This window comes from Salvelinus fontinalis, chromosome 11, assembly GCF_029448725.1.
Source record: "Salvelinus fontinalis isolate EN_2023a chromosome 11, ASM2944872v1, whole genome shotgun sequence".
Taxonomy (NCBI): domain Eukaryota; kingdom Metazoa; phylum Chordata; class Actinopteri; order Salmoniformes; family Salmonidae; genus Salvelinus; species Salvelinus fontinalis.
The window spans coordinates 28,271,314-28,332,261 of record NC_074675.1 but is presented as its reverse complement, the minus strand read 5'-3'; the positions used below and the strand labels follow the sequence as shown (position 1 = coordinate 28,332,261).

The 60,948-nt window shown below is 42.7% G+C and overlaps 1 pseudogene; it reads right to left on the bottom strand.

Annotated features, from left to right (window-relative positions):
• Window positions 1-646: 646 nt before the first annotated feature.
• On the bottom strand, window positions 647-41,527 carry LOC129865440 (uncharacterized; annotated as a pseudogene).
• Window positions 41,528-60,948: the final 19,421 nt, after the last annotated feature.

The window sequence follows — 60,948 nt, the reverse complement described above, 5'->3', positions numbered from 1 at the left end:
TTGTTGTTACGTGCTTAATTCATTTTATGACAAGCAAGTCCATTTCAAATGAGTTTGGTAGAGAAGCAATGTACTTAATTCATTAGTAGCAACAGTTACAGTAATTAAGCTAATACAGTTGATAAAGCTAGTGTCACGACTTCCGCCGAAGTCGGCTCCTCTCCTTGTTCGGGCGGCGTTCGGTGGATGACGTCACCGGCCTTCTAGCTATCGCCGCTCCACTTTTCATTGTTCCATGTGTTTTGTCTTGTTTCCCCGCACACCTGGTTTACATTCCCTAATCACACTACATATATATTCCCTCTGTTCCCCCCCATGTCTTTGTGTGGAATTGTTTTTGTTACGTGTTTTGTGTGACGGGCCAGGCTGTTTTTTCTCCGGGGTACCATGTTCAACCCCTAGTATGTTTAATTGTTTAAAAAAAAATCATCTTTGTGACTTTGTTGCGCTTTTCACTTTTGCTTTTGGCTGGAGGTTTGTTTGACGCAGTTGCGTCCGTCTGTTTGCTTCTGCCAAATAAAGTGTGCGCCTGATCACAACTCTCTGCTCTCCTGCACCTGACTTCTACACCAGTAGCGCACAACTTGACAGCTAGAGCTAATAAATAGCTATTTAATAAGGCTGGTTAATCTATCCACTTTTACTGTCATATTCCAGAGTACCCTGTCTCTTCCTCCATGTTGCTTCTCTGTCTTCTAGACCTGTTCTTCTTGTTTCTCAGATTCAGAGCTACGTAATGGAGATGGTCTGCATCTTGGGCCTGTGAAGAACAATGAGAAAATGGGGGAAATATGACTATGTTACTATAAAATGTAACAATTATCACACATATAAAATATAAGGACTTCTACTTACCCCTGCATCAGTACAAGACACTGCTGGACATGTTGTCAGAGAGAAGGGTCCTGAAAAGAAATACCGCAAAGATAAAAATACAACCCCTTCTTCCACTACAGATACATCTGTAGATGGTGATATAAGGCTAGGTCTCCCGCTAGACAACATCTGGTGAAATTGGAGGGCGCGCAATTAAAAAAAATAATCGTAATATTAAACATTTATGAACACACAAGTATCTTATTTCGGCTGAAAGCTTACATTCTTGTTAATCTAACTTCGTTGTCCGATTTACAATAGGCTTTACAGCGAAAGCATACCATGCGATTGTTTGAGGACGGCGCCACACATCAACATATTTTTCAACCAGCACAGGCTTCATAAAATCACAAATAGCGATTAAATAATCACTTCGTTTTTGAAAATCTTCCTCTGTTTGCAATGCAAAGGGTCCCAGCTACAACATGAATGGTTGTTTTGTTAGATAAAATCCTTCTTTATATCCAAAAAAGTCAGTTTAGTTGGCGCCATCGATTTCAGTAATCCACTCGTTCAACATGCAGACAAAGGAATCCAAAAAGCTACCGCTAAACTGGGTAAGAAGGTTTGCTGTGTCTGTCAGCGTAGTGTCCAGAGCATGGAGGCGCTACCAGAAGACAGGCCAGTACATCAGGAGAGGTGGAGGAGGCCGTAGGAGGGCAACAACCCAGCAGCAGGACCGCTACCTCTGCCTTTGTGCAAGGAGTAGCACTGCCAGAGCCCTGCAAAATGACCTCCAGCAGGCCACAAATGTGCATGTGTCTGCTCAAACGGTCAGAAACAGACTCCATGAGGGTGGTATGAGGGCCCGACGTCAACAAGTGGGGGTTGTGCTTACAGCCCAACACCGTGCAGGACGTTTGGCATTTGCCAGAGAACACCAATTTTGGCAAATTCGCCACTGGCGCCCTGTGCTCTTCACAGATGAAAGCAGGTTCACACTGAGCATATGAGCACATGTGACAGACGTGACAGAGTCTGGAGACGCCGTGGAGAACGTTCTGCTGCCTGCAACATCCTTCAGCATGACCGGTTTGGCGGTGGGTCAGTCATGGTGTGGGGTGGCATTTCTTTGTGGGGCCGCACAGCCTTCCATGTGCTCGCCAGAGGTAGCCTGACTGCCATTAGGTACCGAGATGAGATCCTCAGAGCCCTTGTGAGACCATATGCTGACACATGCACATTTGTGGCCTGCTGGAGGTCATTTTGCAGGGCTCTGGCAGTGCTACTCCTTGCACAAAGGCGGAGGTAGCGGTCCTGCTGCTGGGTTGTTGCCCTCCTACGGCCTCCTCCACCACTCCTGATGTACTGGCCTGTCCCCTGGTAGCGCCTCCATGCTCTGGACACTACGCTGACAGACACAGCAAACCTTCTGCCACAGCTCGCATTGATGTGCCATCCTGGATGAGCTGCACTACCTGAGCCACTTGTGTGGGTTGTAGACTCCGTCTCATGTTACCACTAGAGTGAGAGCACCGCCAGCATTCAAAAGTGACCAAAACATCAGCCAGGAAGCATAGGAACTGAGAAGTGGTCTGTGGTCACCACCTGCAGAATCACTCCTTTATTGGGGGTGTCTTGCTAATTGCCTATAATTTCCACCTTTTGTCTATTCCATTTGCACAACAGCATGTGCAATTTATTGTCGATCAGTGTTGCTTCCTAAGTGGACAGTTTGATTTCACAGAAGTGTGATTGACTTGGAGTTACATTGTGTTGTTTAAGTGTTCCCTTTATTTTTTTGAGCAGTGTATTTCATACGGAAAGAAATATGTTCAATAGAAAATCAAAATTAGCAAGTGCGCATCCTCTTCGTTTTGCGCCCACAGACTGATTTCCAAAACTTCAAATTCTTCCTCGTTTTGGAAGAAACAAGCCTGAAACCTTGAACAAAGACTGTTGACATCTAGTGGAAGCCATAGGAATTCCAATCTGGGATCTGGAATTGCATAGGACTCATAGTTTTCCATTATAAGAGCCTGGGATCTCAACATTTTTTATATTCTGGTTGGTTTTTCATTGGATTTTCTCCTGCCATATCAATTATGTTAAAGTCTCATACATTATTTTAACATTTCTACAAACTCCAAAGTGTTTTCCTTCCAGTGCAACCAATTATATGCATATCCTGGAGTCTGAGCCTGAGTAACACGCAGTTTACTTTGGGCACGTCAGTCAGGCAGATATTCTGAAAAAAAGGACTCTAGCCCTAACAAGTTTTTAAAGAAGAGCAACTTCTAAAAGGGAGTCACTTACCTCTGCACTGCAGACACTTTCTCTGGTTCATATTGTACATGATGCGAGCAAGGACAATGATCAGGATGAGAGAGAGAGCCAATGCTACTCCCAGGCAGTACACAAAGAGAAAAAGGTCACCGCCATTTTGTTTGAAAATAAATATGGTTATAGAAGTATAGTAACTACATGTACGCTTGCACGTTTTCTTATGTGATCTAAAGATACAGTTTGACCAGAGCATGTGAGTGGAGTTGAGCAGTTGGAAATCCCACTCATTGCTCATGGAGCCTTGCTCAAGCACCTCTCCAGTGCTCCATGTTCTTTCCAACCGCTCCATGCTCACAGGGAAAAAAACTGCCGCTCCAAATTCGCTCCATTCATTAAAATCACAATTTAACCCCATCTATTTTTGTGACTACCTGGACCTCCAATTTGGTTTTGAAGTATTGAAACCAAACCATATGGATTTGAATGAAAAGTATTGAATAAACATGAAAAGGTGAAAATACAGTAAGAAGCACACATCAATCAATCAATCAAATGTAATTATAAAGCCCTTTTCCATCAGCAGATGTCACAAAGTGCTATACCCAGCCTAAAACCCCAAACAGCAAGCAATGCAGATGTAGAAGCACGGTGGCTAGGAACCTAGGAAGAAACCTAGAGAGGAAACAGGCTCTGAGGGGTGACCAGTCCTCTTCTGGCTGTGCCGGGTGGAGATTATAAGAATACATGGCATTTAAGGCCATATATACTATCAAGATGTTCAAACGTTCATAGATGACCAGCAGGGTCAAATAATTTACATGTACCCATCATATAGTAGGAGGGAACACTGAAACAAGAGATTTTATTGGCTGACTAAAATCTTAGAAGTGTGTCCTCTGGTTTACCATAGTTTGAGCTTTTCAGAGTTACTGAATCAAGGCAATCAAATATTTGCTTGACACAGCTGCTTATTCTTTGAGAGAAATTAAACATTTACTGATAGGATTTCTCTTTTGATGTTTGGACAGGATACAGTCAATGATCTCTAGTGCTGCTAATATTACCGACCCCAACCCAGCCCAGCCCGAGGGTTAAAGTAGACATCCATAATGCACATTTACCCACCACCTAATTAAAGCTGCATTTCTGACTCTTGGTTTTCATCATAGGCGTCCAACATTCAATACTAATATTAGAAGTAACACTAACAGCATTGAAGGAAATATGCAGTTGAAGTCGGAAGTTTACATACACTTAAGTTGGAGTCATTAAAACTTGTTTTTAAACCACTCCACAAAATTCTTGTTAACAAACTATTGTTTTGGCAAGTCGCTTAGGACATCAACTTTGAGCATGACACAAGTATTTTTCCAACAATTGTTTACAGACAGACTATTTCACTTATAACTCACTGTATCACAATTCCAGTGGGTCAGAAGTTTACACACACTGAGATGATTGTGCCTTTAAACAGCTTGGAAAATTCCAGAAAATTATGTCATGGCTTTAAAAGCTTCTGTTAGGCTAATTGACATAATTTGATTCAATTGGAGGTGTACGTGTGGATGTATTTCAAGGCCTACCTTCAAACTCAGTGCCTCTTTGCTTGACATCATGGGAAAATCAAAAGAAATCAGCCAAGACCTCAGAAAAAACATTGTAGACCTCCACAAGTCTGGTTCATCCTTGGGAGCAATTTCCAAACGCCTGTAGGTACCACGCTCATCTGTACAAACAATAGTATGCAAGTATAATCACCATGGGACCACGCACCCGTGATACCGCTCAGGAAACAGACGTGTTCTGTCTCCTAGAGATTAACATACTTTGTTGCGAAAAGTGCAAATCAATCCCAGAACAACAACAAAGGACCTTGTGAAGATGCTGGAGGAAACAGTTACAAAAGTATCTATATCCACAGTAAAACAATTTCTATATTGATATAAACGGAAAGGCCGCTCAGCAAGGAAGAAGCCACTGCTCCAAAACTGCCATAAAAAAGCCAGACTACAGTTTGCAGCTGCACATGGGGACAAAGATCGTACTTTTTGGAGAAATGTCCTCTGGTCTGATTAAACAAAATTATAACTGTTTGGCCATAATGACCATTGTTATGTTTGGAGGAAAAAGGGGGGAGGCTAGCAAGCTGAAGAACACCATCCCAACCGTGACGCACGGGAGAGATATCATCATGTTGTGGGGGTACTTTGCTGCAGGAGGGACTGGTGCACTTCACAAAATAGATGGCATCATAAGGAAGGAAAATTATGTGGATATATTGAAGCAACATATCAAGACGTCAGTCAGGAAGTTAAAACTTGATTGCAAATGGGTCTTCCAAATGGACAATGACCGCAAGATTACTTCCAAAGTTGTGGCAAAATGGCTTCAGGACAACAAAGTCAAGGTATTGGAGTGGCCATCACAAAGCCCTGACATCAATCCTATAGAACACGTTTGTGCAGAACTGAAAAGGTGTGTGCGAGCAAGGAGACCTACAAACCTGACTCGTTACCAGTAGCTTGTTCATAAAGGAAGTTGACAAAACTAAATCTATACTCAAATCTTTATTCACACTTTGTCCTCTTGTTGAATGCTTTAGGATCGGAAATCTGACGAGAGAGAGAGAGAGAGAGAGAGAGCGTAAGGGACATTTAATCCCCCAGTGTTACTCTATGAGAGACCCGGTGATGTTAACCTCAATAGGTCTCACATTACACTGAGCTGCTCCTTCCTTTCACTCATACCACAGGAAGTGATGCGTACCCTCACTGGCCCCTCCTCTACCTCAGACCCAAATCATATTCTCCTTATAAGGTGCTTCTCACAATAGGGGTATGTGATCAGTGCAATGCCAAGACAGGAAGGGGTGAATAACATCATGAGAAAGGCAATTTTGATTTATCTCTTTATCTCTTTCTATGTGATCAGTATTATGCAATTGTCTACTGCTGGGCACACCCTTTAAACAAAAAAATACCAAATCACTGACACACACAACAGAGATCTAAGTTAAGAGAGGCCAAAAGAGGCAACTGATCCTCTGCGGCCATTAAACAGTTGTGTTTTTACTTCTAACTCTCTAAGCACACCCTGTACCACTGAGCTGTGTGGCCTAGAGAGCTAGAGTGGCCCTGAGGTACAACTAACAAACACTACAGAGATATTTACTGATTTACATTTCAATACATGTAGTTTATCTACAGAGATACAATATAGCAAGATTTAAACTTGTTTTGAAAGATATGGCAAATCAATATATTCAAAGATATGGCCAACCAATTTTCCTCCTCTTCCATCCTCCTCCACGTTGTCATCTTGTAGCAGCATACACTACATGGGGGTACAGCTCCTTCTCTCTTCTCCTCTCCATCTTCCTCTTCTTGGAGGTGAAATTCAGAGCGGCATAATTCAATGCATCTGGATCTTGGATCTGTGGATTTGCAAACATCATGAAATAGGCTACGGTTGTAATTTCCACCATTTCGGAATTGCTTATATTTCAGTATTTAATCATACAGCATTTACCTGATCATTTTGTAGTTGTCTTTGAGAATCAGGTTCTGAATATAACAGAAAAGAGAGACGAGAGAACAGATTAACGGATCATTCTCTTCTAGTGCACATACTGACTCTTCAGTGTACAGTACGTCATGGGAAAAACATCTAAATTAAAGGTATAGTTCACAGGCCACATATAATCATGAAATGGGCTCCTACCTGTGTTTTGTCTTTTTGCATCTTGTATGATCTTGAGGACCAAGATGAGGATGACTATCAGGAGGACAGCAGTCACAACACCCAGGATCTCAACCAGGGGAAAGGGGTACATGATGGGTTCATCATCCTCTCCTACAATACCGATTGTTCCATTACACTACCACCCATCACAAACAGTGGGAAGAGGTTCATAGATCTATCATACTCTTATCATAAAAAATGTATTTAGAATCACAAGTATAAAAACTATACCCATTTAATCTAACAATTATTAGCTCATATTGAAGATATGGGTTAAAATTGATGTTTGAAATTATTTTCACCATACAATAACAGACTAAACATACCTTCACAACATTTCTCTGGCTCTTTGTCAGACTCCTTGTAACCTTGTGGATGAATAGGACAGTTGAATATTCCTACTTCATAAAGTTGATTGAAAGTTAACTTGTAGTAGTCACAGCTGAGAAATGATTGAAAAGATCACCTGGAACCATCAGGAAAGTCATGTTGGTGAAGATGAAGTATTTATCGTACATTCCACAGCAGTACAAACCAGAATCAGCTACATCCACCTCTGTGATTTTGAGGAAGGTTATTCCATTGTTGATGAACATTTCCATATGGCTGGGCTGAAAACCATTGTGATGCTTGACATACGGCTGAGAGCTGTACATCGACGCGATGCACAGAGGCTCTGAGAAGTTAACTTGTTTGAACCAAGCAACGTGTCCTGGATCTTTATAGACATAAGTGCACTGCAGGGTGACATTATCCCCAGGATGGACCACCATTGATGGTGGCGGAGAGAACAAGATGACAGGGGTCAAACCTGAAGGAGAGAAAAGAGATTTAGAAACATAACTTTCTGTGTAATTCTTATGGAATGTATATCTGGTGTGATTGAATAAAAAGCTATTGTTCACACACACAATCTTTTGCACACTAGACACAGTCACAACTATTTGACAGACGAAATCTATTAAAATCTGAACTGAAGATAAAGTATCTTACAGAAGCCGTAGAGGACCAGAGCTGGTACATATATGCATGCCATTCTGTGTGTACATCTACTCTGCCAGACCATTAAGGAAGGACTGAATCTTCAAATATGAGAGATGAAAGTAACTTGTAATTATGGGCGGTACATAGTGTGACAACCATATAGCTGCATACACCACAGATTGATAACAAGCCACGGGTTTTCCACTCTTGCATTTGGTTTGAGAGAGAGAATGAGAATATATTTTAGTTGTAGACTGTCGTAAATCATTATCATAGAGGTTCCCAGAATATAGAATTGTAAATACTCAGAATTTATCAAATGTATTGCAGTAGACCAGTTCGGTCACACATAGTGTCCATTTTAAAGTAATAATCTTTGAAAAAAAAGTTTGGATGAAAGCAAATATTTCAAATCTGAATCTGTTTTTTCAATGATGATGCGCAGCATGGTTAGATTGAATACTTACACTACCTGTCAAAAGTTTTAGAACATCTACTCATTTAAGGGTTTTTCTTTATTTTTGCTATTTTCTACGTTGTAGAATAAGAGTGAAGACATTACAACTATTAAATAACACATATGGAATCATAAAGTAACCCAAAAAATGTTAAACATCAAAATCAATTTTATATTTGAGATTCTTCAAATAGCCACCCTTTGCCTTGATGACAGCTTTGCACACTCTTGACATTCTCTCAACCAGCTTCACCTGAAATGCTTTTCCAACAGTCTTGAAGGTGTTCCCACATATGCTGAGCAGTTGTTGGCTGCTTTTCCTTCACTTTGCGGTCCGACTCATCCCAAACCATCTCAATTTGGTTGAGGTCGGGTGATTGGGGAGGCCAGGTGATAAGATAATTATGTTCTCCAGGTTCATAACCCAATTTAAATATATTACGCAGTCTGCAAACCAGAATTTGTAAGATCCTAGTGGAATGAAACAGACAGAGGCCCAGCTAAAATAGTCAAAAAAGTTTATTCACGGAACGTTCTAAAGTCAAGAATACAAACAATTCATTTTATACTGACTTCTCACGCCCACACATTCACACACACACACACACACACACACACACACACACACACACACACACACACACACATGCATACAAACAGATGCACACACATGTCTTGCTACCCAGCCGACAGAGATTAGTGACCTTGTCCCTGAGACATACTCCCTGTTCTTCTCCCAAATCTATAGTCAGGTCGGCACCAAACTCAGACAATCTGTGTTTATAATACCATAAAGACATATTGTCTTTACCCTAATTCTGACTAGACTACACATTTATTGATTATGATGTTATACATTCTAATCACTCAGACTGTGACCAGGCTTTAGACATAGTTTCAGGCTTTTATTTTGTAAAATGAGCGAGATTTTTCAAAACGAGTCAGGTGTCCTTTGATTAGTTCCTGCGCGCGAGAGGGGTAGCTCGACATTTTCTTTCTCTCCTTTATTGAATAGGTTACCGTCCGGTTTAAATATGGTTGATTATGTATGTTAAGGCAAGGGCTGATTTCAAGGTTTTACTGCTAACCTACAAAGCATTACATGGTCTTGCTTTTACCTATCTTTCCGATTTGATCCTGCCGTACATACCTACACGTATGCTACGGTCACAAGACGCAGGCCTCCTAACTGTCCCTAGAATTTCTAAACAAACAGCCGGAGGCAGGGCGTTCGCCTATAGAGCTCCATTTTTATGGAATGGTTTGCCTACCCATGTGAGATGAGCAGACTCTTAAGACTCTTAAGTCTTTACTGAAGACTCATCTCTTCAGTATGTTCTATGATTGAGTGTAGTCTGGCCCAGGAGTGTCAAGGTGAACAGAAAGGCACTGGAGCAACGAACCGCCCTTGCTGTCTCTGCCTGACCGGTTCCCCTCTCTCCACTGTGTTTCTCTGCCTCTAACCATATTACAGGGGCTGAGTCACTGGCTTACTGGTGCTCTTCCATGCCGTCCCTAGGATGGGTGCGTCACTTGAGTGGGTTGAGTCACTGACGTGATCTTCCTGTCTGGGTTGGCGCCCCCCTTGGGCTGTGCCGTGGCGGAGATCTTTGTGGGCTACACTCGGCCTTGTCTCAGGATGGTAAGTTGGTGGTTGAAGTTATCCCTCTTGTGGTGTGGGGGCTGAGCTGAGCCCTAGGATCATGCCTCAGGACTACCTGGCCTGATGACTCCTGGCTGTCCCCAGTCCACCTGGTCGACCTGCTGCTCCAGTTTCAACTGTTTTGTCTGCGGCTAGGGAACCCTGACCTGTTCATCGGACTCGCTACCACGTCCCGGACCTGTTGACTCTCTCTCTGCTGAAGACCAGCAGGAAGACTGGCCTAGTGCAGGAAGACTGGCCTAGTTCTCTCTCTCTCTCTCTCTCTCTCTCTCTCTCTCTCTCTCTCTCTCTCTCTCTCTCTCTCTCTCTCTCTCTCTCTCTCTCTCTCTCTCTCTCTCTCTCTCTCTCTCTCTCTCTCTCTACCGCACCTGCTGTCTTGATCTATGAATGCTCGGCTACTCTTATAATCTTCACCTGGCAAAAGGGCTTTATAAATACACTGCTCAAAAAAATAAAGGGAACACTTAAACAACACAATGTAACTCCAAGTCAATCACACTTCTGTGAAATCAAACTGTCCACTTAGGAAGCAACACTGATTGACAATACATTTCACATGCTGTTGTGCAAATGGAATAGACAAAAGGTGGAAATTATAGGCAATTAGCAAGACACCCCCAAAAAAGGAGTGATTCTGCAGGTGGTGACCACAGACCACTTCTCAGTTCCTATGCTTCCTGGCTGATGTTTTGGTCACTTTTGAATGCTGGCGGTGCTCTCACTCTAGTGGTAGCATGAGACGGAGTCTACAACCCACACAAGTGGCTCAGGTAGTGCAGTTCATCCAGGATGGCACATCAATGCGAGCTGTGGCAAAAAGGTTTGCTGTGTCTGTCAGCGTAGTGTCCAGAGCATGGAGGCGCTACCAGGAGACAGGCCAGTACATCAGGAGACGTGGAGGAGGCCGTAGGAGGGCAACAACCCAGCAGCAGGACCGCTACCTCCGCCTTTGTGCAAGGAGGTGCACTGCCAGAGCCCTGCAAAATGACCTCCAGCAGGCCGGAGCGTTTCCAAGCTGTATCTCAACCGGCGGGGATTGGGAGTCTAATTGGTTGGCGCACAATTGGCCCAGCGTCATTGTAAGTAAGAATTTATTCTTAACCTGTTGGGGATGGGGGCGCTGTTTAGACTATTTATGCTAATTTGGCTAATTTTTGAAACGGCTTCCCACAAAATCCTTGATCGTACAATATGCATATTATTATTATTATTATTGGATAGAAAACAGTCTATAGTTTCTATAGGAGTTGAAATTTTGTCTCTAAGTGGAACAGAGCCCATTCTACAGCAATTTCCCTGACATGGAGTCAGATTTGAGAAATGTTGGCCACTCTTCTGAAGTCAGTTAAAAGGGCACTGTCATTGCTATGACTATACGGACACTTCTTACGTCTTCCCCTGGATGCCTTTACGTGATGACGATTCCAATGGGGTCGATTGCGCGTTCACAGGCCCTACAAATGAAAAAACCCTGAAGCTAGTCATTCTTTTGGAGCTGCGTAACGCGCGTGCTGGACACCGACCCGCTCCTGTTCCAAGCGTTAGTTTAGCCTGTTATTTTTCTCCGGTCATCTTTTCACTCGTTATAGGAGTTAACCTGTTGGGGATGGGGGCGCTGTTTAGACTATTTATGCTAATGTGGCTAATTTTTTAAACGGCTTCCCACAAAATCCTTGATCGTACAATATGCATATTATTATTATTATTGGATAGAAAACAGTCTATAGTTTCTATAGGAGTTGAAATTTTGTCTCTAAGTGGAACAGAGCCCATTCTACAGCAATTTCCCTGACATGGAGTCAGATTTGAGAAATGTTGGCCACTTTTCTGAAGTCAGTTAAAAGGGCACTGTCGTTGCTATGACTATACGGACACTTCTTACGTCTTCCCCTGGATGCCTTTACGTGATGACGATTCCAACGGGGTCGATTGCTCGTTCACAGGCCCTACAAATGAAAAAAACCTTTAGCTAGCAAGTCTTTTCTTGCTGCGTAACGCGCGTGGAAGACACCGACCCTCTCCTGTTCCAAGCGTTAGTTTAGCCTGTTATATTTCTCCGGTCATCTTTTCACTCGTTATAGGAGTTACAAACATCATAAAGTAGTTAATTTAAAGCGTTTTATAGCAATTTATATCCGTTTAGTGCGATTTTGGGACATTTATTTTTGCAACGATGTGAAAAGTTGGGCACGCTTTTCAGTTCATCCCGAACGTAGTTGACATTTCCACATGGCAAGAGGACAGCTTTCCACCAAAAGACGATTTCTCCCAAGAAAGGATCCTTTGCCCAAGATACTGATGGAAGAACAGCTCAAGGTAGGACATTTTTATTATGATAAATCGTGTTTCTGTCGAAACATTTTAGTGGCTTAGGACGCCATGTTTTTTGACGTAGCTTCGCTTGGCGCAAACTGTATTGAAAAGTAAGGATAAATTAAAAAATGTAATAACGCAATTGTATTAAGAATTAAATTGTCTATCAATCCCTGTCCACCCTATATTTTTTAGTCACGTTTATGAGTATTTATGTATAAGAGTAGATCACTGTCTAAGTGGCGCAAGGACAAATTCTGACCAGCTGAGTTACATTTCACATTGTCTAACCATGATTTTGGTGGCTAAATATAAACATTTTCGATCAAACTGTATATGCATGTTGTAATGTGATGTTACAGGAGTGTCATCGGAAGAATTCTGAGAAGGTTAGTGAAAAAATTAATATCTTTTGGCGATGTTGACTTTTATCGCTCACTTTGGCTAGAATCAATGCTGGGCTGCTAATTGCTATGTGCTAAGCTAATATAACGATTTATTGTGTTTTCGCTGTAAGACACTTAGAAAATCTGAAATATTGTCTGTATTCACAGGATCTGTGTCTTTCGATTCGTGTATGCTGTGTATTTTTACGAAATGTTTGATGATTAGTAGTTAGGTAAACACGTTGCTCATTGTAATTATTCTAGTCCATTTGTGATGGTGGGTGCAATTGTAAACTATGCCATCTACCTGAAATATGCACTTTTTTCTAACAAAACCTATCCCATACCATAAATATGTTATCAGACTGTCATCTAATGAGTTTTTTTGTTGGTTAGGGGCTATAAATATCTTAGTTTAGCCGAATTGGTGATGGCTACTGGTGTTGGTGGACAAATAAAAGATGGTGGATTATGCTAATGTGTTTTTAGGTAATAGATGTACATCTTTACATATTGTGTCTTCCCTGTAAAACATTTTAAAAATCGGAAATGTTGACTGGATTCACAAGATCTGTGTCTTTCATTAGCTGTATTGGACTTTAATGTGTGAAAGTTAAATATTTTAAAAAAATATTTTTTTTGAATTTCGCGGCACTGGTTTTTCAGTGGGGGGGGGGGGGGGTGTGCCGCTAGCGCCACGCTGATCCTAGACAGGTTAAAAACATCATAAGGTAGTTAATTTAAAGCGTTTTATAGCAATTTATATCCGTTTAGTGCGATTTTGGGACATTTATTTTTGCAACGATGTGAAAAGTTGGGCACGCTTTTCAGTTCATCCCGAACGCAGTTGACATTTCCACATGGCAAGAGGACAGCTTTCCACCAAAAGACGATTTCTCCCAAGAAAGGATCCTTTGCCCAAGATACTGATGGAAGAACAGCTCAAGGTAGGACATTTTTATTATGATAAATCGTGTTTCTGTCGAAACATTTTAGTGGCTTAGGACGCCATGTTTTTTGACGTAGCTTCGCTTGGCGCAAACTGTATTGAAAAGTAAGGATAAATTAAAAAATGTAATAACGCAATTGTATTAAGAATTAAATTGTCTATCAATCCCTGTCCACCCTATATTTTTTAGTCACGTTTATGAGTATTTATGTATAAGAGTAGATCACTGTCTAAGTGGCGCAAGGACTTTTTCTTTACCAGCTTGTCTACATTTCACATTGTCTAACCATGATTTTGGTGGCTAAATATAAACATTTTCGATCAAACTGTATATGCATGTTGTAATGTGATGTTACAGGAGTGTCATCGGAAGAATTCTGAGAAGGTTAGTGAAAAAATTAATATCTTTTGGCGATGTTGACTTTTATCGCTCACTTTGGCTAGAATCAATGCTGGGCTGCTAATTGCTATGTGCTAAGCTAATATAACGATTTATTGTGTTTTCGCTGTAAGACACTTAGAAAATCTGAAATATTGTCTGTATTCACAGGATCTGTGTCTTTCGATTCGTGTATGCTGTGTATTTTTACGAAATGTTTGATGATTAGTAGTTAGGTAAACACGTTGCTCATTGTAATTATTCTAGTCCATTTGTGACGGTGGGTGCAATTGTAAACTATGCCATCTACCTGAAATATGCACTTTTTTCTAACAAAACCTATCCCATACCATAAATATGTTATCAGACTGTCATCTAATGAGTTTTTTTGTTGGTTAGGGGCTATAAATATCTTAGTTTAGCCGAATTGGTGATGGCTACTGGTGTTGGTGGACAAATAAAAGATGGTGGATTATGCTAATGTGTTTTTAGGTAATAGATGTACATCTTTACATATTGTGTCTTCCCTGTAAAACATTTTAAAAATCGGAAATGTTGACTGGATTCACAAGATCTGTGTCTTTCATTAGCTGTATTGGACTTTAATGTGTGAAAGTTAAATATTTTAAAAATATATTTTTTTTGAATTTCGCGGCACTGGTTTTTCAGTGGGGGGGGGGGGGGTGTGCCGCTAGCGCCACGCTGATCCTAGACAGGTTAAAAACATCATAAGGTAGTTAATTTAAAGCGTTTTATAGCAATTTATATCCGTTTAGTGCGATTTTGGGACATTTATTTTTGCAACGATGTGAAAAGTTGGGCACGCTTTTCAGTTCATCCCGAACGCAGTTGACATTTCCACATGGCAAGAGGACAGCTTTCCACCAAAAGACGATTTCTCCCAAGAAAGGATCCTTTGCCCAAGATACTGATGGAAGAACAGCTCAAGGTAGGACATTTTTATTATGATAAATCGTGTTTCTGTCGAAACATTTTAGTGGCTTAGGACGCCATGTTTTTTGACGTAGCTTCGCTTGGCGCAAACTGTATTGAAAAGTAAGGATAAATTAAAAAATGTAATAACGCAATTGTATTAAGAATTCAATTGTCTATCAATCCCTGTCCACCCTATATTTTTTAGTCACGTTTATGAGTATTTATGTATAAGAGTAGATCACTGTCTAAGTGGCGCAAGGACTTTTTCTTTACCAGCTTGTCTACATTTCACATTGTCTAACCATGATTTTGGTGGCTAAATATAAACATTTTCGATCAAACTGTATATGCATGTTGTAATGTGATGTTACAGGAGTGTCATCGGAAGAATTCTGAGAAGGTTAGTGAAAAAATTAATATCTTTTGGCGATGTTGACTTTTATCGCTCACTTTGGCTAGAATCAATGCTGGGCTGCTAATTGCTATGTGCTAAGCTAATATAACGATTTATTGTGTTTTCGCTGTAAGACACTTAGAAAATCTGAAATATTGTCTGTATTCACAGGATCTGTGTCTTTCGATTCGTGTATGCTGTGTATTTTTACGAAATGTTTGATGATTAGTAGTTAGGTAAACACGTTGCTCATTGTAATTATTCTAGTCCATTTGTGACGGTGGGTGCAATTGTAAACTATGCCATCTACCTGAAATATGCACTTTTTTCTAACAAAACCTATCCCATACCATAAATATGTTATCAGACTGTCATCTAATGAGTTTTTTTGTTGGTTAGGGGCTATAAATATCTTAGTTTAGCCGAATTGGTGATGGCTACTGGTGTTGGTGGACAAATAAAAGATGGTGGATTATGCTAATGTGTTTTTAGGTAATAGATGTACATCTTTACATATTGTGTCTTCCCTGTAAAACATTTTAAAAATCGGAAATGTTGACTGGATTCACAAGATCTGTGTCTTTCATTAGCTGTATTGGACTTTAATGTGTGAAAGTTAAATATTTTAAAAAAATATTTTTTTTGAATTTCGCGGCACTGGTTTTTCAGTGGGGGGGGGTGCCGCTAGCGCCACGCTGATCCTAGACAGGTTAACTAACTTGCCTAGTTAAATAAAGGTTAAATAAAAAACTATCATATTTTGTATCTTAAACTCCTATCCACATCAACGGGACCGCAGTGGAGAAGGTGGTTCCTCAAGTTCCTCAGCATACACATCACTGACAATCTGAAATCGTCCACCCACACAGACAGTGGGGTGAAGAAGCCACAACAGCGCCCCTTTAACATCAGGAGGCTGAAGAAATTTGGCTTGGCCCCTAAGACCCTCAGAAACCTTTACATATGCACAATTGAGAGCATCCTGTCGGGCTTCATCACCACCTGGTACCGCAACTGCACCGCCTGCAACCGCAGGGCTCTCCTGAGGGTGGTACGTTCTGCCCAACGCATCACCTGGGACACACTGCCTGCCCTCCAGGACACCTACAGCACCTGATGTCACAGGAAGGCCAAAAAGATCATCAAGGACATCAACCATCAAAGCCACGGCCTGTTAACTGTTTACATACTGCTTTACTCATATCATATGTATATACTGTATTCTATTCTACTGTCAATGCCGCTCTGACATTGCTGGTCCTAATATTTATATATTTCTTTCTTTTACTTTTAGATTTGTGTACTGTTGTGAATTGTTGGAGCTAGGAACACAAGCCTTCCCCTACACCTGCAATAACATCTGCTCAATATGTGTATGTGAAACAATGACATTTGATTTGATTTGATTTGATTAGGATGTTCGCCACACCGTGTGTGTCTCTTCTTCTAGGAGAGACGGGTACGTTTTCTTTACCTTCATTATGATGGCATGCTCAATAATGTGTTGTATTTTTTTTTTACTCAGACACGTTCAGCATCCCTTCACGAGGGAGAACAATGACACCATTTATTTTATTAACATTCGCAGACACGTTGAGGCAATCCAACCTTGTATTTTAATCTATATGAAGTGTATATATTTGTGTAAGTTGTTGTCTTTTGTTTTGTTGTAGTTCATAGCTGGGACTGAGTCCTCTACCGTACAAGAGAGTGGTCTCATGTCAACCAATGTTGTAGACACATTGTCTTTCAGTGCTTCCATAAGGGTGGCATGGCCGTGCATTTCTCCTGATACAAGCAACCCTTGGGAGAAAAACCTCAACTCATCTCAACCATCTATAAGTACTGTATGACAAAGGTGAAAAATTTCACCCTGAGTTTAAGGATTATCCTCACTTCTCAGTAAAAAGCTACAAATGCGCAAATCACCTCAGCATCTCAGACATGAAATGCTCGGATTCATCCAACTATAGTCGTGACCAAAAGTTTTGAGAATGACACAAATATTAATTTTCTCCAAGTCTGCTGCCTCAGATTGTATGATGGCAATTTGCATGTACTCCAGAATGTTATGAAGAGTGATTAGATGAATTGCAATTAATTACGAAGTCCCTCTTGCCATGCAAATTAACTGAATCCCCCCAAAAAAACATTTCCACTGCATTTCAGACCTGCCACAAAAGGACCAGCTGACATCATGTCAGTGATTCTCTCGTTAACACAGGTGTGAGTGTTGACGAGGACGAGGCTGGAGATCACTCTGTCATGCTGATTGAGCTCGAATAACAGACAGGAAGCTTCAAAAGGAGTGTGGTACTTGGAATCATTGTTCTTCCTCTGTCAACCTTGTCTGTTCACACTGCTATGCTTTATCTTGGCCAGGTCGCAGTTGCAAAGGAGAACTTGTTCTCAACTAGCCTAACTGGTTAAATAAAGGTGAAATAAAAAATAAAATAAAAAAACATGGTTACCTGCAAGGAAACACGTGACGTCATCATTGCTTTGCACAAAAGGGCTTCACAGGCAAGGATATTGTTGCCAGTAAGATTGCACCTAAATCAACCATTTATCAGATCATCAAGAACTTCAAGGAGAAGTGGTGTCAAGAAGGGCAGCAAAGAAGCCACTTCTCTCCAGGAAAAACATCAGGGACAGACTGATATTCTGCAAAAGGTACATGGATTGGACTGCTGAGGACTGCGGTAAAGTAATTTTCTCTGATGAATGTGGTCAATCCTCAAGAGGCTGGTGGACAAACAAAAACCCACAAATTCTGACAAACTCCAAGCATTGATTATGCAAGAATGGGCTGCCATCAGTCAGGATGTGGTCCAGAAGTTAATTGACAGCATGCCAGGGCGGATTGCAGAGGTCTTGAAAAAGAAAGGTCAACACTGCAAATATTGACTCTTTGCATCAACTTCACGTAATTGTCAATAAAAGCCGTTGACACTTATGAAATGCTTGTAATTATACTTCAGTATTCCATAGTAACATCTGACAAAAATATCTAAAGACACTGATGCAGCAAACTTTGTGAAAATTTATATTTGTGTCATTCTCAAAACTTTTGGCCACGACTCTACTACTGTGGAAGCACGCACTCAAATGTGGTAGAATTAGGAAAAGGAACCATTCTCAATGTAAAAGGTATAGTACTGAGAAATGTATTTTGATATTTTCGGACATTCTGGATATTCTGGAAAAAAGTGACATTTTGGATACGGACATACAGAATATTCAACACCGATTTTCTGACATATAAACATTATTTTCAGGTTCAGAGTCCAACAGTAAGACTGTGCTTCAGCAGCCTGTGTATGAGTCAGTCCAGCCAGGAGACTCTGTGACTCTGAACTATACAATACACGCTGAGACTTGTGTCGTGGTAATTTCCTGTATTACTCAATAAAGAGAGAGAGAGAGAGAGCCAACCACACACAAGTCAGAGTTAAATTATATATTCCATCTTTAATATATATACAAGCTTCACCAAAGCCCTTTAATGACTCTCAGATCAATTCAGTGTCTATAAATGAATTCTCTGAGAGTGCTTACAAAACAATTCTTAGTTTCATTTATAGCCAAGATACACCCCTCTCAACTTACAAAGAATCCTTTACCCGAAAGAAGAGTATCCTATCGCTAGACAGCATCAGCTATAAATCATCGTTCAGTTTGATCTCCCAAGACAAGGTTTAAATCTCATGCTTGATACTTCACTGTCTACCAAAACATTACCTCATCCAATGGCATATATCAATTGTCATTTCTAGATACTCCCAAACCTGGACAAACTCAAAATCAGACAGTGAGCCCCTTAGGTCAAATACTAGGTCAAGATAAGGGCAACCTCAGAGGGGACATACAATGGTTCCAAACACGGCCAAACTCCTACCCCCTATGAGAAAAGTAGGGAGTGACTGGCGTACAGACATTGTATGAGATAACTAACTGGTTCCCCAATTAATAACTCCATCCCGTCACATGGTTTAACAGATACATTGACATATGAAGACAAGCCTGACCTCTCCCCTCTCTGGCCCCATTCTAATGACAAGTATCTCACAAGCATATGATGAAAATAACATCTTATCTATCTATGTTACATAGCTAAATTTGATTCAGCCACGACACTTGTGCAGGGGAACACAGTGTCTATTGGCTCAGGAGAATCCCGTCTAGGAATGATTTACACCCATGGAGACAGGAGTAGGGCTGTTGCGGTGACGCTATTATCGCCACACCGACGGTCACGAGTCATTAAGGCAGTCAAATTCCACGTGACCTTTTATTCATGGTAATTAAGCTTGTCCAAGCTCTGATGCTGCTGATGGTCATTAGTAGCCTACCAAACGTACTAACTGCCTGGTACTCAGTGTAACAGGGTTGGTTATGTTTCCACTTGCCTATAAAGAAAGGTGTATTCATTTTTCAAGCATTCTTATTGGTTGGTTCAACTCTGATGACAATAAGGCATGTTGTGATTGGCCCCGCATGCAGATAGGGGGAGATCGCGAACGTCAGGTCTCCCCAGTATGAAAATGTGATGCAAGGGGTAGGTCACGTTCTGAATACTGTTTTCTATTTTCTATTTGACAATGTGTACAAGTTTGCTGTTCATTACTGATTTATACATGTGTATAATGTATAAATGCGGTACCTGTTAGGGATTGAGGGGCTTTCTGGGATATGCTTTGGCATATGATTGCTGTAAATAAGTGTGTTAGCTAGCATACACCGATGTAATGGTCACATAAGCCCACTGCTAACACAGTTGTTTTCATGCTACAGATTTGACCATCGACAGCCATCAACATCGTTAAGCCCTGCACAACTAACGTGCTGTTTTCTATTTAACAACAGGTATTTACACAAGTTATATTTTGTATTGTATTTTTATATTTTGTTCACCCAGTATGAAAATGTGATGCAAGGGATTTTACCATCGACAGCCATTAACATCGTTAAGCTCTGCACAACTAACGTGCTGTTTCCTATTTAACAACATAAATAAATAATGCTCAACTGGGACCACTGGCTGGGGTGATTTATTTGGACAAAACACAACGCAAGGAGAGTACGATTTACATATGTTACATCAGCACTCTATTGTCCCTCTAATCACTCTGACATTAACACAAATATATTAATGAGATCCCATAAGCTCATGTTTCGCAACATTTCTATAGGCTATACAATTGTGTGAGAAAACAGAAAAATGGCCTCCATTAAAAAGAGGAGGATCCCATCAGCTTTCTATAGGTTAGGCCTAAAAAATATAGTTCTCAACTGTCCTAATATTAACTCTCCTGCTGTGTTTCCGGTCGAATTGGACCGATTTGCAAGTTCTCTCTCTGAAAAATGTAGTTAATTTAATCTGATTGTCAAAAGGTTCCTTGACTTTGTCCACACATGGCATTTGAGCATACAAAATACATTTTGATGATTTTCATTACAAATCGTTTTTTAAATTTAACTTTTGTACACCTGTGGGGTTCCCAGTCAAAAATGACTGGTCATTAGAAATGAATGGATGAGACTAAAATTAGTGTATAAAATTGAGTTGAGTTCAGCCCATTCATCAGATGGACACACTTCCTGTGAGAAAGATCCAATCACATGATGGAGAGCCATGTGAGTGAGAGGTGCTTTGGAGCACGCAGCGCTTTGGCAGAAGGGAATTAAAATTATTATATAAAGCCCAATGACACAACGGCCACTGGTCGCAAAAGGCATGGATTTGTGCTCATCAAATGTTGGTAGATACAGTTTGGCACCAAGCTGAACATTCATGGTAAATATGTTACGCTTGTATATTAACAATATACAAACATGACCCTTAGTTATTACAATGTATTAGCCAATACTATATTATATACAATTATAAAAATGTGGAAATATAAAAGGTTTATTCTTTCAGGTGGTGAAATTCAAGTGGCGACTGAAGCAGATATGAGAACTGGATTTCTCCTCTGCTGTCTGACAATCATCTTCATCATCTACCTCGTCAGGAAATAGATAAATGTAATGATTCAGTTTCTCAATCCTTCAGCTGTTACAAACACAAATGCGGTTTACTGTCTGTTCAACTATTTCAGTGCTCGTCAGCTTAGGTCAAATAATGTAAACATTTCGTCAGCCTTTTGATATGTTTATGAAGCAGATTCGCTAGTAATATTTTTTTGTATATTTCTGTTCAAACTGTCAATAAATGAAAAACATTTTTTGTTTGTTCAATTTTTTATTCAATACTGGCAAACATTACACAGTAGTTAAAGTCTGATACGTAAACATACTCAAACAAGACTGATGGGAAGTATTTCACGGCCGAAGTCTCAGACACTTCTCCACCCTGCCCTCTCCCTCTTCCACGGTCTGATTTGTTTATTGAGAAGCTCAATGCAGCGTAATTTTCGGTGTCCATGTTCAAATTCTAAAATAAAGACAAAGAGATACGTACTTTATCCTCAATGACTAAATTAGCTAGTGACCTATATGAAGCATGAGATTTTATTGAGAATGTGAAGCAGTATAACGTCAATTAAAAAATATAATGCCAAATTACTCACTTGGACTGTGGATGAAGAGTCCATAGTCCCCACTAATTTAAAATAAAACACACATTTTTTGTGTATTTGTCACGATCGCGTTGACATGAACGAGAGGACCAAGGCGCAACATTATTTGAATACATCTTCTTTATTTACCACGACGAAGATGATCACCAAACACTTATACAACACTAACAAAACAACAAACGATCGTGAAACTTCAAACGTAAGTGCACACACAAACTACTTACGTCGACATATACATATACATAAACAATGACCCACAACCAGCTAAAGCCTATGGCAGCCTTAAATATGGCTCCCAATTAGAGACAACCGAAATCAGCTGTCTCTAATTGAGAACCCATTCCGGCCACCATAGACTTTCCTAGACAACTACACCCAACATAGACACAGCTAGACACATACACTCAACACAAAACCATAACCTACAACCAACACCCCCTCTACCATATAATACCCCAAAATACACACATACCCCATGTCACACCCTGACCTAACTAAAATAATAAATAAAACAAATAATACTAAGGCCAGGGCGTGACAGTATTCTTGTTTGGCATTATTACAAAATATAATATAATATGGCATTCATACTGTATATAATATATTGTGTATAATCTATAACAATGTTAAACTTCATCACACTACTTTAACGATCCCGACGAGAAGGATATACTGCCTTCCCAGGAACAGGCTCAAATCCCTGTCATTTGTGTGAAGAAAAGGGGGCGCAGGTCGGGTTGCCTTCTTTGAATCCGTAGGCAAGCGTGTAAACTTCCACTGCCATCCGTTCAACTGGCTAATATGCAATCATTGGAAAATAAAATTGATGAACTTCGATTACGATTATCCTACCAACAGGACATTAACTGCGGTAACATCATATGTTTCACCAAGTCGACAATGATAATATAGAGCTGCTGGGATTTTCCATGCACCAGCAGAACAGAGAGGCACTGAGTTCTGCCATAAAAAGCCAGACTACGGTTTGTAGCTGCATAAAAGATTGTACTTTTTGGAGAAATGTCCTCTTGTCTGATTAAACAAAAATATAACTTTTTGGCCATAATGACCATCGTTATGTTTGGAGGAAAAAGGGGGAGGCTTGCAAGCCGAAAAACACCATCCCAACCGTGAATTATGGGTGTGGAAGCATCATGTTGTGGAGGTGCTTTGCTGCAGGAGGGACTGGTGCACTTCACAAAATAGATGGCATCATGAAGAAGGAAAATTATGTGGATATATTGAAGCAACCTCTCAAGACATCAGTCATGAAGTTGAAGCTTGGTCTCAAATGGGTCTTCCAAATGGACAATGACCCCAAGCATGTTTCCAAAGTTGTGACAAAATGGCTTAAGAACAACAAAGTTAAGGTATTGGAGTGGCCCTCACATAGCCCTGACCTCAATCCTATAGAAAATGTGTGGTCAGAACTTAACTTCTTTTGGGTACCCTCCCCTTCTTCTCAATTTCCGCCTAAAGACATACCCTAATCTAACTGCCTGTAGCTCAGGCCTAGAAGCAAGGATATGCATATTATTGGTATCATTTGAAAGGAAACACTCGGAATTCTGTGGAAATGTGAATTGAATGTAGGAGAATATAACACAATAGATCTGGTAGAAGAAAATACTAGGAAATAAACATACGTTTTCTGTTTTTTATTGTTGCTGCATCATCTTTCAAATGGCCAAGAACAGCCAAACATACAGACAGGATGCTGTAGATGATTTGAATGAAGAACATAAGATGGCAACAAAAGCTGAGCAAAGTTTTAGACAGATAACTTCAAAAATGAACGAGCTACATGACATTGAGCATGAAGTCACCCAGGTGTCCCACACTAATGTACCCAAATGGCCGAATTGGTACAGTGATACATTTTGAAGGAAAGAACTATATACAAAATACATAAATGCTATTCTAACACACCCCCAAAAAATAAATATATATATGAAAAAAATAATTAAAAAAATAAATAATAATAAACAAACAAATAACAAGGGTTACTATTTACACATTTTCTATTTACAATATTGTGAAGACCCTCAGTCCTCTACACAATATTGTGCTGCTGGTGCCATGGCCCATAGCAGTCTCTTTCTGCTGTAAAGCAGAGGCTTACTGAACAGGTGGTGCAGGTGATGGGGCATTTCCTGTGACAAAGGGCACAACGACGTCTCCCTACTGTGCCCTTTTTGCCCTGAGGCACATTCATGCCTGCAGAGATGAATCTGGGCAGGTGAACACCACTGGTTGGAGCAGAAGGTGCTGCAGTGGACTTGCTGTAGCTAGCAAGCTCCTGGATGAGCAGCTCCCTGAAGGCTAGCTGTGAGATGGGGGGCTGTCCACAGCTCTTGGCCATTTCCTTCTGGAGGATGAAGGAATTCACCACAGCAATGTCAATGAAATGATAGAAAAATGTTTTGTACCATTTCATGGTCTTGTGAAGAACATTGTAGTATCCTATCAGCGCATCTGACAGGTCCACACCCCCCATGCTCTTGTTGTAGTCCTTCACAGCAGCTGGAATGGGGACATTTTTTGTGGTCCATGCCCCGGCACCGTCCTTCACACGCCTGACGACGTGATCTCCACTGAAGGACTTGTGGATACTGGAGCACATGACCACCGCTCTGGTATCGATCCACTTCACAAACAGCAGGCCATCTTCACGGATCCATCGCATGGTACACCGCTCAGCCCCTTAGGCATGTCGTTCACCTTGGTCTTTGGAAATCCCACCCTGTTGGTATGAATGGTGCCACAAGCCCACACCTCCCGCTTCCTCAGCTCTGTAAACAGGGTAGGGCTTGTGTAGAAGTTGCCCACAAACAGTTTGTAGCCCTTCCCCAGCAGTTGAAAATCCAATAACTCCATAACGGAATCATAACTCAGTCCATTACCGGTAGCAAAACTGTTTTCCCCTAATAAACAAAGAAATTGCAAGTGTAGGCACACACAGAATCAGCCAAAACAAACAGCCTGTAACCCCATTTGGTTGGTTTGTTACGCATGTATTGTTTGAGGCTGATTCTGGCCTTTGAGGCTACCATCCTCTTATCGATGGACAGGTTCTGGGCGGGCTGAAAATAAGTCTTGCAGGCATCAACGATGCTGGGGTAGAGAGGTTTTATTTTACAGAGCCTATCAAACCTTGGTGTGCCTCTCTTCTTGCCATTCTCCCCATCAACTTCTGGGTCACTGATGTGAAGCGCCCGTGAGATAGTCAGAAACCTTGTAGAAGACATGACAGTCATGGGGAAAGGCAGTTGATAGAGAGCTGACGTTTTCCAGTAGTCCCTTAGAGTTTTTAACTTCACCAGCCCCATGTAAATGACCATTGAAAAGTAGCAGAAAAGGTCTGACATGGAAATGGTCTTCCATGCCTCTTTCTTTCCTGCCTGCTTCTTAGCCCCACCAGGGAATCAACCACTGACGAGGTGAAAAACAGTTGGAAAAAGTTGAAGGGGGCTGTACTTTGCAGTCATGCCGAGTTGAGGTCCTGGCTGCCTTTTGGGTCTAAAAACTGGTGGATTTGGTTCCACATCATCTTCTAACACAGAGTGCCAACGACCCTCTGGCCCTCTGTCTGCAGGTTTCTCTCTTCCCCACCTCCTCTTCTTTGTCACTGACTTCACACCTCTAGATGGCCGGGTAGGTGTGGAGCCGGAGACAGCGGGGGTCCGGCTGGATGAACCAGCTTCAGAGGGAGATGGACACCTAGACATTGGCGGCTCATAATCAGAATCACTACCACTGTGAAAGATTTAAAAAATCAGTAACAATACTTTCACGTATGAGCCCTGTATCAACACGTAAAATAAACAGATATATATAGAGTACAGGGAACATAATCACTATGGTGAAGTGCTGTTCCGTTCCATGTCTATGTAAAATAAATGTAAAAAATATATCACACACACACACACACACACACACACAGTATTGCCAATGTGTACTTTACACATTTTATTACAGATTATATTTTTATATATTGCAAATAAAATAAGAAAATGAACAAAAAATCTCAAATGAATAATATTTCAAAATAATTAATTTCAAACAATGACATTAGCATTAGAACTTACCAATCCAGCATGGCATCCTCGCCGTGCAGAAACATTTCTTCCACCTGGGAGTCAAAACTAGCTTCGCTGAAAGATTCATCTTCCTGAAGAAACTCGGTCTCGCTGTCTCTATCAATTTCCTCTATAATTTGGGTTAAATCTGTATACCTAGACTTTGTTTTAGCTTTTCCTGATTTATTCGCCATAATTTAAATATATAAAATTGTTGAAAATGCTATTGAATATGTACTGCTATGCGTAACACTCGTGGCTCTGTCAAGTAGGATTTGCAATGGCGAATGAACCTCTTTTACACCAGAGTTTACGACAAAGGCTGGTCTTCGAATGTATAACCATTTCATATTGCCATTTACCTCAGCTCATTGGCTATCTTCCAAGCTAGATTTCAAGATGATCAGTGGTCATTGGGCCAAAATACAGTCAATCAACGATAGACCGGTCCTACCATTGGTGCGCAATGAGGTCATTGATTGGTGTCTTCAAATCGGTTTGTTTCGGTCAATACGTCCCGGGAAAAGAACCATCATGTATGGTTGTGTTAGTAATAACCAGAGGATTGCAATGAAACCAACCATGACTGGATAAACGTTAGTTTAGTGTGTGTAATTACCACGAACGCTTCGTCCAAAGTTGAATGAGACGGAAATCACGACGCAACCGGTTTACAAATGTTTTGTGTTAGGCTATAACAATTGATTTTATCAAACAAAACGAACATTCACTGTGTAGTTAGGACACTTGGCATTGCCACCAGAGGAAGATATTCTATGGTAAGCAATTTATTTTATTGTTATTTCTGACTTTCGTGACGCTAATGCTTGGTTGGAAAATGCTAGTAATGGGGCGCCGTCCTCAGAAAATCGTATGTTTGCTTTTGCAGTAAACCTTTTTGAAATCTGACACAGCGGCTGGATTAATAAGACGTTCATCTTTTAAATGATGTAAGATACATGTATTTACAAGAATGTTTAATACAACGAATGGTGTATTTAAAATGTTAGCTCTCTGCAGTTTCACCGGATGTTGGCCTGGTGGGACGTTAGCGTCTCACCTACCCTAGAGAAGTTAAACTTCTGACCCACTGGGAATGTGATGAAAGAAATAAAAGCTGAGATAAATCATTCTCTCTAATATTATTCTGACATTTCACATTCTTAAAATAAAGTGGTGATCCTAACTGACCGAAGACAGGGAATTTTTACTAGGATTAAATGTAAAGAATTGTGAAAACTGAGTTTCAATGTATTTAGATAAGGTGTATGTAAACTTCCGACTTCAACTGTATATGCATTTGCTTCAAATTCCAAATACCAGTATTTGCTTTGTCATTATCGGGTATTATGTGTATATTAATGAGGGGGGAAATTACTTAATCCATTTTAGAATACGGCTGTAACGTAACAAAATATGGAAAAAGTCAAGGGGTCTGAATACTTTCCGAATGCACTGTACTTTGCCTTGCAAAAGTATTCATCCCCTTTGGCTTTTTTTCCTAATTTGTTGCATTACAACCTGTAATTTAAAATTATTTTGGGGGGGATTTCTTGTAATGTACATACACAAAATAGTCCATATTGGTGAATTGAAGTGGAAAAAATTACTTGTTTCAAATAATTAAAAAATAATAATAATATGAAAAGTGGTGCGTGCATATGTATTCACGCCCTTTAATATGAAGCCCCTAAATAAGATCTGGTGCAAACAATTACCTTCAGAAGTCACATAATTTGTTAAATAAAGACCACCTGTGTGCAATCTAAGTGTCACATGATCTGTCATATGATCTCAGTATATATTCACCTGTTCTGAAAGGCCCCAGAGTCTGCAACACCACTAAACAAGGGGAACCACCATGCAAGCGACACCATGAAGACTAAGGAGCTCTCCAAACAGGTCAGGGACAAAGTTGTGGAGAAGTACAGATCATGGTTGGGTTATAAAAAAATATCAGAAGCTTATGAACATCCCACAGAGCACCATTAAATCCATTTTTTTTTTTAAATTGAAAGAATTTGGCGCCCCAACAAACCTGCCAAGAGAGGGCCGCACACCAAAACTCACGGACCAGGCAAGGAGGGCATTAATCAGAGAGGCAACAAAGAGTCCAAAGATAACACTGGTGAAGCTGCAAAGCTCCACAGCGAAGATTGGAGTATCTTTCCATAGGACCACTTGAAGTCGTACACTCCACAGAGCTGGGCTTTACGGAAGAGTGGCCAGAAAAAAGTAAGCAAACACGTTTGGTGTTCACCAAAAGGCAGGTGGGAGACTCCAACAAACATATGAAAGAAGATACTCTGGTCAGATGAAGCAAAATGTTTGCTTTTTGGCCATCAAGGAAAACACAATGTCTGGCACAAACCCAACACTTCTCATCACCCCGATAACACTATCCCCACAGTGAAGCATGGTGGTGGCAGCATCATGCTGTGAGTATGTTTTTCATCATCAGGGACTGGGAAACTGGTCAGAATTGAAGGAATGATGGATGGTACTAAATACAGGGAAATTCTTGAGGGAAAGCTGTTTCAGTCTTCCACAGATTTGAGACTGGGATTGAGATTCACCTTCCGGCAGGAAAATAACCCTAAGCATACTGCTAAAACAACACTCGAGTGGTTTAAGGGGAAACATTTAAATGTATTGGAATGGCCTAGTCAAAGCCCAGACCTCAATCCAATTGAGAATCTGTGGTATGACTTAAAGATTGCTGTACACCAGCGGAACCAATCCATCTTGAAGGAACTGGAGCAGTTTTGCCTTGAAGAATGGGCAAAAATCCCAGTGGCTAGATGTGTCAAGCTTATAGAGATATACCCCAAGAGACTTGCAGCTGTAATTGCTGCAAAAGGTGGCTCTACAAAGTATTGACTTTGGGGGGGAGAATAGTTATGTACTGTACGCTCAAGTTTTCTGTTTTTTCGTCTTATTTCTTGTTTGTTTGTGTAAATCAAATGATACAAACCCACAAAATCCATTTTAATTCCAAGTTGTAAGGCAACAAAATAGGAAACATGCCAAGTGGGGTGAATACTTTCGCAAGCCACTGTAGATACAGCCAGCTTCAACTCTACTTAAGTTTCAAAAGTAGAAGTAAAAGTAATGAAGTAGAAGCAAACCAGACAACACGATTTTCTTATTTTTAAAATTGTACTAATAGCCAGGGGCACAGTTCAACACTCAGACAAAATTCCCAAGCAAAGCATTTGTGTTTAGTGAGACTGCCCGATCAGAGGCAGTAGGGATGACCAGGGATGTTCTTTTGATAAGTGCGTGAATTAGACTATTTTCCTGTCCTGCTAAGCATTCAAAATGTAACGAGTACTTTTGGGTGTCAGGGGAAATGTAAGGAGTAAAAAGTACATTACTTTCTTTAGGAATGTATTGGAGTAAAAGTAAAAGTTGTCAAAAATGTATATAGTAAAGTACAATACAGATACCCAAAAAAACTACTTAAGTACTACTTAAAAGTATTTTTGCTTGAGTACTTTTCACCATTGCTAAAGTTTTCCATGATGAGATTCAAACACACAACCTTTGGACTGCTAGACGTTTGCGTTTTACCCCTAAACATCCACTCCGGCCAACCACCCTACTTTTTTTTTGCCTTAAGTAACCTTCTGTTTTATGTAACCATACCAAACATAGCATTGCTTAAAGATGCATTCCCTATGCATGTGAACACGTCATAGATGCATTATGATTGAAGTAAGCCTGCAATTGCTCAAAAGTGTGTGTGCTTTTTTAACACTAAAAGTGTGGTTATTGTACTAAACAGCAGGTGGCGGTGTACAGGTGTCCCAAACCCCAGGTGTCCACCATATCATTGTACATCATACATTCAAACAAATTCAACCAGACTAGTATGAAAACAACAGCAGATAATGTTTTGAAGTATCATAGTGTTTGTCATTGTACACCTCAAACATTGTGCACAACTCTCTAGTCTAGAGCCTGGAGTAGTTTGGTTTTGGTCAGGTATTTTTAGTCAGGCGGTATGGATGGAAAGAGAAGTGGTTTCTGATTGCTGAGAAGAGAGTGTGTGGTTAGATGCGGAGAGCGAGAGCGAGAGAGAGCGAGAGAGAGAGCGAGAGAGCGAGAGAGCGAGAGAGAGAGCGAGAGAGCGAGAGAGCGAGAGAGCGAGAGAGAGAGAGCGAGAGAGCGAGAGAGCGAGAGAGCGAGAGAGAGAGAGAGAGAGAGAGAGAGAGAGAGAGAGAGAGAGAGAGAGAGAGAGAGAGAGAGAGAGAGAGAGAGAGAGAGAGAGAGAGAGAGAGAGAGAGAGAGAGAGAGAGAGAGAGAGAGAGAGAGAGAGAGAGAGAGAGAGAGAGAGCACTAGGCCAGTCTTCATGTGGTGCAGGTTGCTGGTCTTCAGCAGAGAGAGAGAATGAAAGGATTTTATCTCAGTGGAAAATAACAAGTTCTATCAGTGTCACCATTATCATACACACAAATGTATAAAAACAATGTGTATTTTATTGATTATTTCCCATTCAAGATACAATATAGACATTACAAGTATTTTGAGTTTGGTCAAAAGGGCACCAGTTTCATTGCAGTTTGCATCCTAAATCTTTAGAAATATATGCCCAGGGCCATGGCATTTTAAATTTAAAAAAGTGGTCAAATATTGGGAATCAATTCTAAATATTAGTTAAAAAAGTAATCCAAAATCTGTCAGACAATGATAGGCCCAGTGATGTTCACCTCAGCAGGTCTCACTCAACACTGAGCTGCTCTTTCCTGTCACTCACACCACAGGAAGTGATGCGTTCCTCACTGGCCCCTCCTCCTCTACCTCAGGCCCAAGGGGATTTTTGACTACTACAACTATTAACTATATTACATCAGTTCTTTATCAGTGCTACAGCACACTGATATCAACATTAAAACATTTGACACTATCTTCTGGCAGCAGAAACAACATTTGATCTATCTCTATCATTTGACCTTTAGCTGTCTTCTTATTTCTGGACCTCTTCTGAAGGAAACTCAGTGCTGCGTAGTTCAGAGAGTCTGGGTCCTGATCCGGATCCTGTAGAAAACATATAATAATATTAGAGCAGTGGTGGGCCGTCAGGGCCAGCAAGGCCTTCTCTGCTGGCCTAAACATCATCAGAATATATATATATTTTTTAAATATATTTTCCCACAAATATGTATTATATTATTCCCCAGAGTAAGAGTTATACTCTTCATTTCATAGCTTTCCTCTTGGTTGCACTGCTTCCAGACCCAGGTTGAGATTTGGAGGACTGGTCTTTATGTTAAATCTTTTATCCAATCATATTCAGCCATCATGTGTTGCCAGGGGTCTAAAATCTGCCCTCGGGCCTTCAGAATCAACAGTGCGGGCGCTTGTAGCTTAAAGTGACTGGAAATGAAAATTTAGTGTCAACCAATCAGCTTTAGAGTTGGCTATTGTACGCCTGCTGGCTGGCTCCAGTGTTACACAGGAGCCAGCTAGCAGGCGTAGTGCGTGCACGTCTTTTGATTGGATTACCAATATTGAGAGGCAGGTCCTATGGGCAGGTCTATGCAGAACTAGGAAACTGAATTTGATAAACAAATTAATTTGCGTACTACTAAGCTGTTTTTTCAACCCACAATGGGGGAAGGAGGAGAAGATATCGATTTGGTTGAGGATATAATTATAACGCCATTCTCAAGACGAACTTTTCAAGAAAAGTTAGACATTGTAAGGAGAGGTCGCCCGACGCCGACGTCTAAATGTATAGTGTCTAGAGCCATGGCATCATAATGATGGTAATAAGAGGTGGATTAATTCGGGTGGGACTGTGTAGGACCTCACTGAAGGCCCAGGCCCCAGGCCCACGGCACGCCACTGTATTAGAGGTATCAAACAAATCTCAATTAAACACAAAATTTAACCTCGGTATCTAAATAAGGAAAGAGTCATTTGGGTCAGTACACAAACAGTTATTCAAAAATAAATGTTACATTTTGCTATACCATAGAGACATTTGGTCAGACAGAAATACTTTGAAAATGGGTATGTGTGGTTTGCTCTCAATTTGCTCCCAATAATATGCGATATACACCTTGTAGAAAACGCTTCTGGTCATCCATGTCACGGATCCCTCCGGAACTTTAATTACGCACACCTGTCCTCTATTCCCACTGATTAGTACTCCTATAAGTGTGCCCTTTGGTTTCCATTGGGCTGTCCATTATTGTTACAATGTCCATTGGTCCGTGTGAGTGGGTCCGTCCGACGACGCAACTTCAGCAGCCACAACTGGCCCGTCCGATGCCGCCACAACCGGTCCGTCCGACCACTGCTAATGGTCCATCCGACGCCACCGCAAATTCGGCAGCGGCAACTGGCCTGTCCGATGACAACTCAACTTCGGCAGCTGCATTCGGTCCACTGCGTTCCTGTGATCGTCTTCGAGACCGGTGTCGTTGAGCTGCTTGTGCAGCGCATCAGGGGGGGGATACTGTCACGGATCCCTCCTGAACTTTCATTACGCACACCTGTCCCTTATTCCCACTGATTAGTACTTGTATAAGTGTGCCCTTTGGTTTCCATTGGGCTGTCCATTATTTTTTACAATGTCCGTTGGTGCGTGTGAATACCTGTGCTGTGTGTTTTGGCTTTCGTGCCATTGTGAATTTTGCAGATGATTACGAGTCGCGACCCATGTGTTAATCTTAAACCTTGAGAGGAGTGTTTGGAAGTTCGGATGAATGACGTGCCCAAAGTAAACTGCCTGTTACTCAAGCCCAGAAGCTAGGATATGCATATAATTAGGTAGCATTGGATAGACAACACTCTGAAGTTTCTAAAACTGTTACAATAATGTATGTGAATATAACAGAACTGATATGGAAAATCCATCCGGGAATAATATTTTTTGAGGTCACAGGCCATTTCAATGATAGTCTATGGGAAAAACAAATGGATAGGACCCAGATTGCAGTTCCTACGGCTTCCACTAGATGTCAACAGTCTTTAGAAAGGGTTTCAGGCTTGTTTTTTGAAAAATGAACAAGTAGTTGTACTTTTTCCAAGGTGTCCTTCATTAGAAAAGTAGTCTTGTTGCGCATGTGAATTAGGTGCACGCTCTTCGTTATCTATCTTCCCTATTGAACATACTATTCTCCGTCTTAAATTTTATCATTTAGATATTAGAGTGCCTGAGGATTAATTAGAAACATTGTTTGACTTGTTTGGACGAACATTACCGGTACCTTTTTGGATTTGTTTGTATGCATGTTGAACGAGTGGATTACTGAAATCAGTGGCACCAACTAAACTGACTTTTTTGGGTATCAAGAGGGACTTTATCGAACAAAACGACCATTCATTGTGTAGCTGGGACCCTTGGGTTGCAAACAGATGGAGATCTTCAAAGGTAAGTGATTTATATTAGCGCTATTTGGGATTTTGTGACGCCTGTGCTGGTTTGAAAAAGTATTTTGATGTGGGGCACTGTCCTCAGATAATCACATAGTATGCTTTCGCCGTAAAGCCTTTTAGAAATCTGACAACGCGTTTGGATTAACAAGAAGTTAAGCTTTAAACGATGTAAGATACTTGTATTTTCATGATTGTTTAATATTGCGATTTTTGAATTTCGCACTATGCAATTTCACCGGATGTTGTCATAGTGGAACGCTAGCAGGACACCGATCCCAAAGAGGGGTCTTTGGGCTAGGGGGCAGTATTGCTATTCTATGGGAAAGTCTAATAATTAAGACCCAGATTGCAGTTCCTATGGCTTCCACTAGATGTCAATCTAGAAGAAAAAGAAACGCACACCTATTTAGGCGAGGTGCTGGCTAGCGGAGTAGAAAACGTAAAAATAAAGGAGGGCCGCACACTCTAGGAGCCTGATGAAGACAGCTCGCACACTCTAGGAGCCTGAGGGTACCCTGATGAAGACAGCTTGCCTGTCGAAACGTTGGTAAATTAAATATTTTTGCATCTGAGCTCCTAGAGTTTGCGGCTCTCCTTTATTTTTAAGTTTTCCACTAGATGTCAACAGTCTTTAGAAATTGTTTCATGCTTGTTTTTTGAAAAATTAATAAGTATTCGTATTCTTTCGAAGTATCCCTCAGAAGGACTCTTTTGGCCCGCGTGAATGAGTGTGCGCTCCTCATTCTTTTTCTCCGGTATTGAACACAGTATATTCCGTCTTAAATTTGATCAATTATTTACATATTAGGGTACCTGAGGTTGGATTAGAAACGTTGTTTGAATTGTTTGGACTAAGTTTACAGGTAACTTTTTAGATTCCTTTGTAGGCATGTTGGGCGAGTTGGAACAGGTGGATTTCTGAATCAAACACGCCAAATAAACATAGATTTTTGGGATGTAAAGAAGGGCTTTATCGAACAAAACGACCATTCATTCTGTAACTGGGACCCTTTGGATTGCAAAAAGATGAAGATCTTCAAAGGTAAGTGATTTATTTTATCACTATTTTTGAGTTTTGTGACCCCTGTGCAGGTTATGAAATCATGTTATTGCAGGAAGTGGGTGAGGCGCTGTCCTCAGACGATCAAATGTTATGCTTTCGCCGTAAAGCCTATTGTAAATTGGACAAAGCAGTTTGATTACCAAGATTCTAAGCTGAAGAAGGGTGTATAACACTTGTATTTTTATGAATGTTTAATATTACTACTTTTGTATTTTGAATTTCGCCCTCTGCAATTTCACCGGATGTTGTCGAGGTGGGACGCTAGCGCGTCCCAATGATCCGAAAGAAGTTAAACACTATTATTGCAAACAGAGTCCATACTCCTTTTTTTTCCTCCTGAACTTTTTTAGGCTAGCCATAACAAAGGGGTTGAATACTTATCAACTCAAGACATTTCAGCTTTTCATTTTATTTTCTTTTGTGAAAAAAAAAACATGTAATATGTGATGTGAATCATTTCTGAATGCACTTTAGATGTTTTTTTTCTGTAAATACTTAACAAACAAAAACTAATAATTGCTCAGTCATTAAAGGACCACCAAGTGATTTAATCAAATGTAATCTAATAGTACATTGTAATGGAACTATCAGTAGGAGAGGATGATGATGGCACCATGCACCTCCTTCCCTGGTTGTGATCCTGGGTGTTGTGACTGCTGTTCTACTGATAGTCATCCTCATCCTCATCCTGGTCCTCAAGATCAGACGAGACACAAAAACACACAACACAGGTACATGGAGTGTCACGTTGGTAACAATAATTCGGGAGACAGGTGCAGGAATGCGTAATAGGGTTTTTTATTCAGCCCAAATAAAGGCACCGGGACGAAGACCAAACAAACAGGTAACAAAACACAGGGTAGAAACCCAAAACAAAAGTGTGAGGAGTACCTCGAATAAATAACACACACACGCACAATGATTAACATACTTTTTTATGACTTCCTCATCTCTGTATTCCACCCATACAAGTATCTGTAGGGTCCCTCAGTCGAGCAGTGAATTTCAAACACAGATTCAACCACAGAGACAAGGGAGGTTTTCCCATGCCTCACAAAGAAGGGCACCGATGGGTTAAAAACAAGCTGTACTTTAAAATCCCTTTGATTATGGTGAAGTTCTTAATTACACAGTCACGGCAAAGATACAGGCATCCTTCCTATCTCAGTTGCTGGAGAGGATAGGAAACTGTTGAGTGATTTCACCATGAGTTACAGAGTTGAATGGCTGTGATAGGAGAAAACTGAGGATGGATCAACAACATTGTAGTTACTCCACAATACTAACCTAAATGACAGAAGGAAATAATGAATCATTCTTTATTATCAGCAAACTGGAGAGGTTCCAAGAAACTTCATGCACCAAGTAGTACACGTCTGTCAGGAGCTCTCACATCCACATTCACTTAATACTATTCCCAAACACACTCAGTAGTCCCAGACTACAGTGGTCCCAGACCATAGTGGTGCCAGACCATAGTGGTGCCAGACCACATAGACAATTCCCAGAATTGCCTATAAACAGCTGTCGGTGGGGCTTCTCTAACCTTTCCACGACAGTACTTCATCCACAATTACTAAATTACCCCAGAAACCTATATGAATGTGAAGCAGTATAACGTCAGGCAAAATATAATGCCAAATTCCTCACTCGGACTGTGGGTGAAGTGTCCATGCTCACCCCTAATAAATAACAAAACATACATTTTGTGTATTCTTGTTTGGTGTAATATTAAATTAATGACATTGATATATGGCATTGATATATAATATATTTTGTATAAAGTATAAGAAAGTCAAACGTTAGCACACATTTATCCAGAGCTCTCCTTCACAAGAAAGTGTGTGTTGCTATCAGGATAATAATGGTATGTTGTTCAGAAACCCGTGTTGATTCTCTTGAGAATAATACATACATACATTTGAAAGGAGGGAATTCTTAAGGTTTCAGACCAGAATATCCCCAACATATAAATTATAATAACTGTAGCTACATTTGGTGCCCCTGTTGTGTAATATTCTAATCGAGTGAGAGAGACTTTGTCGTTTCTTCAAACAATCATCTTTTTTTCAATATCGATGAATTATTGCAATAATGAGACTAGTGAACCCAACAGTCTTGACTTTTGGGCCCAGAGCGTAACCGATAATAAAAAAACTGATCTTATATAGGACCTAAAATGCTGAGTCAGGGCTGGTTCCACGCCTCCCGTAAGCCACCTTGGTCCATCTCCTGGTTATCTGCACAGGATGTTGTTTTACCCCAAAACCGGCTTAGTTTCCCAGATGCCAGTGTAACCAGTGAGAAATGGCTAGCTAGTTGGCAGGGTGCTCGCTAATAGCATTTCAATCGGTGACGTCACTCGCTCTGAGACCTTGAAGTAGTCGCTTTTCTGGAGCGATGGGTAACGATGCTTCGTGGGAGGCAGTTGTTGATGTGTGTAGAGGGTCCCTGGTTTGAGCCCAGGTAGGGGCGATGAGAGGGACAGAAGCTAAACTGTTACACCAGGAAGATGAGACAACGAGAGATCGTTCTAAACTCTTCCAGGCTATCTCTATCTAGGGTCACACACACCACATCTTGTCTATGGAATGCCAGCTTTAGGCTTTTATCACCAAGTCATTGTCAGCTCAAGCTATCTCTAGCAAACCCCATTTCCTTGACCATACGCCCAGACTAACTGCAGGAAGCTAGAGTGGAAACCATCTCTTTACAGATACACCGAATGAAACAGAACAGAAATGTCCTACTATTTGTTAAGTATATAATCCTTAACTATTAATATCAAACAAATCAGGTAAATATACATTTTTTCTATCACACCCCGTGTGAGGAAAATACATCATTTTCAGAATTGTTTCAAATGTGTGCATCGTTTTTTTATCAGCTCTTACACTGTCTTACCCTCAATGTCCAGCTTGGTTCCGTTCACTTGAGTTCCTTCCTTGGCTAAAGAGAACCACACAACATTTACACATTCTGATGGAAGAAAATCTGATATTCAAATTAGAAACATAGTTTTCTACTAAACTTTCTGTTTCTTCACTGACCTTGAATCACGAGATACTTTTATTTATTTATTTCATCTTTATTTAACCAGGTAGGCAAGTTGAGAACAAGTTCTCATTTACAATTGTGACCTGGCCAAGATAAAGCAAAGCAGTTCGACACATACAACAACACAGAGTTACACATGGAGTAAAAGAAACATACAGTCAATAATACAGTAGAAAAATAAGTCTATATACAATGTGAGCAAGTGAGGTGAGATAAGGCAGGTGAAGGCAAAAAAAAGGCCATGGTGGCGAAGTAAATACAATATAGCAAGTAAAACACTGGAATGGTTGATTTGCAATGGAAGAATGTGCAAAGTAGAGATAGAAATAATGGGGTGCAAAGGAGCAAAATAAATAAATAAATACAGTAGGGATAGAGGTAGTTGTTTGGGCTAAATTATAGAATGGCTATGTACAGGTGCAGTAATCTGTGAGCTGCTCTGACAGCTGGTGCTTAAAGCTAGTGACGGAGATAACTGTTTCCAGTTTCAGGGATTTTTGTAGTTCGTTCCAGTCATTGGCAGCAGAGAACTAGAAGGAGAGTGTGCCTGTCTAACTTGTTTTTTTTGCAAAATGATAATTATCTGGCTAATAATGGGGTCCTCGAGGAAGAAAAATCTGGATTGTCAGAATTGCCAAAGCCCATTTCTGGTCCCAGTCCACCTGTATTTGCCCAAGGTGTAAATCATTCATAGAGAAAGGACTCATGTTTGGCTAATTGATGTAGATGTAAAATTAATTAATTCACATCCTAATTTGCATACGAGTTACAGTAAAGCCATGTCAATAAGTTGAGCCAAGGTACAGGACAATGTCAGAGAAATTGACTAGGCAGTCTAGATATGCAAATACAGCACTTACAAGTGAGATGCAGAATCACCATACAGATGAATAGTGGGTTCACCTTGCAGTCCGTCCTGTGTGGTTACTCTCGCCTGCCCTGAATCAAATGGACTGGTGCAGTACTGTGATCAGTAGGCTTCTTGCCTGACAGTAAGAGAGCAGAAAGTCTATTTTCTCTGATTGGTGGGAGATATATCAAATCACACCTTTCCTGGAAGGTGGGTGAGCAGACTGCACTTCTTACAAAAATAGCATTTATTGAAAATAATATATAGGTATATCTATGCAGTATGTGTAGTCAGAGATATTCTCATGATGTGCAAGTACCAGGTCTCTCCTAAATATTTGTATATGTGGTTGCAGAGATGTTCTGTAGACAGCGTGTATAAAGAGATGTACAGTGTGTATAAATGAATGGTTTATTATGTTAAAAACAGAAAGTCATACAACAAAAATAGGATTCTCTATTAGATGATTTCTTACAAGCTGTCAAAAGTGATGGCTATTTAAGGCATTACATGATCATTATATAAATCTAACATATAGACAATGTTCAAATTACAGTTTCTTTGTTGTGAGTAAAATGCCATACTAATGTCAGTTACCAAAAGCAGTTTTATTAGGCTACCAATAGTTCTTGGAGTCTTTGTGACAGTGGTGATATCGCTCACTGCTGCTGCAGGTGCCTGACATCAGAGTACACTGCATCCTCTCTGCTGGTCTTCTCTCTCACTCTTCTAGAGGAGGACTTCTTCTTGGGGGTGAAACTGACAGCTGCATAGTTCAACATGTCACTGTCTTGATTCTGAGGGGGGTGGAGCCATGAGGAAATACATTATGATGACAGCATGATCTACTACAAAAGACATGACTGTTCAGACTGTACACCCACTACAATGACCTGACAGTCAGTGGAACAGTGACAGAAGTTCCATGGAAAAATGAACAAAGATCAGTAGGCTACCACTAGTACAGTGACGTATTACTACCAAAAAAGCTTAATAACATAAAAAGCACACAAACTGAATACTAGCTGTAAGGAAAGTTAAATAGCAGTTGTAAAGAAACACTTGTAAAAACGGATAATATACTGTATTTATACATATTGACAAAATTACCTGATTGCCAAAGGACTTTGGGACATCTGTCCTCCCTTGAAAGATTGAAATAGAGGAATGCCAGCAAATAATTTGAAGACAATACATTTTTCTGTTTAACCTCATGTAGTTAGTTAACTATGCTTATAAGTTGGAAATTGAATTGATGTTTGCAGAATGTACATTTTATTGACATGAAACATTAGACTTGATATAAAGTAATACCTCTGCTATCTCTGTTCAGAGTCTTGCACAGCGCCCAGACAAGTAGAAGGGTCACTATCCCCAGAACGATGTTGGACACCAACAACAACAGAACAGTAGGACTCAGATCAAATGGAGAATCATGCTCTGGAACTGTGGAGGAAGTACTGGTATTTTGTATTAATTAACCCTTAGTAGTAAGACCATCAAACAATAAAATAATGCACCAATAATCTAATGGTGGTACAGCTCTATCTAGTTGTGACAAAAGTATGTACTTTTTTTAGGTTCATTCTTATGAATATATCATTATGTTTATTTACAGATTAAATGGGGATTACCTTCAATATCCATCTTGGTCCCGTTCCCAAACAGTATCTCCCCACATGAGGCCACAGCACAGTAATAAGTCCCAGCATCAGAAAGGCTGAGGTTCCTCTTGAGGAGGTTGTAGACACAGCTCTGTGTAGGAGACCCATCCTCAGGTCTCTTCTCACACTGATCACTCCTATCTCCATGGGTGTAAATGATTCCTGGATGGGATTCTCCTGAGCCATGTCTGAACCAATATACACTGTGTTCTCCTGCACAGGTCTTAGTGTGTATTGTACAGTTCAGAGTCACAGAGTCTCCTAGCTGGACTGACTCAGAACCAGGCTGCTGTACAACAGTATCACTGTTCAACGGAGCACCTTTGAAATGAATAAATCATTATTCAATATTACATCCACAAAAAAAATTGGGGGGAATTTATCAGCATTTGTTATCCTCGTACAACGGATTTTTCTAATACTGCATATGGTCAAATGCACACAATAATGTGATTATCGTGGATAGTCAGAGTAATACAGTAGTTAGATTAAAATGTTTATATGCTTTGCAAGAAAAACGATGTTCCTAATAATCCTGTTTACATGGACACATCTGAAATCAGGCTGCAGAAAATTGCCAATCAAAATAAAAATGTATACCAGAAGGAGCATGTTCATTTTGGAGAGCATAGTTCATTCTGAGTAAGGACATACGAAGTTTGTAGCTATGTGAAAACGACTTTTAAGACGCATACATTCAGTTGTTCCCGAACGGACTTTTACTCGTGCTGAAGGGCTAGACTTTCTCGCCTGGTGCTAGCACATGCACAGATCAAAAACACCACCGGAACGCCAATTAAGGTGATGACATGTCCTAATAATTCTACGGATTTATCCGAAAACCAGGTGTTTTAGTCGGCGTATGCTTACTACGGTTACGACCTTACGCCGATTAAGATAAGCAGAGTAAGGTGTTTGCATGACTAACACCATACTCAGCCTTCTGCCATAATCAGCTTAATAACAAATTATTAATGTGCATGTAAACGTACTCGTTGTAAATACTGTGTTATCATTACCTTTAACCATCAAGGCAGTTCCAGGTCCAAACTCTACAAAGTTTAAGTGCAGAAGTCCACAGTAGTATGTTCCAATGTCCTCTGGCTTCGTAGCAGATATAGTTAGGTGGCATTTTCCTTTTTCTATCAATACACCAAAACGCCCGTTTCTAAAGTTACCTAAATATTGTACATGTTTGTAAAAGATCTCTGCCTTTGCCACACACTGTAGTTTCTTGCCAGTGGTCATCTTGTACCACACCATGTGATCAACATTACTGGTTACATGGCATTCAACTGTCACGTTGTCCCCCAACTTTGCTGCTAGGAATGGAGCAGGCTGAGAAATCTCAGATGATTTGGTCACATCTGAAACAAAATCAGGTATTTCCATTAAGAAAAAGACAGTATACCAAACACTTATTATTGAACCCAGATTGAAGGTAGACTTTCTTAGGAAATGTGTCACTTACAGGAGTTGCAGAGAAGAAGAAAGACCAAGAGCTCAACCATCTTGTCTTTACCCCTAGCTTTTCTGGAGCAGGGGTGATTTGTTAAGTGCATCCTCTACTAAGTCACAGACTCACATATCTTATGTCTGATTGGTCAGATCTAGGTGGCATCTGATTGGTCTGTCAGATTTGTATGTTCAGCTCAACATCTGATTGGCTGCCGAGTAGGTCATATGTGGAACAGGAACAGTCTGTCTATGAAGTTTGAATCAGTGTCACTTTGCAAGAATGGATACAAGAAAATACAACCTGAAAATGTGATGTTTGGATCAGAGGGTCACCCATGTTGTGAGTAAGGAAACTCAAACCTACTTAGGGACTTCCCTGTCTTTACTTTGACTTCACAGTTCACCTAGAGGGAATTCTTTTTAACAGTTTAATATATCTAAACGTAACATATTACATGATGAAAATACACTAGGGTGTAATAACAAACTCATGAAGGAAGCAGTGATTTCTGATCAGAAACCTTTATTCAATTAGCACATTTAAGACATTAGAGAAACAATGAAAGCCTACTCATCGAATATTCGAATACATGTTGCTTTTCTAGGTTACAAGTAGAGCTATTTCCTATTTTATTAGCTATTATTTGCGTCCAAAAAGCAGTTATTTTACCAGTCATCACAAGGCCTTCGAAGTTATCTCTAATGTATATGGATGTGGTTTCTGTTCAATGTGGTGAGATTCTTCCCATGTCTTACTCCTGCTGAAGGTACCTGACCTCAGAGTACTCTGCATCCTCTCTGCTAGTCTGGGCTCTCTCTCTTCTGGAGGAGGGGCTTTTCTTGGTGGTGAAACTCACAGCTGCATAGTTTACCACGTCACTGTCTTGGTTCTGTGTGACAGAGGTGGAGCCATAACAAGACATTATACTGGTCACATCTACTAGATAAACCCTTTTGAGATGGAGAAAAACGTGATACAACAAATAGTTTACCTGATTGACTGGTGGAGTTGGTGATCTATCAGTTTCATCTTCAAATTAAAAACAAGAAGGAAAACGTATTACATTTACACGCTATCTCGCTGAAACAATCAATATGGTTTGGACATCGTAAAAAATTATAGTCAATGAAAAATTCCACAGCAGTATATTACTGTAACTAGCCATATGCAGGACACATGCAAAACAACAGCAAGTATATTAGTGTAACTAGTCATATGCAGGAAACATGCAAAACATCTGTAAGCCTTCCTTCAGGCCCTCTGATCATTCCTGTCTCCATGGTGGTAAATAATTCCTGAACAAGATTCTCCTGAGCCATGTCTGAACCAATAGACACTGTGTCCTCCTACACAGGTCTCAGTGTGTATTGTACAGTTCAGAGACACAGAGTCTCCTGGCTGGACTGACTCAGACACAGGTTGCTGAATAAAAGTCTTTCTCTTTGAAGTTGTGCCTGATAAGAAAGTTAAATAACAGATCAAATGTGATAAAATAACTAATTACAAATATTCGGAGGACATACTGTATGTAAAATAGTTCCCAATGTCCTCTTGTTTTGTGTCAGAAACGTTGAAGTGAAATGTGTTTTTGTACATCACTCTGGTACTTGGAAGATTTAGCAATGTATTGAAGCACAGTTCTGGTGGTGAGTTTGTACCACATCATGTAGTTGATGTTCTCATTGGTTATGTGGCACTCAATAGTCACATTGCCTCCTTCTGGAAAGAAGCAGGCTGAACAATTATTTGTGTTTTAGATACACCTGAATTAAAATAATAAATGTACCATGTTGAAAGCACATGCACCAAATATAGTAAGAACCTGTGAGGTATGTTTAACACTAATAAGATTAGTAAATTGACCTAGATGTTACTTACAAGCTTTCCAGATGAAAAGAAAGATGAAGAGTTTGTCCACCTGGCTTGTTCCTTCAAGTGATGATATTGACCTGTGTGAAATGCATTCTCTCTACAGAAGAGAAAGGAATCTTGTTTTTACTATCATTGGTTGATCTCCGGTACCGTCTGATCTGGATGGTCAGATTTGATTGGTTGGCCGGTAGGTCATGAATGTAACAAACACTGTCCATTCTTGTTTTTGTACAGCTTGAACGTGCTGCACAACATTATCATATTGCAAGTTTGAATATGTCCATTTTTTCTTGTATTTTTAAACTGAATGTGACTACTGTGGATTCATCCTTTACAATACATAAATACAGCTCATACAGTCTACAATACAATGTACTACAGCCGTCCACCTGAGGGCTTGTCCACCTGAACTTATAAGACATAACCACAAGCATCAATGGATCACTTTACTTAATCTGTTGTTCTTGCCATTGTGGTCCATTGGAGTCATACAGTAGTTGTGTGTCACAATTGCGTGTATAAGTGGCAGAGGAAGTCAGGCGCAGGAGAGTCAAATAGAGTGTAGAATGGAGTACTTTAATTAAAGTCCTAGTAATCTGCTCCATAACACTCACGGAAAAAATATTTAAAAAACAAATCTGGGTACGAAGACCCGTCGCACACCTATACACAATTAACACAACACATGACAACGAACAATCTCTGACAAACACATGAAGGGAAACAGAGGGTTAAATACACAACAGGTAATGAATGGGATTGACAACAGGTGTGTGGGAATACAAGACAAAACCAATGGAAAATGAAAAATGGATCGATGATGACTAGAAGACCGGTGAAGTCGACCGCCGAACACCGCCCGGACAAGGAGAGGCAACGACTTCGGCAGAAGTCGTGACATTACCCCCCCCCTGACGCGCGGCTCCAGCAGCGCGTCGACACCGGCCTCGGGGACGACCCGGAGGGCGAGGTGCAGGGCGATCCGGATGGAGGCGGTGGAATTCTTTTAACATAGAAGGATCTAAAACGTCCTCCACCGGAACCCAGCATCTCTCCTCCGGCCCGTACCCCTCCCAGTCCACGAGGTACTGAAGGCCCCTCGCCCGACGTCTCGAATCCAAAATGGATCGAATAGCGTACGCCGGGACCCCCTCGATGTCTAGAGGAGGCGGAGGAACTTCACGCACTTCAGCCTCCTGGAGCGGGCCAGCCACCACCGGCCTGAGGAGAGACACATGGAACGAGGGGTTAATACGGTAATTAATGGGCAGTTGTAATCTATAACATACCTCGTTCACTCTCCTCAGGACTTTAAACGGCCCCACAAACCGCGGACACAGCTTCCGGCAGAGCAGGCGGAGGGGCAGGTTTCGGGTCGAGAGCCAGACCCTGTCCCCTGGTACGAACACCGGGGCCTCACTGCGGCGACGGTCTGCGCCAATTTTCTGGCGCCTTATGGCACGCTGAAGGTGGACGTGGGCTGCCTCCCAAGTTTCCTCAGCGTGCCGAAACCAATTGTCCACCGCAGGAGCTTCGGTCTGACTCTGATGCCAAGGAGCCAGAACCGGCTGATACCCTAATACACATTGAAAAGGGGTAAGGTTAGTGGAGGAGTGACGTAGCGAGTTCTGGGCTATCTCTGCCCAGGGCACGAACTTCGCCCACTCCCCTGGCCGGTCCTGGCAATAGGACCGCAGAAACCTGCCCACATCCTGGTTAACTCTCTCCACCTGCCCATTACTCTCGGGGTGAAAACCTGAGGTAAGACTAACCGAGATCCCCAGACGTTCCATGAACGCCTTCCAGACCCTTGACGTGAACTGGGGACCCCGATCAGACACTATATCCTCAGGCACCCCATAATGCCGGAAAACATGTGTAAACAGAGCCTCCGCAGTTTGTAAGGCCGTAGGGAGACCGGGCAAAGGGAGAAGACGACAGGACTTAGAGAACCGATCCACAACGACCAGGATCGTGGTGTAACCCTGTGAAGGTGGAAGATCAGTCACAAAATCCACTGACAGGTGCGACCACGGCCGTTGAGGAACGGGTAAAGGTAAAAGCTTACCTCTAGGCAGGTGTCTAGGAGCCTTGCACTGGGCGCACACCGAACAGGAGGAAACATAAATCCTCACGTCCTTAGCTAAAGTGGGCCACCAGTACCTCCCATCAAGACAGCGCATCGTCCGACCTATCCCAGGATGACCAGAGGAGGGTGATGTGTGAGCCCAATAGATCAATCGGTCGCGGACAGCAGACGGAACGTACAGACGACCAGCTGGACACTCAGGAGGAGAGGGCTCTGCACGTGACGCCCGCTCAATGTCCGCGTCCAGCTCCCACACTACTGGCGCCACCAAACACGACTCTGGGAGTATGGGAGTGGGATCCATGGGTCGCTCCTCTGTGTCATACAGCCGAGACAATGCGTCTGCCTTGACGTTCTGGGAGCCTGGTCTGTAAGTAAGCGTAAACACAAAACGAGTGAAAAATATGGCCCACCTTGCCTGGCGAGGATTTAGTCTCTTCGCCTGCCGGATGTACTCCAGATTGCGGTGGTCAGTCCAGATGAGAAAAGGGTGATTAGCCCCCTCAAGCCAATGCCTCCACACCTTCAAGGCTTTTACGACAGCTAACAGCTCTCGGTCCCCCACATCATAGTTACGCTCCGCCGGGCTGAGCTTCTTCGAAAAGAAAGCACAGGGGCGAAGCTTCGGTGGCACACCCGAACGCTGAGAGAGCACTGCTCCTATCCCAGCTTCGGATGCGTCCACCTCTACTATGAATGGCAAAGAGGGATCCGGATGAGCCAACACAGGCGCCGAGGTAAACAGAGCCTTCAGTTTACCAAAAGCCCTATTCGCCTCGGCCGACCACTGCAAGCGCACCGGTCCCCCCTTTAGCAGTGAGGTAATGGGAGCTGCAACCTGACCAAAACCCCGGATAAATCTCCGGTAGTAATTGGCAAACCCTAAAAAACGCTGCACCTCCTTAACCGTGGTTGGAGTCGGCCAATTACGCACGGCTGTAATGCGGTCGCTCTCCATTTCCACTCCTGAAGTGGAAATCTGATGCCCTAGGAAGGAGATGGATTGTTGGAAGAACAAGCATTTCTCAGCCTTGACATATAAATCATGCTCCAACAGGCGACCAAGCACCCTGCGCACCAAGGACACATGCTCAGCGCGTGTAGCAGAGTATATCAAAATATCATCGATATACACCACTACACCCTGCCCGTTCAGGTCCCTGAAGATCTCATCTACAAACGATTGGAAGACTGATGGAGCATTCATCAACCCATATGGCATGACCAGGTACTCATAATGACCTGAGGTGGTGCTAAATGCCGTCTTCCACTCATCACCCCTCCTAATACGCACCAGATTGTACGCACTCCTGAGATCCAATTTTGTGAAGAAGCGGGCCCCGCGCATTGACTCCATTACTGTATTGATCAAAGGTAGCGGGTAACTATATTTTACCGTGATTTTATTAAGGTCTCGATAATCAATGCACGGGCGTAAACCGCCATCCTTCTTCTTCACAAAAAAGAAACTCGAAGAGGCGGGTGAAATGGATGGCTTAATGAACCCCTGACGCAGGGATTCAGAGATATAATTATCCATAGCCACTGTCTCCGCTTGCGACAGAGGATACACATGACTCCTGGGATATGCAGCGTCTACCAGGAGATCTATCGCACAATCCCCCTGTCGATGGGGTGGTAATTGAGTCGCCTTCTTTTTACAGAAGGCGAGTGCCAAATCGGCATATTCAGGGGGAATGCGCACGGTGGAGACCTGGTCTGGACTTTCCACCGTAGTAGCACCAACGGAAACCCCTAAACACCTACCTGAGCACTCTCGCGACCACCCCGTGAGAGCCCTCTGTGGCCAAGAAACAGTGGGGTTATGACACGCTAACCAGGGTAGACCTAGCACCACAGAATACGCAGGGGAATCAATAAGGAAAAGACTAATCTTCTCCTTGTGACCCTCCTGCGTTATCATATTCAACGGTGCGGTGACCTCCCTGATAAAACCTGACCCTAATGGTCGACTATCTAAGGCATGAATAGGAACAGGCATATCCACAGACACAATAGGAAGCCCTAAACTATGAGCTAAATTTTTATTAATGAAATTTCCAGCCGCGCCTGAATCTACTAGCGCCTTATACTGGGACTGCAGGGAAAAATCCGGAAAAGTGACAGAGACAAACATAAGTGCAACAGAGGGCTCTGGATGAGAATGGTGCCTACTCACCTGGGGTGATGCCAGAGTGCCCTGCCTGCCTTCTCTATTCCCAGAGGAACCAACCCGGCACCGATCAGCAGTGTGATCTCTGCGATCATAGATGGTGCTCGAGCGGGTACCCCCTCCGGTCTCCCTGCGCACCATCCCTCCCAATTCCATAGGTTCGGGAGAGAGAGTGCGGGAGGATGGAACAACCAGACCCCGATCTAGACGTCCCCGAGTAGCCAGCATGTTGTCCAGCCTGATTGACATATCCACCAGTTGGTCGAAGTTGAGGGTGGTGTCTCTACAGGCCAGCTCCCGACGGACGTCCTCGCGTAGACTACAACGGTAGTGGTCGATCAGGGCCCTGTCGCTCCATCCAGCGCCGGCAGCCAAAGTCCTAAACTCCAATGCGAACTCCTGAGCACTCCTCTTCCCCTGCCTCAGATGATAGAGGAGCTCACCTGCTGCTCTGCCTTCGGATGGGTGGTCGAATACCTTCCGGAAATGGCAGATGAGCTCCTCAAAATGGTCCAACGCCTTATCCTCTCCACACACAGCGTTGGCCCACTCCAGGGCTTTCCCGGTAAGGCAGGAGATGAGGGCGAAGCTTTTCTCACGGTCTGATGGTACTGGAGAGACCGTGGCCAGATACAAGTTCAGTTTTAGGAGAAAACCCTGGCAGCTGGCAGTATCTCCATTGTATCCCGTGGGTAGGGATAACTGGATCCTGTTCTGTTCCGGAGGGGAAAAAACGTTCGAAGGAATTCCAGGGGGTGGTGGAGGTACTGGACACGCTCCCTGTCTCTCCCAGCGATCCATACTCTGGACAATGCGATCCATGGCAGCGCACAGACTGTCAATCTCCGCCGCGTGTTCCAGGACGCGTTCCTCAACCTCCATTAGTGAAGTGCCTCCTCCTGCTGACTTCATTTTTTAAGGTCAGAGATTCTGTCACAATTGCGTGTATAAGTGGCAGAGGAAGTCAGGCGCAGGAGAGTCAAATAGAGTGTAGAATGGAGTACTTTAATTAAAGTCCTAGTAATCTGCTCCATAACACTCACGGAAAAAATATAAAAAAAACAAATCTGGGTACGAAGACCCGTCGCACACCTATACACAATTAACACAACACATGACAACGAACAATCTCTGACAAACACATGAAGGGAAACAGAGGGTTAAATACACAACAGGTAATGAATGGGATTGACAACAGGTGTGTGGGAATACAAGACAAAACCAATGGAAAATGAAAAATGGATCGATGATGACTAGAAGACCGGTGAAGTCGACCGCCGAACACCGCCCGGACAAGGAGAGGCAACGACTTCGGCAGAAGTCGTGACATTGTGACCTTGTTGGCCACATGTTATGACACTGTCATCCTGTAGGGCTTCTATGACCACCACACAGTCACTTCATAACACAGAGAAACATCTACAGAAAACATGATAATAGTCTTATCTCATCTACAAATTATTCTCCAATGTATGGACGGATAAAAGCCCTCCCATGATATAAATATGAGGAAGCTCTTTCTTCTTGTCCCAGATGATGAGGATGCTTTACATCACACTTAAAACTGTCATATGCGTGAGGCAAAGTACTTCAGAAGTCTAGGTCAAATGACCCAATAGAAAGTTCATTGTGGTTTTTGACAGATTTTAACTGAATATATATATATAGATATCAAGCTGCCTCATGAAAATAGTGGTCTACTGTTGCTAAAATGGGCAACTTCAAGAGCAAGTATAGAGTATGTGTACAACTAACTGACACCACTGAGACATCCTGCTGGAAACCACAGAGAGAGAAAGTCAATGAAGAAAGACAGAGAAAGATAGACAGAGAGAGAGAGAAAGAGAGAAAGACAGAGGAAGAAAGAAAGAAAGAAAGAGAAAGAGTGAAAGACAGAAGACGACTCATTGCGAGCTCACAGAACAGGGCTCCGGGCAGCCGAGCGGAAATGGAGGAAAACTCGCCTCCCTGCGGACCTGGCATCCTTTCACTCCCTCCTCTCTACATTTTCCTCTTCTGTCTCTGCTGCTAAAGCCACTTTCTACCACTCTAAATTCCAAGCATCTGCCTCTAACCCTAGGAAGCTCTTTGCCACCTTCTCCTCCCTCCTGAATCCTCCTCCCCCTCCCCCCCCCTCCTCCCTCTCTGCAGACGACTTCGTCAACCATTTTGAAAAGAAGGTCGACGACATCCGATCCTCGTTTGCTAAGTCAAACGACACCGCTGGTTCTGCTCACACTGCCCAACCCTGTGCTTTGACCTCTTTCTCCCCTCTCTCTCCAGATGAAATCTCGCGTCTTGTGACGGCCGGCCGCCCAACAACCTGCCCGCTTGACCCTATCCCCTCCTCTCTCCTCCAGACCATTTCCGGAGACCTTCTACCTTACCTCACCTCGCTCATCAACTCATCCTTGACCGCTGGCTACGTCCCTTCCGTCTTCAAGAGAGCGAGAGTTGCACCCCTTCTGAAAAAACCTACACTCGATCCCTCCGATGTCAACAACTACAGACCAGTATCCCTTCTTTCTTTTCTCTCCAAAACTCTTGAACGTGCCGTCCTTGGCCAGCTCTCCTGCTATCTCTCTCAGAATGACCTTCTTGATCCAAATCAGTCAGGTTTCAAGACTAGTCACTCAACTGAGACTGCTCTTCTCTGTATCACGGAGGCGCTCCGCACTGCTAAAGCTAACTCTCTCTCCTCTGCTCTCATCCTTCTAGACCTATCGGCTGCCTTCGATACTGTGAACCATCAGATCCTCCTCTCCACCCTCTCCGAGTTGGGCATCTCCGGCGCGGCCCACGCTTGGATTGCGTCCTACCTGACAGGTCGCTCCTACCAGGTGGCGTGGCGAGAATCTGTCTCCTCACCACGCGCTCTCACCACTGGTGTCCCCCAGGGCTCTGTTCTAGGCCCTCTCCTATTCTCGCTATACACCAAGTCACTTGGCTCTGTCATAACCTCACATGGTCTCTCCTATCATTGCTATGCAGACGACACACAATTAATCTTCTCCTTTCCCCCTTCTGATGACCAGGTGGCGAATCGCATCTCTGCATGTCTGGCAGACATATCAGTGTGGATGACGGATCACCACCTCAAGCTGAACCTCGGCAAGACGGAGCTGCTCTTCCTCCCGGGGAAGGACTGTCCGTTCCATGATCTCGCCATCACGGTTGACAACTCCATTGTGTCCTCCTCCCAGAGCGCTAAGAACCTTGGCGTGATCCTGGACAACACCCTGTCGTTCTCCACCAACATCAAGGCGGTGGCCCGTTCCTGTAGGTTCATGCTCTACAACATCCGCAGAGTACGACCCTGCCTCACACAGGAAGCGGCGCAGGTCCTAATCCAGGCACTTGTCATCTCCCGTCTGGATTACTGCAACTCGCTGTTGGCTGGGCTCCCTGCCTGTGCCATTAAACCCCTACAACTCATCCAGAACGCCGCAGCCCGGCTGGTGTTCAACCTTCCCAAGTTCTCTCACGTCACCCCGCTCCTCCGCTCTCTCCACTGGCTTCCAGTTGAAGCTCGCATCCGCTACAAGACCATGGTGCTTGCCTACGGAGCTGTGAGGGGAACGGCACCTCAGTACCTTCAGGCTCTGATCAGGCCCTACACCCAAACAAGGGCACTGCGTTCATCCACCTCTGGCCTGCTCGCCTCCCTACCACTGAGGAAGTACAGTTCCCGCTCAGCCCAGTCAAAACTGTTCGCTGCTCTGGCACCCCAATGGTGGAACAAACTCCCTCACGACGCCAGGACAGCGGAGTCAATCACCACCTTCCGGAGACACCTGAAACCCCACCTCTTCAAGGAATACCTAGGATAAAGCAATCCTTCTGCCCCCCCCCCCCCCCCCCCCCCCTTAAAAGATCTAGATGCACTATTGTAAAGTGGCTGTTCCACTGGATGTCATAAGGTGAATGCACCAATTTGTAAGTCGCTCTGGATAAGAGCGTCTGCTAAATGACTTAAATGTAAATGTAAATGTAGAAAGAGAGAAAGACAGAAAGAAAGAGAGAGAGAGACAGACACAGAGGGAGAAAGAAAGAGAAAGAGAGAAATAAAGAGAAAGAGAGAGAGGGGAGAGGGAAAGATAGAGAGAATGACAGAGAGAAAGACAGAGAAAGAGAGAGTGAGGGAGAGAGAGAGAGAGAGACAGACAGACAGACAGACAGACAGACAGACAGACAGACAGAGAGAAAGAATGAGAGAGAAAAATAAAAAGAGAGTGAGAGACACGTATTTCCCTCAGATTACACAAGTCCACAACGAAGTCCATGGAGAATAAGAGCACCTCCTCCCAGCTGCCCACTGCACTGAGGCTAAGAAACACTGTCACTACCAATAAATCCACTATAATTGAGAATTTCAATAAGCATTTCTCTATGGCTGGCCACGCTTTCCACCTGGCTACCCCTACCCCGGTCAACTGCCTGGCACCCTCCACAGCAACCCGCCCAAGCCCCCACCATTTCTCCTTCACCCAAATCCAGATAGCTTATGTTCTGAAAGAGCTGCAAAATCTTGACCCCTACAAATCAGCCGGGCTAGACAATCTGGACACTCTCTTTCTAAAATTATCTGCCGAAATTGTTGGAACCCCTATTACTAGCCTGTTCAACCTCTCTTTCGTATCGTCTGAGATTCCCAAAGATTGGAACGCTGCCACGGTCATCCCCCTCTTCAAAGGGGGAGACACTCTAGACCCAAACTGCTACAGACCTATCTCTATCCTAACCTGCCTTTCTAAGGTCTTCAAAAGCCAAGTTAACCTATCTTGGGTAGGGGGCAGTATTTTCACGTCCGGATGAAAAGCGTGCCCAGAGTAAACGGCCTGCTACTCAGGCCCAGATGCTAGGATATGCATATAATTGGTAGCATTGGATAGAAAAAACTGAAGTTTATAAAACTTTGAATGATGTCTGTGAGTATAACAGAACTCATATGGCAGGCAAAACCCTGAGATTTTTTTTTGTAGTTTTGTAGTTTGTAGTTTTTCAACTCTTTGCTTATCCAAGATACAATGGAAATGGGGTCATATTGCACTTCCTAAGGCTTCCACTAGATGTCTACAGTCTTTAGAACCTTGTTTGAGGCTTCTAGTGTGAAGTGGGGGCGAATGAGAGGGGAATGAGTCAGAGGTCTTCCAGAGAGCCACGAGCTGACCAGGCGCGTTCACATGAGAGAGTTAGCTTGCGTTCCATTGCATTTCTGGAGACAAAGGAATTCTCCGGTTGGAACATTATTGAAGATTTATGTTAACCTGTTGGGGATGGGGGCGCTGTTTAGACTACTTATGCTAATTTGGCTAATTTTTTAAACGGCTTCCCACAAAATCCTTGATCGTACAATATGCATATTATTATTATTATTGGATAGAAAACAGTCTATAGTTTCTATAGGAGTTGAAATTTTGTCTCTAAGTGGAACAGAGCCCATTCTACAGCAATTTCCCTGACATGGAGTCAGATTTGAGAAATGTTGGCCACTGTTCTGAAGTCATTTAAAAGGGCACTGTCGTTGCTATGACTATACGGACACTTCTTACGTCTTCCCCTGGATGCCTTTACGTGATGACGATTCCAACGGGGTCGATTGCGCGTTCACAGGCCCTACAAATGAAAAAACCCTGAAGCTAGTCATTCTTTGGGAGCTGCGTCATGAGCCAAGAGGACACCGGCGCGCACTTGTTCCAAGCGTTAGTTTAGCCTGTTATATTTCTCCGGTCATCTTTTCACTCGTTATAGGAGTTAAAAACATCATAAGGTAGTTAATTTAAAGCGTTTTATAGCAATTTATATCCGTTTAGTGCGATTTTGGGACATTTATTTTTGCAACGATGTGAAAAGTTGGGCACGCTTTTCAGTTCATCCCGAACGCAGTTGACATTTCCACATGGCAAGAGGACAGCTTTCCACCAAAAGACGATTTCTCCCAAGAAAGGATCCTTTGCCCAAGATACTGATGGAAGAACAGCTCAAGGTAGGACATTTTTATTATGATAAATCGTGTTTCTGTCGAAACATTTTAGTGGCTTAGGACGCCATGTTTTTTGACGTAGCTTCGCTTGGCGCAAACTGTATTGAAAAGTAAGGATAAATTAAAAAATGTAATAACGCAATTGTATTAAGAATTAAATTGTCTATCAATCCCTGTCCACCCTGTATTTTTTAGTCACGTTTATGAGTATTTATGTATAAGAGTAGATCACTGTCTAAGTGGCGCAAGGACATTTTCTGACCAACTGAGCTACATTTCACATTGTCTAACCATGATTTTGGGGGCTAAATATAAACATTTTCGATCAAACTGTATATGCATGTTGTAATGTGATGTTACAGGAGTGTCATCGGAAGAATTCTGAGAAGGTTAGTGAAAAAATTAATATCTTTTGGCGATGTTGACTTTTATCGCTCACTTTGGCTAGAATCAATGCTGGGCTGCTAATTGCTATGTGCTAAGCTAATATAACGATTTATTGTGTTTTCGCTGTAAGACACTTAGAAAATCTGAAATATTGTCTGTATTCACAGGATCTGTGTCTTTCGATTCGTGTATGCTGTGTATTTTTACGAAATGTTTGATGATTAGTAGTTAGGTAAACACGTTGCTCATTGTAATTATTCTAGTCCATTTGTGATGGTGGGTGCAATTGTAAACTATGAAGTCTACCTGAAATATGCACTTTTTTCTAACAAAACCTATCCCATACCATAAATATGTTATCAGACTGTCATCTAATGAGTTTTTTTGTTGGTTAGGGGCTATAAATATCTTAGTTTAGCCGAATTGGTGATGGCTACTGGTGTTGGTGGACAAATAAAAGATGGTGGATTATGCTAATGTGTTTTTAGGTAATAGATGTACATCTTTACATATTGTGTCTTCCCTGTAAAACATTTTAAAAATCGGAAATGTTGACTGGATTCACAAGATCTGTGTCTTTCATTAGCTGTATTGGACTTTAATGTGTGAAAGTTAAATATTTAAAAAAAATATTTTTTTTGAATTTCGCGGCACTGGTTTTTCAGTGGGGGGGGGGGGGGTGTGCCGCTAGCGCCACGCTGATCCTAGACAGGTTAAAAAAATCCCAAAGATTGATTCTATACATCGTTTGACATGTTTCTACGGACTGTAACGGAACGTTTTGACTTTTCGTCTGCACCTAGTGATCGTGCGTCATGAATTTTGATTACTGGGCTAAACGCACTAACAAAAAGGAGGTATTTGGACATAAATGATGGACTTCATCGAACAAAACAAACATTTATTGTGGAACTGGGTGTAACGGCGTTCCTCCTCCTCTTCATCCAAAGAGGAGGAGCAGGGATTGAACCAAACTGCAGCGTTGTATTTAGACATAATGAATTTATTTAAGTGTAGACGAAAAACACGAACTTCACTTGAATACTTACAAAATAACAAAACGAATGTAGACAAACCTGAACATACGAACTTACATAAAACACGAAGAACGCACAACAGGGAAAATGACTACATAAACCGATGAACGAACGAAACAGTCCCGTATGGTGCAACAAACACTGACACAGGAAACAACCACCCACAACAAACCGTGTGAAAACACCTACCTTAATATGACTCTCAATCAGAGGAAATGAAAACCACCTGCCTCTAATTGAGAGCCATATTAGGTCACCCTTAAACAAACATAGAAACAGAAAACATAGACTGCCCACCCAAACTCACGTCCTGACCAACTAACACATACAAAAACTAACAGAAACAGGTCAGGAACGTGATATAACCCCCCCCCCCCCTTAAGGTGCGAACTCCGGGCGCACCAGCACAAAGTTTAGGGGAGGGTCTGGGTGGGCATCTGACCACGGTGGTGGCTCAGGCTCTGGACGAGGTCCCCACCCCACCATAGTCAATCCCAACTTACTTCTCCCCCTCAGAATGACCACCCTCCTATTCCACCCACCTAATATAAGAGGCAACACAAAAATAAGGGACAGCTCCGGGACAAGGTAGCTCAGGACAGAGAGGTAGGTCAGAATAGAGAGGTAGCTCAAGATAGAGAGGTAGCTCAGGATAGAGGGGCAACTCCGGACTGAAGGGCAGCTCCGGACAGAGAGACAGCTCTGGACTGAGGGGCAGTTCTGGATACATGGCAGCTCTGGACGCTCATGACTAGTTGACGGCTCTGGACGCTCATGGCTGGCTGACGGCTCTGGACGCTCATGGCTGGCTGACGGCTCTAGACGCTCATGGCTGGCCTACGGCTCTGGACGCTCATGGCTGGCTGACGGCTCTGGCTGCTCATGGCTGGCTGACGGCTCTGGACGCTCATGGCTGGCTGACGGCTCTGGACGCTCATGGCTGGCTGACGGCTCTGGACGCTCATGGCTCGCTGGCGGCTCTGGCAGATCCTGTCTGGTTGGCGGCTCTGGCAGATCCTGTCTGGTTGGCGGCTCTGGCAGATCCTGTCTGGTTGGCGGCTCTGGCAGATCCTGACTGACGAATGGCTCTAGCGGCTCCTGACTGACTAACGGCTCTGACGGCTCGGGACAGACGGGCGGCTCTAATGGCTCGGGACAGGCGGATGGCTCAGACGGCACTGGGCAGACGGATGGCTCAGACGGCACTGGGCAGACGGATGGCTCAGACGGCACTGGGCAGACGGATGGCTCAGACGGCACTGGGCAGACGGATGGCTCAGACGGCACTGGGGAGACGGATGGCTCAGACGGCACTGGGGAGACGGATGGCTCAGATGGCGCTGGTGAGACGGATGGCTCTGGCCGGATGAGACGCACTGTAGACCTGGTGCGTGGTGCCGGAACTGGAGGCACCGGGCTAAGGACACGCACCTTCATGCTAGTGCGGGGAGCAGGGACAGGGCACACTGGACTCTCAAAGCGTACTATTTGCCTGGTGCGTGGTACCGGCACTGGTGGCACCGGGCTGAAGGCACGCACATCAGGACGAGTACCGGGGAGAAGGAACAGTGTGTACAGGGCTCTGGAGACGCACAGTTGTCTTAGTGCGTGGTGCCGGAACTGGAGGCACTGGGCTGGAGACACGCACCATAGGGAGAGTGCGTGGAGGAGTAACAGGGCTCTGAAAACGCACTGGAAGCCTGGTGCGTGGTGTAGGCACTGGTGGTACTGGGCTGGGGCGGGGAGGTAGCGCCGGAAATACCGGAACGTGCAAGCGTACTGGCTCCCTTGAGCATTGAGCCTGCCCAACCTTACCTGGTTGAATGCTCCCCGTCGCCCGACCAGTGCGGGGAGGTGGAATAACCCGCACCGGGCTATGTAGGCGAACCGGGGACACCATGCGTAAGGCTGGTGCCATGTATGCCGGCCCGAGGAGACGCACTGGAGACCAGACGCGTTGAGCCGGCATCATGGCACCTGGCTCAATGCCCACTCTAGCCCTACCAGTGCGGGGAGGTGGAATAACCCGCACCGGGCTATGCACACGTACAGGAGACACCGTGCGCTCTACTGCGTAACACGGCGTCTGCCCGTACTCCCGCTCCCCACGGTTAGCCTGGGAAATGGGCGCAGGTCTCCTACCTGCCCTTGGCCCACTACCTCTTAGCCCCCCCCCCAAGAAATTTTTGGGGTTTCTTCACGGGCTTCCGTGCTAGCCGCGTACCTTCATAAATCCGGTCTTGAGCTTGATTCTCCGGCTTCCAGCCACGTCTCCTTGCTGCCTCCTCATACCACCGCTCTTGGGCTCTCGCTGCCTCCATCTCCTCACGAGCGCGGCGATATTCCCCAATATGTGCCCAGTGTCCTTTTCCCTCCAAGACTTCTTCCCATGTCCAAGACTCCTGTTTAGTGTTCCACTGCTCGAACTTCTGCTGCTTGGTTCTGGATTGGTGGGTGGTTCTGTAACGGCGTTCCTTCATCCGAAGAGGAGGAGCAGGGATTGAACCAAACTGCAGCGTTGTATTTAGACATAATGAATTTATTTAAGTGTAGACGAAAAACACGAACTTCACTTGAATACTTACAAAATAACAAAACGAATGTAGACAAACCTGAACATACGAACTTACATAAAACACGAAGAACGCACAACAGGGAAAATGACTACATAAACCGATGAACGAAAGAAACAGTCCCGTATGGTGCAACAAACACTGACACAGGAAACAACCACCCACAACAAACCGTGTGAAAACACCTACCTTAATATGACTCTCAATCAGAGGAAATGAAAACCACCTGCCTCTAATTGAGAGCCATATTAGGTCACCCTTAAACAAACATAGAAACAGAAAACATAGACTGCCCACCCAAACTCACGTCCTGACCAACTAACACATACAAAAACTAACAGAAACAGGTCAGGAACGTGACACTGGGATTGCTGGGAGTGCATTCTGATGAAGATCATCAAAGGCAGGTGAATATTTATAATGCTATTTCTGGCTTCTGTTGACTACACAACATGGCGGATATCTGTTTGGGTTGTGTTGGTCTCTGAGCGCTGTACTCAGATTATTGCATGGTGTGCTTTTTCCATAAAGTTTTTTTGAAATCTGACACAGCGGTTGCATTAAGGAGAAGTGGATCTAAAATTCCATGCATAACAGTTGTATCTTTTAGCAATGTTTATTATTAGTATTTCTGTAAATTGATGTGGCTCTCTGCAAAATCACCGGATGTTTTGGAACTACTGAACATAACGTGCCAATGTAAACTCAGATTTTTGGATATAAATATGAACTTTACCGAACAAAACATACATGTATTATGTAACATGAAGTCCTATGAGTGTCCTCTGATGAAGATCATCAAAGGTTAGTGATTCATTTTATCTCTATTTCTGCTTTTTGTGACTCCTCTCTTTGGCTGGAAAAATGGCTGTGTTTTTCTGTGACTTGGCTCTGACCTAGCATAATCGTTTGGTGTGCTTTTGTCGTAAAGCCTTTTTGAAATCGGACACTGTGGCTGGATGTACAACAAGTGTATCTTTAAAATGGTGTAAAATACTTGTATGTTTGAGGAATTTTAATTATGGGATTTCTGTAGTTCTGAATTTGGCGCCCTGCAGTTTCACTGACTGTTGACGAGGTGAGACGCTACCGTCCCACATGCCCTAGAGAGGTTTAACAAACAGATTACCGACCAATTCTAATCCCTCCGTACCTTCTCCGCTATGCAATCTGGTTTCAGAGCTGGTCATGGGTGCACCTCAGTCATGCTCAAGGTCCTAAACGATATCATACCTGCCATCAATAAGAGACATTACTGTGCAGCCGTATTCATCGACCTGGCCAAGGCTTTCGACTCTGTCAATCATCACATTCTTATCGGCAGACAAAAAAGCCTTGGTTTCTCAAATGACTGCCTCTCCTGGTTCACCAACTACTTCTCAGTGTGTTCAGTGTGTCAAATCGGAGGGCCTGTTGTCCGGACCTCTGGCAGTCTCTATGGGGGTGCCACAGGGTTCAAATCTCGGGCCGACTCTCTTCTCTGTATATATCAATGATGTCGCTCTTGCTGCTGGTGATTCTCTGATCCACCTCTACGCAGACGACACCATTCTGTATACTTCTGGCCCTTCTTTCGTGCCCAATTTAAACGGCCTCGTACTCAATTCTTGCTAGTACAATTTGCATATTATTATTACTATTGGATAGAAAACACTCTCTAGTTTCTAAAACCGTTTGAATTATATCTGTGAGTAAAACAGAACTCATTTTGCAGCAAACTTCCTGATAGGAAGTGGAAAATCTGAAATCGATGCTCTGTTCTAGGGCCTGCCTATAAATGTCCTTCATATTTATTAGTATACATGCACTTCATACGTCTTCCACTAGATGTCGACAGGCAGTGAGAGAAGAAATGGAGTGTATAACTTGATCTGGGGTCGAATAAAAGCTCTCGGCATGACGTGTCACCAGTTTCCTGTTTTCTGGAGAGCGCGTGAAGGGACCTGGTTTTGCCTTCTGAAAAGCTATTGTTATAGACGACTAATATCTCTGGCTTTGATTTTATTTGATACATGTGACAATATCATCGTAAAGTATGTTTTTTCAATATAGTTTTATTAGATTATTGAAATTTATTCGGGACGTTAGGCGTGTTGCGTTGTGTGATGCTATTTCATATATCTGTCGAACATGTGAAATAGTCGTTTGCGCCCAGATTTTGGGTACTCTCTCGCTATAACTAAGCTGGATGTCGTAATGAAGTTATTTTTAGAATTCTAACACGGCGATTGCATTAAGAACTAGTGTATCTATCATTTCCTATACAACATGTATTTTCTAGTAACGTTTATTAATAGTTATTTGGTCAGAATAGTTGAGTGTCATAAAAATATCCGCACATTCTGGGAAAAAGATGCTACGTTAGCACAATGTATAACCACTGATTTCAGCTCTAAATATGCACATTTTCGAACAAAACATAAGTGTATGTATAACCTGATAACCTGATGTTATAGGACTGTCATCTGATGAAGGTTTATGAAGGATAGTGAAAATTAATATATTTTGCTGGTTTATTCGCTATCGCTAACGTGCCTATTGCTATCGCTAACGTGCCTTGATGAATGAATGCAGTAGTGTGGTAGGCTATTGTAGTAAGCTAATATAATGCTATATTGTGTTTTCGCTGTAAAACACTTAAAAAATCGGAAATATTGGCTGGATTCACAAGATGTTTGTCTTTAATTTGCTGTACACCATCGATTTGTCTGAAATGTTTTATGATGAGTATTTAGGTATTTGACGTTGGTGTCTGTAATTACTCTGGCTGCTTCGGTGCTATTTCTTTTTTTTCTTTTTTCTTTTTTCTTTAACTTTATCCCATTTTTCTCCCCAATTTTCGTGGTATCCAGTCGCTAGTAATTACTATCTTGTCTCATCGCTACAACTCCTGTACGGGCTCGGGAGAGACGAAGGTCGAAAGCCATGCGTCCTCCGAAGCACAACCCAACCAAGCCGCACTGCTTCTTAACACAGCGCGCCTCCAACCCGGAAGCCAGCCGCACCAATGTGTCGGAGGAAACACCGTGTACCTGTCCCCCTTGGTTAGCCCGCACTGCGCCCGGCCTGCCACAGGAGTCGGTGGAGCGCGATGAGACAAGGATATCCCTACCGGCCAAACTCTCCCTTACCCGGACGACGCTATGCCAATTGTGCGTCGCCCCACGGAACTCCCGGTCGCGGCCGGCTGCGACAGAGCCTGGGCGCGAACCCAGAGACTCTGGTGGCGCAGTTAGCAATGCGATGCAGTGCCCTAGACCACTGCGCCACCCGGGAGGCCCTTCGGTGCTATTTCTGACGGAAGCTGTGATGGTAGCTGCAATGTAAAACTGATTTATACCTCAAATATGCACATTTTTCGAACAAAACATAGATTTATTGTATAAC